General features: G+C 34.5%; 5 protein-coding genes, 1 long non-coding RNA gene and 1 other non-coding gene across 8 annotated transcripts in view; 5 read left to right on the top strand and 2 right to left on the bottom strand.

Moving 5' to 3' along the window:
• The window catches only part of LOC112098043 (protein FAR1-RELATED SEQUENCE 5-like), a 1,398-nt gene extending 195 nt beyond the window's left edge, over positions 1–1,203 (top strand). Inside the window, exon 1 of the mRNA XM_024183646.1 lies at positions 1–1,203. This exon is cut by the window's left edge and continues 195 nt beyond it. Coding sequence (XP_024039414.1) covers positions 1–1,203 — 1,203 coding nt within the window.
• Positions 1,204–10,875: 9,672 nt separating this feature from the next.
• Positions 10,876–10,981, bottom strand: LOC112098758. The gene has a single exon (XR_002905866.1). It is a non-coding gene; the product is annotated as a small nucleolar RNA R71 (small nucleolar RNA).
• A 1,156-nt stretch (positions 10,982–12,137) lies between these two features.
• Positions 12,138–12,757, top strand: LOC112098042. The gene is made up of 2 exons (XM_024183645.1): positions 12,138–12,476; positions 12,740–12,757. Exons 1-2 carry the CDS (start codon positions 12,138–12,140, stop codon positions 12,755–12,757), a joined length of 357 nt encoding a protein of 118 aa, XP_024039413.1.
• A 4,823-nt stretch (positions 12,758–17,580) lies between these two features.
• On the top strand, positions 17,581–22,503 carry LOC18040194. Its single transcript, XM_024183644.1, has 6 exons — positions 17,581–18,427; positions 18,584–18,778; positions 19,117–20,471; positions 21,145–21,228; positions 21,713–22,311; positions 22,434–22,503. Exons 1-6 carry the CDS (start codon positions 17,581–17,583, stop codon positions 22,501–22,503), a joined length of 3,150 nt encoding a protein of 1,049 aa, XP_024039412.1.
• A 14,495-nt stretch (positions 22,504–36,998) lies between these two features.
• LOC112097659 (disease resistance protein At4g27190-like) lies at positions 36,999–42,444 on the top strand. The gene is given in 5 exon segments (XM_024182937.1): positions 36,999–39,884; positions 39,989–40,450; positions 40,980–41,055; positions 41,444–42,204; positions 42,365–42,444. Coding segments are annotated over 5 exon segments (4,224 nt in total). The 3' UTR covers positions 42,404–42,444.
• A 2,629-nt stretch (positions 42,445–45,073) lies between these two features.
• On the bottom strand, positions 45,074–47,869 carry LOC112097660. 2 transcript variants are annotated; one of them, XR_002905155.1, is made up of 3 exons: positions 47,832–47,869; positions 47,706–47,784; positions 45,074–45,097 (listed from the first exon to the last, which is right to left on the bottom strand). It is a non-coding gene; the product is annotated as an uncharacterized LOC112097660 (long non-coding RNA). The 2 variants fall into 2 exon arrangements; XR_002905154.1 differs by having other exon boundaries at positions 45,083–45,104.
• A 4,956-nt stretch (positions 47,870–52,825) lies between these two features.
• Positions 52,826–57,895, top strand: LOC18042993 (disease resistance protein RPS5). The gene is given in 6 exon segments (XM_024183643.1): positions 52,826–53,894; positions 53,897–55,142; positions 55,144–55,672; positions 55,960–56,436; positions 56,890–57,723; positions 57,854–57,895. Coding segments are annotated over 6 exon segments (4,197 nt in total).
• The last annotated feature ends 14,194 nt before the right edge of the window (positions 57,896–72,089 follow it).

The raw sequence follows: 72,089 nt of genomic DNA, 5'->3' as shown, positions 1-72,089 counted from the left end.
GCTACAAGATCATCTAGTCATACGACCTACAGTTTGCCTAAAAAAAGTGAACTCATTGAAGTGGGTGTCGGATCCTGTTTTGAAAATGTCAATGATGCCCACATATGGTATAAAAAGTATGCTAAGTCGGTTGGATTCTCTGTGAGAAAAGATGAACTTCGTTGTGACGGCAAAAGTGGTGAAGTAGCAAGTCGGCGATGGGTTTGCTCAGGACAGGGATACAAGCTAAAAAAATGGATGGAGAAAACAGACAGAATCAGGGAACCGAGGGGCATTACTCGTAACGGGTGCAAGGCGGAACTTCGCGTGAACTATGATAAGTTTAAAGGGAAGTACGTGGTAACTAAATTCGTTTTTGAGCACACTCATCGCTTGGTTGAACCGCACGAGACACAATTTCTTCGTTTGCATAGACTTGTCAACGAAGCTGATTTGGCTCACGCAAAGGCATTGCGACAAGTTGGGGTGAAAGTGTGCCAGCTCATGAACTACAAGTCTGATCAAGCAGGAGGGTTCCATCATGTTGGGTATATGGGTAAGGACATGCGGAATAGAATAGACGCAGATCACCATGCACAAATTATTGACACCGACACAAAGGCTACCATTGCGTACTTATCTGCAAGGGTTGATTATGATGCTGGAGTGTACTTCGAGTATACTCTTGATGAGGAAAATCGACTGCGAAACTTGTTCTGGACCGACACTGTTGCTCGGTACGACTATGAACAATTTGGAGATGTTTTAGGTTTTGATGCAACGTACAAGAAAAATGCATACAACAAACCTTTGGTCGCATTTGTTGGTGTAAATCATCATAAAAGAACTACTGTTTTTGGATTTACGATACTGATTGACGAAACTGTTGAATCATATGTGTGGCTGCTACAGACTTTCTTATCGGCAATGAAACAAAAAAAACCCATAAGTGTCATAACAGATGGTGATAAAGCTATGTCGAAAGCGATTAAAACTGTTATGCCTGGATGTGTACATCGACTCTGCTGCTGGCATCTTGAGCGGAATGCACAAGCAAATGTGAAGAGAAATAAGTTCACGTCGAAGTTTCGGCAGTTAATGTTGAATCCAATGACCATGGAGGAGTTTGATCGAGATTGGTTCTCTATGATCTGGGACTGGAACAAAATTCTTGGGTGGAAAAAATGTATGCAAAGCGTAGAAAATGGGCAGTGGCTTATTTGAAAGGAACCTTTTTCGCCGGAATGCGAACCACATAAAGGTGTGAGAGCTTGAATTCTTACTTGCGTCGCTTTGTTGAGAAGAAGTTAAAACTGTATGATTTCATTAGACAAATTCATCGTGCAATGTATTGCATACGGCACAAAGAAGTCCAAGATGAGTATGAGACAAACCACACAGCCCCAGTTCTTACAACACATCTGCTAAGCATTGAAAAACATGCGTCCGAAATATATACAAGGAATGTATTGAAGTGGGTTCGGATGGAGATCCTCGGAGAAGCCACGCTAATTATGCTTGAGTGTGCCAAGACAGCTAATTCCAATATCTATACTTTAATGAAATTTCAGCATCCAGAACAAAAATGGACAGTGGTATTTTATAGTAAAGAAGTTGCAATTACTTGTTCATGTAAGATGATGGAATCAGCAGGTATTCCATGTAGGGATATATTTCACGTCATGAAGTTCGAGCAACTAGTTCGCATACCACCACTATTGATTCTTGGTCGCTGGACCAAATCAGCGAAGGTGAGTAAAGTGATGAAAATAACCGCTGCAGCGTCACACCTCGATAAAGGAGTGTTAGAAACAGCAAAGTTTGCCTCACTTTCAGCGGCATGTACTAATCTTTGTCTTTTTGCCGCAAAGAATGAACAAAGTTATATGATAGCGATAGATGAGATTCAACGGCTGACGCTTCGCGTTGAACAGATGGTTGCGGATGATGAATCAGCTAAACGAGCCAGGAATTGTGTACTTCAAGCAGGTATGAAGTTGAAAGACCCGGTTACGGTTAATAGTAAAGGTTGCTCTAAAACCGTTAAACACGATGGGGCTAAAAATCGCAAATGCAGTCAGTGTTTTCAGCCTGGCCATACTAAACGGACTTGCCCGCTATATCTGCCAAAGGACATACAGCCCAATGACCTTCATTGCAGCGTTAGCGGTATTGGTTGTGTTTCGACTGACGATCATCCAAGGCATTGTTCTTATAATGTGTTAACACCGCCTGTTTCAATGGAATCAAGCTCGCCAAGTTCCCCAACATTTACGTTCGAGACAACTTGTCCTTGGAGGCTTAACATCTCAGAAGGAATTGACGACCATTACGACAGCAGTAACATTATGCTTAGTTGAGGACGGTACACATACTTGGAGGATGGAGGATGATCGCTAATGATACAATTTTTGGATCTGAACTGAGGGGTAGAATGAACTTTTTGGAAATCATTGAGTTATATTATCATGTAAGAAGTGAACAATGGCAATGTAATAATATATTTTGCATACTTAGTGATAATAGCAACATTTACAACAATTATCTTCCTTTCAACATATATTAATTAAGACAACCGGTTGCCGAAGGAAAAAATCATAATTGCCCCATTAATCCCTCTACGTCTTTGGATCACCAAAACAATTTACATGACTCGTACGTCAACGCCAGTTACAAGGTAAATTTAGCAAAAGTTTAGGGTTGTGAATGAAGTCAGCAAAAAATTATCATAATCTATATTCACAACAATCTTAGACCTTCCGCCTGAAATGACGTTTTGTGGAACTATTCTTATGACCTTTTTTGGTGGACACATTACGAGGCTTCACTGTTGATGCAAGCTTCGATTCGATTCATTTATGTACGTTGCAGCGTTACTGTAGTGTGCATTAGCCAACGTCAATAATTGATCGCGTTGTTTGTTGAACGGAGAGTCTATAAGTTGTAACGCAAGTTACGCCCGAACATTCTGTGAGTCATGCTGCAGAAATAATCATGCACTTTCATCATGTCAGTGGCCCAACAACAGTAGTAAAATCAACCAAAAAACCACATAAGGCGAATAAGGGAGCGTACCACATACGATTTGTTGGTGATGATTCCAGGAGTATCCATAAATTTGATGACGTAAACTCCACAATCAAAACCGTTAGGTTGCCGTGGAACTCCTTCCCCATGGGTCACTACAAATGACAAGAAACTCCAAGATACTGAATATGTAGCATCCACAACGCCATGAAGTATAGCATCCAACGAGTGTAACTATTTTCAAGTGCAAAAATACATCACATGTATTAATAACACAATACCTAGAAAACTAAACTCATCGTTTTTATAAAAAAATTAGTTGGACTTACAATACTATTCACTTGGATTTCTCGATCTCGTGTCCGTTGTGCATCCGATAGTGGATCCCAGATCTCTGCTTGTTTGTCTTTAATTTTAACCAACAGCATAAACCAATGGTGGCCACCATCATGCATGGGAACAATGATCTATTCAAGAACAACTTAGGGTCACTTTTACCATACATAATATCGATCATAACGAAAAATCATTTCAACAAACACACACGCTACCTGATGGCACCGGTGCAGGTCATACATGTAACGTTTGCGGTATTGGGAGGCAGCCTTGAAACCATCTAAATGTGCATTTGGCATTGTAGCAAATTGCTACATATTCATCACATCAAATTCATATAGAACACAACTGAAATTACCATAGTTAATGATGAAAAAAAGGATATGAAAAAAAAAAAAACAGGAACGGATCAGTAACTGCATATCTTGTTGGTAGGAACCAACTGATTGGTTGCCCGTGGCTTTTGCACGACTCACGTCGTGTAAGGTAATCACTCATCATGCAAATAATCTAAACACAAGAACAATTATAATTGGTTTTATTAACTACAATTTTATCATTAAAGTCAAATTACGAATAAACCTCCTCGTCAAGTGATGCATCGGGCAAAAGTGATAACAAGCCTCGCCGAGTGATATCCTCATGACTTGATCGCACAATTATTTCACTGTATGTTAATCACATGATATATTAACAAAATCAAACAACTATGACAACATATTAAACGAAAAGAGCTTGATGAGTGGCCATGAAGGTATTGTTACTCTAGGCTAGTGCTTTTGTCAAATCCATACTAGAGCATTTTCAATTGATCGAGGGTCACCGGCTCATTCACTAAAAAAGGGCCCGCTCGATATTTTGGCTTTGGACCGCGTGAGACTTGATCATACGGGGACAACTGGTACCGCCCCGGCTTTCGATTTCTGTATGGCCGAGGAGGGCCTAAAGACAGCGGATTAAAATCTTACGGCTGTTGACATTTCTTCTCTTGTTTCGATTAGACTAAATCATATATAGTTTAGACAAAAGTTAACAAATTATTACTCTATGTATACCTCATCTTGAAGTTCCGGCACCAATTTAGGCTTCATCGCGTCTTGCAATACTTCTGCCAACTTTTCTTTTAGGATAGCCTCTTCATCAGTGGATGTGCTGAGGTACACAGCTTTTCGTTCTTTAACTTCGATGGGCGTACGCTTTTCCTGTACTAGATCTAAAAGCGTGACAACTCTGGGATAGGTGGGTGCATCTTCATATTCGGAGAGGAAAAGATTGGACCATCAGTTGCCTCGGCACCAGTACATGTAGGAGGTGATTGACTATCATCAGCGACATTCGCTCCTTCTTGACGAAAATATGCTCGTTCCAACTTTTCAACCTTTTCAGTAAGAGAATCCATTTTCAAGCCCATTCTTTATAGTAAATCATTATTTCTTCTCATATGTTCCTCCATTCTATCCATTACTGCTAATATAGCATGAAATGGATGCTGCCTTGCAGTGTCAACATCGTCAATTTGTTCTTCACTTTGAGCACCTGATGAGCTGCAACTGATTTCTCGCATCGAAACCTGCATTAACTACAAATATCCATAAATAATCTATTCAATTTAATAACATAACTACAAAACACTATACAATTATGGAAGGGAACAAACCGCATTGCTCTCAAAGTCACCATACTTTTGTCACCACTTGAGGAATCTTTTTATTTCACTATCAATCCATGCACTAAGAGGACATCCATTCTCCGCAACAGAAGAAAGTTGAAACTTAGTTGATGACATGTAGAACAGTTGCAAACAACAACAAATTAGTTAATACGGAAATAATGATCGATAATACCATAATCGTTTAACTAACGAGAATACAAATTACTAAATAAATCATACCATTAAAAATATAACGCATCCGCTCATCGAGGAAATTTTATTTTCGTTGAACTTTGAAACTTCTTCCCATAAAAAATTGAAAGACCAGTTGGCCCAATTTTTATCGCGAATGTTATTCACGTCTTTTAAAGCATAAAGGTATGATGGGTTGATGTATGTAGCTGTAGTTGGACACAAAATAGTTTCAATCACAAATAGACTAAATAGAATACAGAAATCTTCATCTGCACAACTATTTGTCTTTAATTTTTCATCTAAACTACCTATTGGGATGCCTTTCTTTCCTGAGCAATACTTGGCTCGTAAGTCAGTAATTTCACTATCTTCACCACCAAGCACAATCGGTGTTCCTCCGTCACCAACACCCATCACGCTTGTAAAAGTTTTCGGAGTAAGCTTGTATTCCATTCCATGGACTGTTATCGACCGCTTATCTACGTTACATTGCTTAACTAACAATCTACATAAATCTTGCCTAAGTCGCCCACATTTTAAACCTAACAAGCTTCCGAAACCAATTTCTCTCACGGCATCTTGCTGTTCAATAGATAACGAAGAAACAATGTTGGAGAACCGTAAAACACTACATCGAGATAGGTGATTACCCTTATCAGAATTGTTCTCCACTGTTGGAATCGGTTCACTTAACAATCCACTGGCCAATCTCGAGTTCATTTCAGCCTTTTCATTATAACTGTTGATGAATTCGACTTTATCTTTCGCGCTGAGTTTCAACCATTTGTCACGTATACGCCCCTTAACCTACACTAAAAAAATATATATATTCATTGGCCAATCATTAACCAAACTATTAGTTAGTAGGTTGCAACATAGAAAAGTTGTCTACAAACCGTTTCATCCACCTTCACACATTCCTCCTTTAACTTTTGGGATTCTATCTTGCTGTAGATAGAAAAATAATATGAAATATCAGTTCTTTATATGTCAATTAAAATTATTGCACTATTAAACTGAAATGACTACAGAATGTCAATAATAAAATTCAACAATGAATTAGTTTCTTACAAGTAGTATATGTACGAATGCTTGCCCGGCCTCGGAGGATCCAGCTTCAGACTGAATATTAATGTCATCTGCGACATTGGCCTTACGCTTACCCATTATACTGTGTACACTAAAAATTATGTCCCCTGTCAATACACACAGATAATGTCATCAAACTCTCTCCGCGAATTCTAAATCCATGTAAATTATTACATTACCCAACAATACGCACTAATAAACTTACATGATAAAACCTGTAATTTTTAAATATGAGAGGCGAATGATTCTTCTTACCACATCAAATAAAACACTCAATCAACAAATATAATGATACCAAACAAAACCCATGATACCCATGTCTCATTACCGTAGGTGGACTGCAGATATGGCCTGACAACGACTCAGAATGGGCTGACGGGAACTGAGTGGGTTGTGAATCTGTAACTGCAAATCCTTGCCGGCAATAGAGATCAACCTCCGCGTGTCTTCGCCGGATAGCGCCGTCGTTGGTGGCCCTGATGAGGCGTCTCGTGAGGGACTGCAGGCGAGAGAGTGAATGATGAGGGAGAGGGAGAGGGAGAGGGAGAGGGAGCCGTGAGGATGAGTGAAGAGGGAGAGGGAGAGAGAGAGGGAGCCGTGAGGGTGAGTGAAGAGGGAGAGGGAGAGAGAGAGGGAGCCGTGAGGGTGAGTGAAGAGGGAGAGGGAGAAGGAGTTGTTGGTGTATAAATACTAATGCTATTGGTGTCAATGTGCAAGTGTACACAACAAGTAATAAAGTGATGAGTATTCAAGATCGTCTCCACAGGGATTGATGTTATTAGATTTGCTACAACAATCTTAACAGTGCAGATTTTGTGCTAAAATAAAATAAACAATTAATGAAACTAATGTACTAATTAAAATAAAAACGCAATAAATAAATGCAATAAAGTAAACTATTACGTCAAGCTCAAGGATAAAACTAATGGGAGTATATAGTAGTTGAGTGAATAAACTCTCCTAATGGTCTTGACTATTTTCTAATGGTTGGCTCGGTTGCTATAGTATTTGCTACAGCACTGGGCAGAATCCTTATATATCCTCAACCGTCGCATGTTGGATATCTTATATCTATATGCAACCTAACAGTGATCAGTTGCTATGCCAACATAAGATATAGCATTACATGCTTAGGTTCTATTTACCCTACAAGGTGAATCCTTATGTCTAGTTCATCACTAATCTTAAATCAAGCATGGCCTTTTTGGGACTCAAGTAAAACTCAATCCGGGAAACTCAATTTAAGATCAAGTATTGTTATGATATGCTCCACTAAGATAGGCCCTTTTACGGCTCTCTCCTAACTTGTATCATTAAATGGGTGATCAACCAAAATAATGAATAAAAATATATACTATCAAAACAAACTGCTACAGCAAACATGTAGCAACACATAAATTCAGTCAATAAACCATCAAGATTGTTTATCACTCAACCACAAATAAATTTAGTTCGTGGTTTGCAAAAGAAAAATAAAGAACAAAGTTTCAGCCATGAAACACATCCCCATAAATAAATAGAAAACGAGAAAACAAGAGAAGAATAAGAAGGATTGAGCTCCCAATTGATTTCTGCAAATTCTCCTCTTGTGCAGCCCTTAATCTCTCTCTTGAATCTTGTATTTCTTATGTTTCTTTGTGTTTTTCTCCTTGGGTGACGGCTCTCCCTTTTCCTTATGATGTGTGCTTCTTTTATAGTTGAAAATTAGGGTAAACGGAAGCCTTTGTCGCGCATAAGTCAGATTAGGAAACTGCAGATCGCAATTCTGCAAGTATCCCGCACGGAATTTTTTCTGTCGTTGTTCCAAGATTTCTACAGCAATGGCTACAGCAACTGAACTGTTCCAGATTTGTTTCAATTCTTTTATAGCCATGTTCTTCCTCATTTTTGTAAGCTTATTGCATAACATTCCTTCCATGAATTATAAGCTTCTGGAAACCTACAATTATGCACACAATTTGAGCACAAATTACTTTAAATCAAGCAAAACTCATTAAGACTAAACTAAAATGAATATTTATGCAAAATGTAACAAAAATGCAATAGAATCACATCATTTACTCTCTAAGTAATATTAATTTAAGTCTAAAAGTGCTATGATAACTCTCATTTCATAGAGTTATTACACCCCCAAACTTAAACCATTACTTGTCCTCAAGTAATGACAACAACATTCACACTTCAATCACACAATCATGCAACAAATAACTTAGCTCTGTCATCAAATTTGCAAGGATTCTTCCACCCTCAGATCACACTCTTAATCATACAAAATAGCCATAGTAGTTCAGTTCTAGACTTAGGGTTCATTCTGTCCAAAGTGTGTATGTTCCACTTTGATCAAATTCCAGAGGTGCTACAGCATTGCACAAACTTTGTATACAATTCAGAGGTAGAACACAAATATATTCACATATGGGGGATCAGAACTCACAATTATATTCAAACTGTGCTACAACAATAATAATTTTTTTTTCAGTTAAACCCTTCAATGCAACATTGAGCTTTCATGTGAATGCCTATCACTTGTAATGACGACACCCAATTACTCATTCAAAGTACATGTCAGAGTTGCTACAGCAACGCATTCAGGATGTTATATCTAGGTCATACCTTTGGACGCCTTTGACTCAAGGCTGAACATGGGGCTCATGAACAGACCAGGTTACTCAGTATTCTAGGTAGCGGACCACTTTATCATCATTTCTCTTTTTTTTATAATTGCTGCAGCACTGCTCGTAGCTCGTGTTGCCTTTGGACTCAAGTTTGCATATGGGGTGCATACTCAACCCTGGTTACTCAGCAACTTAAACCATTGGAGCAGAATTTATTTCATAACAAGCACAGTCCAACAAAAAGTTTTCCCCAAACTTGAGATATTTTCTACTCTTTTTTTGGTTTTCATGGCTCTGCTACAACATTCTCATAAAACTCAACCAAAGTCTAAGTGTCGGGACTGAAGTTCAACCTCCATCTATAACTATCTCTACTTGGCTTTCTCATAAATACTGAATAACACTCAATTTATCTTCATTAGGTTTTCAAATCCATACACAAATATTAGATAACAGAGCTTCACACAACACAAGCATAAACACATGCACTCATAAACACAACCCCCCCAAACTTGAGTGGTGCTGTGTCCTCACAAGCACACAAAACAAAACCACATAAACCAGACATGCATACACTAAATAAAATGACATGCAAAATGAATTAGAAAATTAAAACTAAATGAAAGAAAAGTTTTACAGCAAGAAGTAAAATAAACTAGCGGTTAGGGGCACTGCCCTGTTGCTGGAAGCACTGCTGTAGCACAGGCTGTAAAGGGTCACTTCTTCTTTGATCCACTTCTCAAACGCTCCTTATCATAAAATATGATCAATCCATTTGCTGCTGCAAAAGCAAGAAATGTCTCTATTGTTTGAGAATCTTCTGTTATATGTCATGCTGTAAGTGATGCTGCAGCAATTCCCTCCTGCTCTTTTTGCCCACATTTTTTTTTGTACTTGCTACAATGTAACATAAAGACATAAAAAATTAGATGCACACTTAAAATAACAAAAAGACAAATTAAATAATTTAAAAGCTAAATTCAATGCCATAAAAACTTGAAACAACTTCCCTTATTGGGTTGCCTCCCAATTAGCGCTTGATTTTAGGTCCTTCAGCCTGACCTTTCTTGTTTCCTCAACCTAGATCTTTCAAGAACCGATCCCTCTTTAGGCTATTCACACCATCTCCCATATAGTGCTTTACTCTTGGCCCATTAACCTTGAATTCTTGTTGTTCTGGAGTGAGTTCCCTTTGCTGGATTTGCTCGTCAATTCTGAATGGTTGCTTCTTCCTTAACCATGCTATGTTAGCTGCTCCATGATCTTCATCATCAAGTCCTTCAATTGTTACAGCATTGATTTCTTCCTTACAGCAGCAACTGTGTAATCTCTCAGTTACAACAAAGTCCACAGCACTGATAAAATTAAAATCTTCAATCTCATCGGGACTCTTCATGGCATCCAGCACATTGAATGTAACTTGCTGGTTATTCACCCTCATGGTTAATTCTCCTTTTTGAACATCAATTAAAGTCTTTCCCGTAGCTAAGAAAGGTCTCCCTAGAATGATTGGCACTTCTTTGTCTGCCTCAAAGTCTAGCATAATAAAATCCACTGGAAAAATAAATTTATCCACCAGGGAACAACGACATTATTCACATGGTGAACGATAGAGATAGAGCCATTTGAGATTACGCAGTGTTGACTCCTCAAGCCATACATCCAGGAATAGTTAGACCCGACGTTCAAGCTGACAATTTTGAACTCAAACTCGTGATGTTTCAGATGCTTTAAACAGTGGGGCAATTTAATGGTTTGCCATCCGAAGATCCTCATTTACACCTTAAGTTATTTTTGGAAGTAAGTGATGCTTTCAAGATTGCTGGAGCATCGCAGGAAGCATTGAGACTCGGACTTTTCCCGTTTTCTTTGAGAGATCGAGCAAGAGCATGGTTGAATTCTCTACCACCAGATTCTATCACTACATGAAGTGACTTGGCTGACAAATTTTTGTTGAAATACTTCCCGCCAACCAAGAATGCAAAGTTGAGGAACGAGATCACATCTTTCCATCAACTTGAAGATGAGAGCTTGGTGATGCATGGGAAAGATTTAAGGAGTTACTTAGGAGATGTCCTCATCATGGTATTCCTTGATGCATACAGTTGGAAACTTTCTATAATGGTCTCAACCCAAGCACTAGATTGATGGTGGACGCTTCAGCAAATGGGGCTTTGTTATCTAAGTCTTACAATGAGGCTTATGAAATTTTAGAGAGGATTGCTAACAACAATTATCAGTGGCCATCAACCAAACAAGCTGCAGCAAGAGGAACTGCAGGAGTTCATAACGTAGATGCCTTGAGAACATTGTCAGCCCAAGTAACTTCATTAACAAGGATGGTAAAGGCTATGACTACTGCTCCAGCAACTGTTAACCAAATTTCTGATATGTCTTGCGTTTATTGTGGAGAAGGGCATTTATTTGACAATTGTCCTGGTAATCCAGCTTTGGTTAACTATATGGGCAGCTTTAATAGACAGAACCAGGACAATCCATATTCAAACACTTACAACCCTGGATGGAGACAGCACCCGAACTTTTCATGGAGTTATCAGAACCAGACTACTGCAGCACCCAGTGGACATAACAGACTTGCTCAACCACCTGGATTTTATCAGTAAAATCAAGAGCAAAGAAGTATCAACAATGATCAACTTAGCTCCCTTGAAGGTTTGATTAAGGATTATATTGTGAAAAATGAAGTGGTTGTCCAAAGTCATGCTGCATCTTTGAAAAACTTGGAAAATCAAATTGGACAGCTTGCTACAGCAGTAAGCAACAGACCTCACGGTAGTTTACCCATTAATACAGAGGACCCAAGAAGAGAAGGGAAAGAGCACTGCAAAGTAATTAACTTGAGATCTGGAAAAGATGTTCATAGTCCCGTTGGTGTACCAAAAAGAAAAATTGAGTCCAACAAAGGCCAAGAAGACACTCAAGTAGAGAATGAGTCACAGTCTTCCACTTTTCGGAATGCAAATCAACACAGCTCTGCTACAACATTTACAGAAAGTTATGATCCAGCATCTGGTGGTAAGGAAGCTACAACACCAATAGTAACAGACCTGAGTAGAGCAAAAGAGAAGCAGTCTGTACAACCTGCTGCAGCACAGCAGTTTAGACACCCACCACCATTCCCTCAAAGATTTCAGAAGCAACAATAAGACAAGCAGTTCAGCAAAATTTTGGGGGTGCTGAAACAGCTACATATCAATATCCCTTTTGTGGAAGCTCTAGAGCAAATGCCAAATTATGCAAAAATTTTTAAGGATATCTTGTCAAAGAAAAGAAGACTTGGAGAATTTGAGACAGTTGCTTTAACACAAGAGTGCAGCCGAATGCTTCAGAGTAAGATACCACAGAAGATGAAGGATCTAGGAAGCTTCACAATTCCATGCTCCATAGGCACTGAATACAGTGGCAAAGCACTTTGTGATTTAGGGGCTAGCATCAATCTCATGCCTTTATCAGTGTTTAAGCAATTGGGAGTTGGTGAATGTAGACCAACAACAGTGACTTTACAACTTGCTGACAGATCTCATGCATATCCAGAAGGGAAGATTGAAGATGTGTTGGTGAAGGTGGATAAATTTATTTTTCCAGTGGATTTTATTTTGCAAGCCTATTGCATAGCATTCCTTCCATGAATTATAAGCTTCTGGAAACCTACAATTATGTACACAATTTGAGCACAAATTACTTTAAATCAAGCAAAACTCATTAAGACTAAACTCAAATGAATATTTATGCAAAATGTAACAAAAATGCAATAGAATCACATCATTTACTCTCTAAGTAATATTAATTTAAGTCTAAAAGTGCTATGATAACTCTCATTTCATAGAGTTATCAGGAGTCGTGAGCCGTGAGTGAGGATGGAGGGAAGAACAAATTGATTTCCCGCGTGAGGTGAGAGCCTTTTGTTTGTTTTTTTTCCCAACAAATATATTTGCCTGGGTTTGATGTGTGTTGAGGGGGTTTGGTGTGTGTTGAGACCGATTCTATAGGTTTCAAGTTTTTTTTATTTTTTTAATTATTTATTGTTTAAATTCATTTATGGCCGTTGGATTCAATACAATGAATCCAACGGCCATAAAACCTGCATGTATCTGATACATGCAGGTATTGTAACATCAGCCTTTACAATCACATAACCTCAATTTACATTTTTTTTAAAAGAAAAATTATTTTTTTTCTTTTTCTGTTCGGTTTGATTGGAAAAAAAAAGGTGAGATTAAATATGTGTGTGTGTGGATAATGAGCGAATAAAGACGGGTATCTTTTGCAGAGATTTGATGTCTGACAAAGTGCTTTCACCTATAAGTGAAGATTCATATATAATTACTCATCGTACAATGATGATTGGAGCTGCATATATCATTTATTATTAACAACTACTTTAATGTACCTCCTAGGTCGTATTTACTATACTAATTAGGAGATACTACAATGTTAAATTATTTGATAAATATTTATTATAATTTAAAAAATATATTAATTTTATCCTCCACTTTATGATTAAAAACAATTATAATGTGTATAAATCATTCATTCTATAATCTTAAGCTTTATTAAAGTTCGAAAAACTATTACTCTATATGATATAATAGTGTGATGTTATTACACTATTATACCATATAAAATATATTTGCTTTCTTAAATTTTAATAAAGTCTAGGCCTTGGAGAGAAACACTTTATATATATACATACATATATATATATATATATATATATATATAATGATTCTCTAGAGACGGACATCCTCATTTTAACAAAGTGGTGATATCATTAACAAACTAAATAACACATATTTTAATACGCCAATAGATAAAAAAAATACAGTTTTTAATGTGCTAAAATATATTTCTTTTGTTTATTATTGATATTTTCACTTTAACAAAGTGAGGGTCTCCTCACTATAGAAGTACTTTATAAATATTTTTGTATTTTTGTGAAAATTATTATTTAAAAATTATATCTTACCAAAGACTAATAGTTTTTATTTTATTACTATGCTGTACTTTTCAAGAAAGAACACCTCAATACCATGACCTTAATTTTTGAACTCTCTTGTACAAGGTTGTTGGCTGGTCTATTTAGTTTAGTCTTTCAATTATTTGTGGTTTGAACTGAGATGATCCGAATAAAGCTATATATCAATAATTTCCTAGTGAAACTTTGGGAAAAAATAAAAATCCTCTCATACAGTAGCATTATTTTAATTCTCAGCTTGATTATGTTTTGAGTTAACTTATAGATTATTTGAAATAAAAAGGCTATAATTTATTTTTTCCAACTAAATATTTTTAAATAATTTTGTTAATTTAATGAGTAATTATACACTTACAAAGTTATGATATAAAATTATATCCTAGAATCTCAATAATATGACACCAATTAACTACTGCTTTGTGTTTCTTAGTAATTAACTTTTTATACTATTATCAATGAGATAATTAATTTCAACACCAATAAACAAGATTTATATTAATACATCCTCTAGTTTTATTATCAAATAATCATATGTCATAATCAAACCAAGCTACCAGAGCCTAACACTATAAGATTGATTGAAGGGGTTTCCAAGTTTGAAAATGTTAGTAGCATTGGCAAATGGCAACTTCCAAGAATCTTCCTGCTACAATCAATCATTTAGTGAAATGCCCAAATGACACAAAGGACCCCGCCAACCGTGAAGTCACATCATTTATTTATTTGTAAATGAAAAATAAGGTTCCGATCGGAAGAAATCAGCACCTTATAATGCATGATTACCCGTATGTCAAGTTTGGCGATTATAAGTCATCATCACAATAACTTTGGACTTTGATATTTAAGTCTCCGTTTGGGACCAAAGTATGCTAGTTGGACAACACATCACTCAATTATAGAGTGCGAAATATTGATATTGTCATTATTTTACGTAATGTATAAACTTTTCCTTTTATTTTTGTTTGTTTATTTATTTTTAATAACTAATAAATATAAATTTATTTTTTAATATTTAATAAATATTGTCAGAAAATAACAAACAATGACCCAAATCCTTTTATTTTACAGAAATAATTTCAATTCACAACAACAATGACATTACATTACCAAACAAACACTAAATATTTTGATGATTGGAGTTTATCTTTCATTCATAGCATGAAAAGTTTGAAATAGGATCTCAAAACAAAAGAGTACGACATGTCGTGTTGGGTTTACAGAAGAAGTGTACGCCATGTCATCCGAAAACTAAAAGGCACGTATGACAACCAAACGATGTCATCTCTGATTTGCCTACACTTTAAGGATGAATTCTGGGTTTTGAGTGACAATTAAAAGCCAGAGTGAGAATTAGAGAGAGAGTTATATATTCTTATTTATTCCTAGTCACTTGCTATATTGTGTAGGTCTTTTGTGACTCCAATAATAAAAATGTTCAATATTTTTTTTGATAGAGCAATATTTGTTAAAGCATAAAGAAAGGCAGAAATATTGTAAATCCATCTCAAATTTTCTGTTTATTGTGGTCGCTGCTAGCGCTAGCTGTTTTCGTATTTAACTTTGTTCCCTTTTGCCATCAACTCTTTGCATTTTCATTGGATCAAGCGACCTTTTTCTTGTTTCAATTTTTGATCTCAAAAGCACTTTGATTCTCTTCTGTTACATGGATTTTCTCCTTGTTTTGCACAAACATCGTTTCTCTTTCCCATTTAGCCTTGATTTGCTTCTACTTGACTACCAATTGCCCAGTCGTTGACCCTGTTGTATTTTTATTTCGTTCACTTCCAATAGACCAAAAAAAAAAAAGAGATGTTGAATAAAAGCCTAAAATCTAATTTGATTTTTAATCTGATTTAGCTAAGATGTCCAATTTAATACTAAGAGCAATGTTAAGGATCCTAATAATTGAGTCCCAACTGATATGGTAGTCATTTATTAGATGATGGAAATATAAATTTTATTAGTTGTGAAATTCATTATTCAATAAAAAAATAACACATAACAATTGGGTCTCAATTAGAATTTTACTATTGGAATTCCTAACATTATTCTCATATTAAAAAATTCATCAAAATAATATATGTTGATGCTAAAATCTGGTCGCCTTTGGACCGACTAGATTGGTTCACCAACGCTTGTATCGACAAAGGAACGGAGGCTGCGATCCATCAGCTTCAGCAATTTCCCGAGCTTCTGGGACCCAAATCACCCGTCTTCTTCCTTCCAGGCCTGCGTTCACAGAAACAAATCAGAGACGCCAGTGGTTTTTCGGGCATAAACCCTTCAATACTTAATTTAGTACAAGGTGTTTACGAGAAAAGTGAATGATTTGTGTTGTACATATTAGTTGCAATATTCTCAATACCAAATGTATCAAGGATTTTGATATATGAATTTCTGATTATAATTTGACAGAGTTTCCCCTTTACTCTCAATTTTTGTCTCCCCTTTTTCATCGATTTCTTGGCCTTTTATAGGCAATCATCCCATGTTTTCTGAGTATTATTCATGCCCCTCATTTTCGGGTGATGACGGACCTTCATGGGTTTCCAACCACCGAATCGTGGGTAAACGTGGGGCGTCATGTTCTCCCCAACAGTTTGGGGCATGACAAAATTGTCGTGAGTTTGTGAGATCGTGTCCTCTTTCTTTGAATAATGAGTACTTGGTCGGTATGTACATCTGGTCGGTATTCGTTTCTAGTCGGCATATGCCTTGTACAGGATGTATTACCAGGAATCTGCTCGTGCCATTCATATGGGGAAATTCGCCCCAGGGTGAGGAAAGAGGGGATAGCGGAGCTGGTACTTTTCATTACTCAACAATATCTATTATCTAAAAAAATAAAATAAAAATCTAAAACCATAGATTTACTTTTCAATCTTCTTGATTTGGCTGATTTCTTTTAAAGCTTTGGTTTCTTTAGAAGTGCAAGGAGAAATAGTAATAAGATTAAAAAAGCAATGAAGTAAAACTTTAAAATTTTTATTTCTTTATATTTTTATCGGTCATTTTACCGGTACTGGCGTTTGATTTTCTGACTAAGCTACTGTTTAGTTCTAAGTTTTGGCAATTACCCGGACTGCTCTCTTTTGTGTAACATCGACACAATGAGGCTTTGCATCTAAAAGTCGGCAGCCACGCAACTTCTTGGAATCTTCGTGCAAGTGTTGGATATCGACCGTTCGATAATGACGGCAGCATTGGTCTGGAGTGTAATTGACGCAGTGGAATAAGGATCACATGTCTCAAACTTTCGGTGAAGATATTGTCAGATATTTTATTGATTAAGGATCATTCTTTGCACTCATTCTCAATCAAGAAACGCATATGCTTTTGTTCATTGTAGTCACTGCTGTTTTGTTATTAATCTTTGCTCCCTTTTGCTGTCAACTCTCTTGAATTTCACTGGATCAACTTTTCTCTTGGCATCTGCTTTGTTGTAATCTCCAGTCTTTGTTAATTAGTCTCTCCGCTCGCAATCCAGTTGTTGAACTAGAAACCTTTTCCTTGTTTCCATCTTCTCAGCATATCCATAACAGCTATTACGATTTCTTTCATTTCTCCGCTTCCACAACCAGATAAACTGTCCATCTTTGCGTTTCTTTTTCTTTTTCTCCTCACTCTCTCTGTGTTTCGCTCATTGTTTATTTTCTTGTCAGAAACTTCGAAAAAAAGAAAAGGGATCCAGGATGGTGGAAAGCATTGTTACTAGTGTTTTAGAATTTGTGAAATGCTTGGCTCCTCCAACAGAACGCCGACTTGGTTATTTGCGTAACTATAAAGCCAACGTTGAGAAACTCAAGGCAGAAATAGACAAGCTCAAGGATGAAAGGAGAAGCATTCAGCACAGGGTTTCTGAGGCTGAAAGAAAAGGGGAAAATATTGAAGAGAAGGTTGAGAAGTGGCTGGTTAGTGCGAACATCATCATTGAGCAGGCAGCCAAATTCATTGATGATGAGAAGACAACAAATAAACGATGTCTCATGGGCTTGTGTCCTAATTTGAAGACCCGCTATCAGCTTAGCAAGAAAGCAGAAACAAAGGTGAAGGCCATTGTTAAACTCCGAGAAGAAGCTGGGAGATTTGTTGATGGAATTTCCTACCGTACCATTCCGGAGGATATATGGCTCAAGTCTCACAAAGGCTACGAAGCCTTCGATTCAAGACTTTCTACTTTGAAGGCCATACAAAATGCATTGATCGATGTTGATGTCAGCATCATTGGGGTCTACGGCATGGGCGGCATTGGAAAGACGACACTGGTGAAGGAGTTTGCAAGGCGAGCCATTGAAGACAAGCTTTACGATATGGTGGTTTTTTCGGAGGTTACCCAATGTCCAGACATAAGAAAGATCCAAGAGGAAATTGCGGAAACGTTAGGCCTAGAGTTGTCCGAGGAAGCTGAGTCTAGAAGAGCTAGTAGACTATATGAAAGATTGAAGAATGAGAAGAAGATCCTTGTGATTCTCGATAACATCTGGAAACCTCTTGATTTGGGGACTATTGGCATTCCTTTTGGAGTTGAGCACAGAGGATGTAAATTATTATTCACAACAAGAGATCTTGATGTGCTGTTAAGGATGGGATCTGAAAAAAACTTCTCGATTGGCATTTTAAATGAACAAGAAGCCTGGAGATTGTTCAAGATAATGGCTGGTGATTATGTTGAAAATCGTTAGTTAAAATCTACAGCAACCAGTGTAGCCAAGGCATGCGGAGGTTTGCCTATTGCCCTAACCACAGTAGCAAAGGCACTGAGAAAAAAAGAGCTGCCTGTGTGGAAGAATGCCTTGCAAGAACTCCAAACGCCTTCAGAGGCAAGCTTCGACGAAGGAGTACGAGCAGAGGCATACTCAACAATTGAGCTGAGTTACAAGTACTTAAGAGGTGAGCAACTCAAGAAAACTTTTTTACTGTGTAGTCTTATTACGCCAGCACCAATTATGGATTTGTTCAAATACAGCATGGGCTTGGGTGTATTTAAAAGTGTCCATAAGCTAGAAGATGCACATAACAAATTAGATGCATGGGTCAGTCAACTAAGAGACTCTTGTTTGTTGCTTGAGGATGGTGGCAGTAAATACATTTCTATGCACGATGTTGTTCACGATGTTGCCATTTCAATTGCATTTCGTGACATGAATGCATTTGTGGTGAGAAATGAGGATGATTGGAAATGGCCAAATGCAGATGAATTAAAAAATATTTTGCAATTTCTTTTAAAGATAGTATTGTTAATGACATTCCTGAAGGGTCCGAATCTCTACAACTTGAACTTCTAGTCATGTCTCCCAAGAACTCTTTTGCTGTGCCTAATATTCCTGAGAACTTATTCAAAAGGACGAAAAAGCTTCGGGTTTTGGATTTGACTAGAATGCGGTTATTGTCATTGCCATCTTCAATTGGTCTTCTAGTAAATCTTCAGACACTTTGTCTTAATCAAAGCATTTTCGGAGGCATAGACATAGCCATTATTGGAAAGTTGGAAAATCTAGAAATCCTTAGCTTTTTGCAATCTGATATTGTAGAGTTGCCTAAAGCACTGGGTCAACTGACTAAGCTAAGGCTGTTAGATTTAACAGACTGTTTCCGTCTGAAAGTTATTGCCCCAAATGTCATATCAAGCTTAATCCGATTAGAAGAATTGTATATGGGTAATTGCTTCATTGAATGGGAGGTTGAAAGAGCCAACAGCAAAAGAAGTAATGCTAGCCTTGACGAATTGATGCATTTACCTCGGCTAACCTCTCTAGAAATTGACGTTAAAAGTGACAATATTTTACCAGAAGGTTTTTTGGCCAGAAAGCTCGAAAGGTTCAAAATATCTATTGGAAATGGGTTATTCATGCATCCCATGAGTGTTGGACAACATTGGTTTAAAAGTCGGCCGCGCTTTTCGATCAACAGTGATCGCAAGATTTCAAGAGAATTGGAGCTCAAGCTTGATTTTATGGACATTTGCTCCATGAAATTGCAGGGCATCAATAACGTTGAATACTTACGGTTGGACAAGCTGCAAGGCATCGAGAATGTTCTTTTCAATTTGGACACGGAGGGCTTTTCACAATTGAAGGTCCTCTGCATTCAAAATAATCCTGACTTCTTTTGTATCGTCGATTCAAGGGAGATGGTCGCTTGTGATGCCTTTCCTCTTTTGGAGTCACTGGCCCTTCACAATTTGATCAACATGGAGAGGATATGTATTGATCGGCTCAAAGTAGAGTCTTTCAACAAACTCAAAACCATAGAAGCTTATAGTTGTAATAAGTTGAGTAATATCTTTTGGCTCTCTACTACAAAATGCCTTCCAAGACTTGAGAGGATTGCAGTTATTAATTGCAGCAAGATGAAAGAGATTTTTGCAGTTGGGGAAGAAGTTGATAATGCAATTGAGAAGATAGAGTTTGCTCAATTAAGATCTTTGAGTCTGGGGAATCTTCCAGAGGTTACAAGTTTTTGCCGTGAGGTGGAGACTCCTTCAGCATCACCGAACAGACAAGTGTCGCAAGAGGAATCGACGACTATGTATTGCTCCAGCGAAATCACTTTGGATATTTCAACTTTGCTTTTCAATGAGAAGGTGCGTAGGCTAACATTTTATTCATATATATATATAACAGAGTTTATTCTATCATGCGTTCTCTTATGTCAAACGTGGAAAATAATTAAATCATTTAGAGAATTGAAAGAAAATGAAAACAATGGGGAAAAAAATAATCTCACGCACTCACTAATTGAGCTCTTAACAGGTAGTATGAATTAGAATGCATACTCAGCTGTCAGTTGGAAATTGATTCTGACTTGCATTAATTTGTAATCAAAGAGAAATTTTCAACAAGAAATTCTTATCTTTTTAGGTTGCGTTGCCTAACTTGGAGGCTTTGGAGATATCTGAAATTAATGTCGACAAGATTTGGCACTACAATCAAATTCCAGCGGCCGTGTTTCCTCACTTTCAAAGTTTAACACGATTGATTGTGTGGGGTTGTCACAAATTAAAATAAATATTTTCAGCGTCCATGATCGGAAGCCTTAAGCAGCTCCAACGCCTAGAAATACGCTCTTGTGAGGATTTACAGGAGGTCATTTCTGAAAACAGAGCAGATCAAGTGATCCCTTATTTTGTCTTTCCACAGCTCACCACTTTGATACTCCATGATCTACCAAAACTTAGATGTTTGTACCCTGGAATGCATACTTCGGAATGGCCCGCCCTAGAAATTCTTTTAGTGTATCGTTGTGACAAATTAAAGATATTCGCTGCAGATTTATCGCAGAATAATGGGAATGATCAACTTGGTATTCCTGCACAACAGCCCTTATTGCCGCTGGAAAAGGTATGAAGCCATTTTCTAGATTTTTTATCTATAGCTTATTTTTAACTTTGAAAAATATGACAAAGTATCGATAAATTAATGCTTAATAAATTAAAAACTTTTATTATACAATAATCTTTGCTAGTCTAGATTAAGGGATCAATGTGGTAGATTAATAATTATATAAACTTTTTTAGGTATAGCATTTGTAAAAGAATCTTGAGTCTTTCCATATAGAAGAACTTACAAAATAAATTAGTAATTTATTATTGTGCAATAAAATAATTTCGAGTCAGTATAAATCAACCTTTTTTCCCTAATTTCTTTTTTACCTCTAAAATTAACATATAAAAAATCATTTAATAAATTTTATCAATAATTCAATTTTTTTTAAAATATAATATAAAACAAATACTATAAACTCACTGCGTCTGATTGGATTACTCAAAATCATTTGAGAGAACATCAATTGACCTTATTAGTTATTATGATTGATGATGATCAGATCTTACCCAACTTGACGGAACTATCACTATGCGGAAAATACGTGAAGATGATTTTGCAGGCCGATTTCCCACAACACCTTTTTGGCAGTCTCAAACAACTAGAGATTGTTGGAGATGACTCAGCTTGTTTTCCAATCTGGAATGTACTGGAGAGATTTCACAATCTCGAAATGCTCGTACTGTGTTATTTTTCATTCCACGAAGAGGTATTTTCGATGGAAGGATGCTTAGAGAAACATGTGGGGAAGTTGGCAATGATAAAAGAATTAGAGCTGTACCGGCACTATCATCTGAAGCAGCTGTGCAAACAAGACTCCAAACTTGGCCCCATTTTTCAGTATCTTGAAATTCTAAGAGTATATCATTGTCAAAGTCTGTTAATTCTATTGCAATCATCATCGGTATCTTTTGGGAACCTAACAAAACTTGTAGCTTTCGATTGCAAGAAATTGATACACTTAGTAACATCCTCCACAGCAAAAACTCTAGTGCGACTCGTATCACTTTGTGTATACGGATGCAGAGCAATGACAGAGGTGGTAATAAATGACAAAGACGGGGTTGAAAAAGAAGAGATTGTTTCCCGCAAATTGAAGAGGTTGGAACTGCGTGATTTAGACAGCCTCACAAGTTTCTGCTCTGCCAATTACACCTTCAAATTCCCATCTTTGCAAGATCTATCTGTGATTGGTTGTCCCAAATTCAAGATTTTCACTACAGGAGAATCAAGCACGCCTCCGAGAGTAAACGTCTGGTATGGAGAGACATCGAATCAACGGCGTTGGGCTAGTAATGATCTTAACACGACCATACAACAATTACATGCTGAGAAGGTACGGATATACGTGTTACTCTCTATCTCCCATGGAAAAATTTTACAAAATTTGCTTTTTCTTTTTAAATAAAATATCGATAAGATATTTGTTATAAAGTTAGTTTAAATTGATGAATAAGAATTTTATTTTCAGCTGTTGGCGGGGTCGTCGTTATACTCTGTGGATTACGACTAATTTCATTGGCTTCTTATGACTTGGAGTTACGAATTTGAAGAAGCAAGTCCCAGCTGGTAATTAATTCTTATTTTATTTATTTGATCTCGTGGGTTGTTTCACAATTTCATCTCAATTGTTTAGAATGGGTCACTTGGTTTACTGTCAATATGGAATGCACTTTTCATGATTCGTTCAGGCTTTTATGGGCAGATTTTGCGTCATTGAGCGTCTTTTGGTCTAATTTAATTTAATTTGAGTATTTTGTTTTGAGAGTTCCCTTGTTCTCTAAAATTTTATAATTCCTTGCAAGCATTTTATGATGAAATTTCAATAAGAGGGGCAACACTTGCATGTTGAAAGTGTTCAGATTTTATAATTCCTTGAAATCATGCAAACTTTTTTCTTTCTTTCCTTGCCAATTATTTATTGTCATCGTTACTGTTCCGTTAAATTTGTTTGTGCTCTGTTTGTTCATTGGAAACTTGGAAGGCAATGAAAGTACTTAAGAAAATGTTCTTGCCTATTAACACATAATTAAGAACAGCTGAATATCATTCATCGGATAAAAAAAAAAAAATCTAATTAGCCCGTCATGCCTACAACAAATGCTTAAACCATCAAAGGTTAGCTATGAACAAATATATTATGGAAATATTGTTTGAAAGCATTCGATAGAATTTTAAAAAATATCAAGTTTTCACAAACCAAAAAGGGAACTAATTTGGTCTAGTTTTGTTACAAGTATAGAAGTACAATATTTTGTCTGTTATTCTTGTTAAAATTCTCAACTCTGTGTTTGTAGAATGTCTGGATACTGATAGAGATTCAAGTCACTCTTCTTCTGTACAACATTCGAAATGAAGCCTTTTTTCCCCCCTCCATTCAAATTTTATGTTGTGAAGGGTTTCCGTTTCCATCTTCATGTGATTTACTTCACCGTGTCGCTACATCTATGATAGTGTGTGTTATATCTGAAATTCTAGTTATGCAACCCAAGAGGGGGGGTGAATTGGGATATTAAAAAATTATTCAATTCTAAAACAAAACACAATGAAAATCCAAAACTAATTTAAAGCAATAACAAATAAATCAATCACAATATAAAAGAGTAAGGGAAGAGAAAACAAACACAATGATTTTTACGTGGTTCGGCAATCTCCGCCTACGTCCACGCCTCCAAGCTCACCGGGCTTGAGGATTTCACTAAGCTAGCCTCCCAATGCTTCAAACGCTTACAATTGACTTTCAAGGTGTCAATGGACCTTTACAACAAGAGATTATCTCCAATCTCTTAACCCAAGTGTATCCCAACACTTACAACCTCTCAAGGATAAATATTACAAATGAATTTTCTCTCACACAATGTGTTTGATTACAAATGAATGCTCAATGTGTGAATCAAAGAAACAAAAACAAGTTCAAAGCTCAATAATAATTTTATGCTCAATGGCAAGCTCAATGATAACTCTTGGATCACTCCTTGTTTGAATTGGATTGAGCTTATTTATAGTTAGAGCTGAAAACTAGCCGTTATTGACTTTCTGCACACTGTCGGATCGCCGTTAGCTAGATGTCGGATCGCCGTTTGACTGGTCAATATGACCGTTGGGCTGATTTTTCAAATTGTCGGCTCGCCGTTAACTATATGTCGGATCGCCGTTTAGGTCCAGAGGCTACTGGTTGATATCGGCGAGCCGTTTATCACACATGTCGGTTCGCCGTTTAGGTCCAGAGACTAATCTTCAATTCTGTTAGATGTCGGCGAGCCGTTATCAAGATGTCGGATCGCCGTTTTCTACAGTAACTGCTACAGTGACATATTTTCTAAAATTATCGTTTGACCCCAAAACTTTATAAAACTGTATTACGGCCCAAAATGTTATGAAACTTTGCAAATAAGTCCAATTTCAGAATTTCTAAATAATACTTACTATTTCCAAAACTTTATGAAATTATAATATAGCCCAAAATGCTATGAATACTTTTCAAATAAATCCTTCTCCAAAATTTCAAGCAATACTTGTTGATTTCAAAGTTTTCAAAACTCTTTCAAATAAACCATAAACTTGAAAAACAACCAATTGCATAAAATCATTTTTCCATTAAATATGAAACATTTATAATGTGAAAATAATGATTTATTTAAAAAGAATAAAAACAATCAATTTCTTAAAATCATTTTTCCATTAAATATAAAACCTTTAAAATGTGAAAATAATGATTTATTTAAAAAGAAAATAATTTGAGCTTAAAAGATTAATTATTCTTAATCATGTTTGTTATCATCAAAATCAACATTATGGAAACATATATGTTAACAATATCCTGTCTGTTTCCTTTATTTGACCATCGAAAGTTCAAAGACAGTTTATTCTAAATATGTGTAAATTCATTTTCTGTATAAGCTCTTTGTATGCATTTTGACATTTTATTCTCAATATGTATGACTCAATGAGAGGTCTTTTGTTATATATATGTCCCGAATTTCTTGTGTATTTTTAGATTTGATGATGTATTATTGTCTCATTGCAAGGTCTTATAATCATTGATTCCCATTTCTCGTATGCATACGTATATATGCGCAAGAAATTTGGTAAATGATCTAGTCATTTTCTCAGTAAAACATCTAGTACTTTATATGTTGGAAGGGTACTAAGCAGCAGGCCAAGATTCGTCAACTCAAAGATCGTCATGTCATTTTTAAAAAATATTAAGGAATACTAAGGAACCCCAAGAGAAAATTTAGAAATACTATAGGGACTACTTCTGCATTGCTCATTTTCGCAATTACCTGCATTATTATTTTTGTTTTCAATTAATCAAACTTCAGTTCCTTAGCATTCATCAAATTATGTACTTCATCTGGAAATCCTTAATTTACTCATCAAAATGTGAACGCTAAGGAAACTACGAAAACAAATATAAAACTACTAGCTAAGTTTATCATCACATATGATCAGCACTAGATTATCAAATAATCATAAAAGCATATAAATTCAAGCTACTGTATTATTTGTATCTTTCTAATTTGTGTTTATAAAGAATTTAGTTATGCAACAAAAAAAGGGATACGAAAGTAGCAAAACTTCATCAAATACTCTGTTTTGTAGTACTTCAACATATCTACTGGCTAAGAAGTACCATCACATATGAAAATGTCGGCACGAATATTCAAGCAAGTGCAAGTGTGTGGAGGAGCCACTTGTTTTATCATGAAACTTAATTTGACTAAAAAAATTCCTAAAAGTATCAAAAGTTGGTGGATTATTGTGGTTTTACTGCTTTATCGTTTTTGGTTGAATAAAATAATATAAAGCTGTCGATTCTGCATTAAAGCATATGAATTGTGAAGATATGAATACCAAATCTTTCCAACTCCTCAACTCTTGAGTAATTACTAGGTTCCCACCCATGCAAACATATTTTCTTTCGAGGAAAAGCGATGCCTGATTCAGGGCATCTGTTGCCTCGGTTTATTTGATTTTGTTTGGTTCAATTGTAGTTCTGTTATTTAGTTTTTCCTCTGATGGTTCTGCTTCTCTGTATATTTCACTGGGTTTGCTTTGCTTCACATCTTTCTTTCAAAACTAAGAAGGCAAGTGTTATGGCAAACGTGTTTACTTCGCTTACTTGAACAAGAATTAAGCAACCCACAAAACCAGAGTTTACAGAAACAACATTAAGAAAAGAACAAAGAAGAACCAAGCAATCAAAGATTCACAACACACCAAGAAACTAACGTGGTTCAGCTCCACAAAGGAACCTACATCCACGGCTGTAAAACCAGCAAGGGCAGAGGCTTTATTGAACAACAAGAAGAAGATGGTTTACAAATGAGTCACCAATTACAGATTAAAACCTATCGAGTGTTTCCTCTCTGTAAATTCTCTATGATTCTATGTATGTTTAGCTAGCTTAGAGACAGCTTATAAATGTATGCTTCTCACATGTGTTTCCACTTGCAATGAGTCAGTCTGTTATTTAACTAACTAACCAACTCTTGATTTGGATCCCACTTATGCCAGCTCACTTGCCACCTCAGCATGTCCATAACAGATTATAACTAATTTCGGCTTCACAAATCTCCACCTTAGTTCTAATCTGTTTATGCTTCTCCCTTCACTGCAACACAGCACCAGTAAGCTTGTTTCACAAGCTAACACTTCCAATCAGATTCAGTAAGTCCCTGAACCTGACTGATGGCAAAGGCTTGGTTAACATGTCAGCTGGATTTACTTCAGATGGCACCTTAACCACATTCACTACTCCTTTGCTGATTTCATCCCTAATTAAATGCATTCTAACATCAATATGTTTAGTTCTCTCATGATACTTAGGATTTTTACTTAGCTGAATAGCACTTAAGCTATCACAGCCAACTACAACAACTTCTTGTTTAAACCCCAATTCAGAGACCAGCCCTCTCAGCCATATTGCCTCTTTGACAGCTTCTGTAAGTGCAATATATTCAGCTTCTGTTGTTGAGAGGGCAACCACTGACTGCAGGGAAGATTTCCAACTTATAGCACCTCCACATATAGTAAACACAAAACCTGTGATGGACCTCCTTCTATCTTTGTCTGCTGCATAGTCTGAGTCCACAAATCCAGCCACTACAGGTGATGCTCCACTTATTTTACCAAACATGATGGCAGTGACAGCAGACCCTTTAAGATATCTTAGTACCCATTTCACTGCATTCCAGTGACCCTTCCCTGAATTCCCTATAAACCTACTGATGACTCCAACTCCATGAGCCAAGTCAGGTCTGGTGCACACCATGGCATACATGATGCTGCCAACTGCACTGGAGCAAGGTATCTCCCTCATGTAGTTAAAATCATCATCAGTTGTAGGTTCCAGTGACTTAGATAACTGGAAGTGAGCTGACAGAGGTGTTGAAACAGGCTTTGAATCTTTCATATTGAACCTGGTTAACACCATCTTCACATAATCCTCCTAAGACAGATACAAAACTTTGGACTCTCTATCTCTCTTTATCTGCATTCCCAGAATCTTTGTAGCTGCACCCAAATCCTTCATTTCAAATTCAGTGCTGAGCTCCACCTTAAGCTTCTTTACTTTTCATTTTGTTTACATGCAATAAGCATGTCATCCACATACATAAGTAAGTAGATGCCACCACCATTTGACAGGAATTTATAATACACACAATTATCAAATCTGCTTCTGCAGTATCCATGGCTTAGCATAAACTCATCAAACTTTAAATACCATTGCCTTGGAGATTGCTTGAGGTCATACAAGCTCTTCTTTAATAAGCACACTTTGTCCTCTGATCCTTTCTCAATGAACCCTTCTGGCTGTGCCATGAAAATCTCTTCATCAAGACTGCCATGTAAGAAGGCAGTTTTAACATCCGTCTGCTCCAGCTCCAGGTCATGATATGCAGAGAAGGCCAACAGCAACCTAATTGAGCTGTATTTGACTACAGGTGAGAACACTTCATTGAAGTCAACTCCCTCTCTTTGTGTGAATCCCTTTGCCACAAGTCTGGCTTTATGTCTTGGTGGTTCATTCTCTGAAGCTCCAGCCTTCAACTTGAAAATCCACTTGCTGCCAACTAGTTTCTTATTAGATGGTCTGTCCACTAAGATCCAGGTATTATTCTTCTTTAAAGAGACTATTTCATCCTGCATTGTAGCATACCATTTCAGCTTATCCTCACATCTCATAGCTTCTTTATAGCTCAAAGGCTCTCCACCATTTACTTCATCAGCTACTGTCAGTGCATAGGAAATGAGGTCAGCTATGCCATACTTCTTTGGCATTTTGATGGCTCTCCTCTCTCTGTCCCTAGCAAGCTGATATGTTTCCAGTTCTGATGGTTGTTTTCTTTCCTTGGTCTGGTCTTATGGTTGTTCAGAAGGCTTACAACTATCAGAATGCTTTACCATCTGTCCAGCACTTTCTTCTTCCTCTATTTCAGCAGCTTCAATCTCAGTTTCTACCTTTGACTGAAGCATTTGCTCTTCATCAAAGGTGACATCCCTACTGATTAATATCCTAGATGGTTTGCCATTGAGGGTCCATATCTTGTATCCCTTAATGCCCTCAGGATAGCCCAAGAAATACCCTTTAACAGCCCTTGGTTCAAGCTTACCTTGCTTTAAGTGTGCATAAGCTGGACATCCAAAGATCCTCAAATTGCTCAAGTCTTGTGGCTTTCCAGACCAAAGCTCCTGAGGTGTCTTGAAACCTAGAGCTGAGGATGGGCTTCTGTTTATCAAGTAGGCAGTTGTGGTGACTGCTTCTGCCCAAAAACCTTTGGATAGGTTTGCATTCAGCAGCATGCATCTTACCCTCTCTATTATGGTTCTGTTCATTCTTTCTGCCAACCCATTTTGCTGTGGAGTGTAGGTGACAGTTCTATGCCTTGTAATGCCCTTATATTTGGAGAAATCTTCAAACTCTTTGCTGCAATACTCCAGCCCATTGTCTGTTCTGAGCCTCTTTATTTTCTTATCAGTTTGGTTTTCAATGAGAGTAATCCACTCTTTGAACTTCCCTAGTGCTTCACTTTTGTGTTTCAACACATAGATCCAAACCTTCCTAGAGTAGTCATCTATTAAGGACTCAAAGTACCTAGCTCCACCTAAAGATGGAACTTGTGATGGCCCCCAAAGGTTTGAGTGGATGTAATCTAGAGTCTGTTTGGTTTCTTTTCTCCCTAAACTGAATTTTAGTCTTGTGGCCTTCCCAAACACACATTTCTCACAGAATTTTAAGGAAGTAACTTTGTCATCACCAAGCAAACCTTGATTGCTTAGCTCCTTGAGACCTCTCTCACTGATATGAGCTAGTCTCATGTGCCAGAGCTTGGTTTTATCTCTGGTCACACTTGCTGAGATCCCTTGCACAAGTGAGGATCCAACTAGTATGTACAGCCCATTTTTCCTAACCCCTTTCATTACAATTTTACCCTGATCCAAGACCTGTATCTCTCCATTTTTAGCCTTAATAGTACACCCTGATTGGTCAACCATTCCTAGAGATATCAAGTTTCTTTTCAGTTCAAGGACAAATCTTACTTGGTGCAAGTCTCTAGTGACACCATCATGCAATTTTAAGCTAATGGTTCCTATTCCAGCCACCTTGCAAGCTAGGTTATTTCCCAACAATACCTTTCCACCATTTACACTTTCAAAGGTCTTAAAGAAACTTTTATTTGGACACATGTGGAATGAGCAACCAGAGTCCAGAATCCACTCACCAGTTGGGTGCCTTTCTGCAGCCACCAAGACATCTGCTTCATCGTAGTCACATTCATCTTCAGAGGCAACAGCAGTCTTCCCATTTGATTTCTTTTGCAGTTCTTCTAGTTTCTTTTTCTCAAAGCAATCTTTAATGTAGTGTCCCTCTTTCTGACAGAAGTAACACTTTCTCTTCTTCTTCTTCTTCTTTTCAGCTTTATCTTTCTGGCTGTTGTTCTTTTTCTGCTTATTGTGTTTCTTTTCTGGCTTTCCTTTGGCAACCAAACCTTCTGCATTGTTTTGATCTTTCATGTCTGATCTTTTCTTCAAATCCTTGGATTTCAGAGCATCTTTGACATCTTTCAAAGAGAGGGTTTGTCTGCCATAGATGAGGGTATCTACAAAATGTTCATAAGATTCTGGAAGAGAACTTAAGAGGATGAGTGCCTTGTCTTCATCTTCAAGAATTATGTTGACATTCTCGAGATCAAGAATGAGTTTATTAAACTCATCCACGTGATCTTTCATGGCTACTCCATCTTTCATTGAGAATGTGTACAATCTCCTCTTCATGTACATCCTCTTTGCCAATGATTTCTTCAGAAACATTTCTTCTAGTTTTGCCCATAAACCAGCTGCAGTTCTTTCTTTGGATACTTCTCTCAAGACTTCATCAGAGAGATGCAAGATAATGGTGCTATGGGCCTTATTGTTTATGATCCTCTGATCTGCACCAAGGCTTGAAGAGCCTTCTGCCTTTTCTTTCTTGGCCATCGGATCTTCTCCATCATCGAGGGCACTGTCAAGCCCTTATTGAATAAGTATTGCTCTCATCTTCAAACTCCAGAGATAAAAATCATTATCTCCATTGAACTTTTCAAGATCAACTCTGGTGCTTGCCATCTTTGAGTCTGATCCCAACCAATACCAGGCTCTGATACCAGTTTGTTATGGCAAACGTGTTTACTTCGCTTACTTGAACAAGAATTAAGCAACCCACAAAACCAGAGTTTACAGAAACAACATTAAGAAAAGAACAAAGAAGAACCAAGCAATCAAAGATTCACAACACACCAAGAAACTAACGTGGTTAAGCTCCACAAAGGAACCTACATCCACGGCTGTAAAACCAGCAAGGGCAGAGGCTTTATTGAACAACAAGAAGAAGATGGTTTACAACTGAGTCACCAATTACAGATTAAAACCTATCGAGTGTTTCCTCTCTGTAAATTCTCTATGATTCTATGTATGTTTAGCTAGCTTAGAGACAGCTTATAAATGTATGCTTCTCACGTGTGTTTCCACTTGCAATGAGTCAGTCTGTTATTTAACTAACTAACCAACTCTTGATTTGGATCCCACTTATGCCAGCTCACCTGCCACCTCAGCATGTCCATAACAGATTATAACTAATTTCGGCTTCACAGTAAGGAAAGAGAGTACTTAATTAAAAAATGCAAGAAGCATATATCAAATCATAAACATGCTCATGCTCTTGCCTGTGAACACATAAAGAACAACTGAATATCCTTCGTCGGATAACAAAAAACAAAATCTAATCATCCATTATCCGTACAAGAAATGATACCATTACTTTTAGCAAATTGAAGGTGTTGTATCTTTTTTATTTGAAATGTCTCTAAAGATTTTTACTTTTCCGGTTATTACACCTCCAAATTTGCACAGCTATAATGTCAATTCGTATTTATTTGTCTCGAGATGAAGATTTTCACTGGAGGAGAATTAATAATTACGCTATTTCGGCCCAGAGGACCATGAAGCCCCTTGGGTTGTTGACATTAACACTAGTGCGTTTACCAACCTAAACCTTCTGTTTGGTCAACAATGTCTAAATTGAACCTATAGTAAATGGAGGAAAAGGAAAAAAAAAGATTTATCAGAAACCTCCCCTGAGATTTGGCGTATTCTCAGTTTGATAGCCTGTATTTGTGTATTCTCAAATACCTCCCCCGATGCTAGTATACCTTTTCTTAATACCCCTAATTTAGAAAAAAAAAGATAATTTGTATACTGAAAATTAAAAAAAATTGTTGGTTAGTACCAGCATGTTTGTTTTGGTGCCAAGGGATGTGAATACAATGAAAATATCAAATCACCCCTGCTACTTTCCAAAATGACTTTGATGAATGAAACAAACAAAAGATTTAAGTCAAATATCAGAGAATCAGAAGGAAGTTGTTTTGCACTGGCCTAATTGCTATGCATTTTGCATCAAATTTCGTTCAATCTTGGTGAAGATCTTGGTGTTCCTCTTTTATTCAATATAAGAAGAGTGAAAAAAAGTAGGTTGTTTTTTACACAAGTGATAGAAATACTTTTCGACTTTAGACAGCGTAACACTATACACACATCAAAGAAATAACATAATGAACCATTTCACATACATAAAGCCAACAAAATTAGTATTTAGTACAGGAGATGCAACAAAATTTTAAATTTTATTCCTCAAGGGCTACAAGTGATACAAATGAGTACACAAATCAACCATCTCTAGCTTAACAAAACGATGAACGCAAATACATAAACATGCAAAAAGTCTATGAATAGTATACATGGTAACTATGACCAAGTAAAATAACAATTCTGATTGATAATACCACCAGCAATAGGACCTTCATACCTTCTCTTTATTAATCACTAGTTGGTATTCTATAGCTCAGCCAAGTGTAAAATGAATGGCAATCGAGCTCTCGAGCTCCTGGATACCCTCCATAAGTTGTCTCCAACTTCATCAAGGACTGCAATTATATTAAGTAATAGAAAAATAATCGGGATACAATAAGTGACATATAGAGCATGCACTTGCTTTATACATATCCTAGAGTTTGAAGATAGGTACATGGAGCTTGATTTGCAGAATGATCTGTCAAGAAAGCCTCAATGCAAAATCTTCATCCTTATTCCAAACAAAACCGGGCATATCGATCCTCCACCCAGCGACAATCCTATATATATAAAGCTTCTCAACAGGGAGCTCCGGCCTTGAATCTGGGGGTCCCTTCTTGTCAATAACTTGAACATTCAGCGTGATTATCCAAAGACACTGCAATTTTCATTTATAATTCAAACAAATAAGATGGGACTTATCTAAAGACACTGCAATTTTGGACATTGGCTAACAAGCTTGATTAGGTCAGGACTTTGTATAGTAGCATAGCTCAGATTCAAGGTTGTTAGGCCATAGCAGACGAAATTGACAGATCACACTATTTGAGACCATAATCAGGTTGCATCTACGACTAATTTTCCAAAATTATACCAATCTCTAATCCAGTACATTGCTAATCAATATTCCTAAATAATACGGGCAACAATGACTATATAAACAATTATCTCCAGCCAACCAGGTATGTCAGAAGCCAAATCTATAGTAGAGAAGGTTTGGCAGATCTCTTAAAAAATAGTCTCATCTTTAATTTCACAAAAGCTAGCATGAATTCCTGTTCAATAATCAGAATCAGTAGCTTAAACAAATAAAAAAAATTTTAGAGCCATTTTCAATCAGTCATACGGCAGCATGACAAATCACAAGCCATTTTCAATCAGTCACACGCGAACATGCATTTGAAACAATCATTCACCTACAACTAACATTAATCAATGGAAAAAAAATGTAAGCAACAGAAATACTCTCAAAAAATTTTCGAGACCCATTATTCTTTTTTTAAACCAAATCACCTAACAAAACTGACATGCACGGAAATAATCTGATTCATACCTCATTCACGGCTCGAAAACACTGGGACTGTTTGTGGGTCGACGGCGAAAGTCACTGGTTGGTATTCTTCCAAATCGATCAATCGTCTCTGGTATTGCCGTCTCCGGATTCAGTGTCATGGTCTCCCGTTCGTAAGCAAGTTTTTTAATCAAAGCATTAGAGAGAAGATGAAAGGGATGTTGCGTTTCATGGCTTCAATTCGAATGGAGGAAAGAGATGACCATTTTTCCTTTTTCATTTTTGCGGGCGTTAATGCGTGCTGCGCAAAGCTTGCTTTTGTGTGCTGGGTAAAGCTTGCTTCTGTTCTTTACCTAATGGACATTTAAAAAGTTGAGACCAATTTCAGAACACAACGTGAAAATTTCATGTTTACTTGAATTTTTTTATCATTAATGTGTACTTTTACGATTTTATCCTCACCAACTTAATTTATACGAAGTGGTAAACTAATGTCTGAAAAGATATTTGCGCGAATACAATCTATTAAACTAAAAATATGCTAAATCTCAGTGGAGGTTTGTGATAATTAACCAATGGAAAAAACAAGTAAATGAGAAACCCAACTTATGAAAACGCTGGATTGGGCAGGCTTTATTGCAAAAAATGTACCCAAAGTAATATTTCTGTATGTGTACCCATAAAATATATAAGGAACGACCTATATAATATTTTTGTTGAAATGATATACTCTATGATTACAGAATGCCTGAGTTCTATAGAAGATTCAAGTCATTCCTCAGGTGCAGCATTTGAAATAAGGCCATTGCCCTTGTGAAATATGCATTACTTCTATTGAAAATCTACATAATGAGAGCTCTCCCGTTACATTTTTCGTTGTTCTGCTTGTACTTTACGTCAATGTGTCGCCACATGAGCAAGTATATTGCAACATATGTACCATCAATTTTGCTATGTTATATTCCCTAATATTATATAATACATATGATTTTGAAATTATAATAACAACAATGGGGTCAAGCACATTTTGTGTCTTGAAGATTTGAGAGAGTTCCATCCTACAAAATTAATCTATTATTATTATTATTGATGATGACGACGTTGTTGTTATTAATATTATTTGAGAGATTGTAGAATAAAGTTGTTCATTTTGAAGCTTAATAGTGGAAAATAAGAAAAACAAGAAAAGGTGTTTTTTTGGTTATTTTACGTTTCTAAAAATATTTTTGCTCCCTTTCTTTTGTTTTCTTTTCTAGGATTTGAGATAAAAAATTATCCAAAATAATATGATATTCATCAATTGGTTAGAGAGATAATATAATTAATTCACTTAGATCTTGAAAGAATTACCAAGTACTCAATTAATGACATCATCTAAGATTAATTTTGAGATAAAAAATTTGGAATGTATATCTTTACTCTAATTTAATTGAAAATAAGCCTATCACTGGATGATCAATTATAGTTTGCTTAATTCTAAAATGTCACATGTAAGTTTGTTCTAGATTTGTAATTGATTCATCTTAATTCTTCAACTCGACAAAGGGTCATTCATCTTGTTCTTGCACACTTAAAAGTCACGAAGATCAAAACCAGATATGTCGTTGCATTTGCTTGAAAAATAATTTTAGGCAATAGGTTCTCGTGTTTAAGCGATATTTTTAAAGGGTTATGATAGTAGTGGAGCACTAATGCACTTCACAAATATCCGATAGATTGTTGAAAAATAAAAACAAATGTTCATATATTTTTTTAATATTTTTTATAAAGGTTAAAAAATTATATAGTCAATGGATAATTTATTTTACTTTTTTATCTTAATCATGTTTGAAAGATACCCTTTTTGGATATTTAGGTGAAAATGATAATTTTGTCCTTATGACATCAACAAAATTCTAACAGAGTTAAGATGACAATAAACAATTGAAACGCTTTGTAAATTTCAGGTGGATTTCTGCAAAGAAAAAAGTGTTTATCTATTTTTGAAAAAGTTCGAAAGATCACATGGTCGATGGATAATTGCCTATTTATTATTAACAATAAATTTTTTTTCAATATTAATTGTTACAATTATTATTATTATTATTATTATTATTATTATTATTATTATATGACAAATGTTATAATAAATAACTATAATTATAATAAAAAATCAAAGGCATATTAGTAACTTGTAATAACTCATCGTAATTTTAAGATAAAGCAAATGCATCAATAATAATATAATTTATTTTTATTCTAATTTTCTAATTTAAAAAAAAATAAATTAATCTGACTATCATTTCATATTTTAATTCCAACTCATTCCATTCCAATCCATTCATATTTTAATCTATTTCGATGATTAATTGATAACGGGGCCGTCAGTATATCAACTACCCCGAGTAACGCCTGAAAGACACTGAGGCAAGGGCCTCAAACTCACGTTTAGCGTTGGTGTCCAGTTTCTTTAGCATTTTAAATTCATAAACGAAATTGCAGTGGTTCTTCATCCATTGGCCATTCCACTTGTTAATTATAATAGACCTGACAACAATTTATACGAATTCGGGCAATCGTTCACGCGCAACTATTTTAATCGAAAATATAATAAACAATGATTATCTCTTGACAGTTGTTCTGCACTCCTTATTTTAATAGAAAAAGAAGGTTATCACTTGATGATTACTTAATTGGAAAAAAAATTTGTTCGCTCTGCTTGCGTATTTGACTGACTCGACAAAGAGTTGTTGACCTCGTTTTGATACACTTACATTGCAGAGATTGAAACCAGATCTGTCATACATTAGTTGGCCATAAAAATAATCAAATCACTTTGGCTTTTCACTTATTTCCACGGAGAGAAATGCTAAAGAAACTGGGAGAGTCGGTGTACCTCGTACTGATACACTTAAATTACAAACATGGAAACCAGATCTGTCGTTTCGTTAATTGGCCTCATAAATTAATCAATCACTTTCTCATTAATCTACCATTACTCTTTTCATTCACTTATTTTTATCTAACCATTTAGGATAGGATTTGAATTCAGTACTTAATTATTCTTTTTAATAATTTTTAAAAATTATAATTAATAGTTATTGAATAAAAATATAAAATTAATTATATTATTTGTCACACGCGTGTGACAAAAGGTTAAGAAAAATTTATTTACGTTTGCTCAATCCACTCTCTTATTAGCTCCCCCACTCTCTTAATCATTTCTTATCCTTAATCTAAAACAGAAACCCTTTTCTTGCTTCCTTCTTCTCATTCGAAAAACACTTTGCTTCTGTTTGTTTGTTATTTATTTTTAGCTTCATAACTGCTTGTCGTAACGCTGTCTCTCTGTTTTGACTGTCCTTTGGCCTTCTTCACTTCTACATTGTTGTCAGGATTCAAGATGCTGGAAATCATTGTTACTCTCGTTTTGGAACTTGTAAAATGCTTGGCTCCTCCAACAGAACGCCAAGTTGTTTATTTGCGATGGCGGAACCACAATGCCAACCTTGAGAATCTCAAGGCGGAAATGGAGAAGTTGAAGGTTGAACGTACGAGCATTCAGCGCAGAGTTTCAGAGGCGAAAGAAAAAGGGGAAGAGATTGAAGAGAAGGTTGAGAAGTGGCTGGTTAGTGTTAACGGCATCATTGACCGGGCAGCCAAATTCGTTGAAGATGAAGAGTCAACAAATAAGCGCTGTCTCAAGGGCTTGTGTCGTAATTTGAAGACCCGCTATCAGCTTAGCAAGAAAGCAGAGACAGAGGTGAAGGCCCTTGTTGAACTTGGAGAAGAAGTTAAGAAGTTTGATATCGTTTCCCACCGTACCACTCCGGAGGAGATATGGCTTAAGTCTAACAAAGGTTACGAGGCCTTCGAATCAAGAGTTTCTACTTTGAAGTCTATACAAAATGCGTTGACTGATGTGAATGTCAGCATTATTGGGGTGTACGGCATGGGCGGCATTGGAAAGACGACACTGGTGAAGGAGTTTGCTAGGCAAGCCAGGGAAGACAAGCTGTTTGATCGGGTGGTTTTTTCAGAGGTTTCACAAACTCCAGACATAAAAAAGATTCAAGGGGAAATTGCAGAGAAGTTAGGTCTGGAGTTGTCCGATGAAGCTGAATATAGAAGAGCTAGCAGGCTGTATGAACGACTGAAGAATGAGAATAAGATTCTTGTGATTCTAGATAATATCTGGAAACATCTTGATTTGGAGACGGTTGGAATTCCCTTCGGAAATGATCATAAAGGATGTAGACTACTGCTGACAGCAAGAGACAATAATGTGCTATTAAGTATGGGCTCCAAAGATAACTTCTTGATTGGCAATCTAAATGAAGAAGAAGCTTGGAGATTGTTTAAGATAATGAATGGTGATGATGTTGAAAATTGTAAGTTCAAGTCTACAGCAATTAATGTAGCCCAGGCATGTGGAGGTTTGCCCATTGCCCTGACTACAGTTGCGAGGGCACTGAGAAACAAGTGTCTGCATGAGTGGAAGAATGCCTTGCGAGAACTCCAAACGCCTTCAGTGATAAACTTCGAAGGTGTGCCTGCAGAGACTTATTCAAGTATTGAACTGAGTTTCAAGTATTTAAAAGGTGAGCAACTCAAGAAAATTTTTCTGCTCTGTAGTCTAATAGGTAACAGTTTTTGGTTTACAGACTTGTTTAAATACTCCATGGGTTTGGGCATATTTCAAGGAGTCAACAGGATGGTAGATGCACGAAACAAATTATATGCATTGGTCCATGAACTTAGAGACTCTTGTTTATTGCTTGAGGGTGATAGCAGTGAACAATTTTCCATGCATGATGTTGTCTGCGATGTTGCCGTATCAATTGCATGTCGAGACCAACATGCTTTCTTGGTGAGAAATGAGGCTGTGTGGGAGTGGCCAGATGAGGATGCACTTAAAAAATGCTCTGCAATCTCTTTACTAAATAGTCGCATTCATGAAGTTTCTGAGGAATTTGAATGTCCGCAACTTGAATTTTTACATATGCATCCCAAAGACTATTTTGTCGAGGTCAATATTCCTGACAACATTTTCAAAGGGATGAAAAAGCTTCGAGTTATAGATTTGACACGAATGCGATTATTTTCATTGCCATCTTCAATCGGTCTTCTAGCAAATCTTCAAACACTCTGTCTAGATCAAAGCATGTTGGGAGACACAGCCATAATTGGAAAGTAGAAGAATCTAGAAATCCTTAGCTTTTTAAATTCTGATATTGTACGGTGGCCTGGCGAACTAGGTCAACTGACTAAGTTAAGGCTGTTAGATTTAACAGATTGTTTGCAACTAAAATTTATTGTGCCCAACGTCTTATCAAGCTTCACTCGATTGGAAGAACTGTATATGGGTAATTCCCCTATTGAATGGGAAGTTGAAAAGGCCAATAGTGAAAGAAGTAATGCCACCCTCGACGAATTGATGCATTTGAGGCGATTGACCACTTTAGAAATAGATGTTAAAAATGATACCATTTTACCGGATGGCTTTTTTTCCAAAAAGCTGGAAAGGTTTGATATATCAATAGGAGATGCATCATTCGACTCTACCCTGGTTATTGAGAATGATTGGTTTGAAAGTCGGCAGCACTTTATGATCAGTAATCATGAGAGTTTAAGAACATTGAAGCTCAAGCTTGATTCTATGGCCATTTGCTCCGAGAAGTTGCAGGGCATCAATAACGTTGAATACTTATGTTTGGATAAGTTGCAAGGAATCAAGAATGTTGTTTTAGAATTGGACACTGAGGGCTTTTCACAATTGAAGCATCTCCATGTTCAAAATAATCCGGACTTCCTGTGTATCGTCGATTCAATGGAGAGAGAACCATGTGTCGCCTTTCCTCTTTTGGAGTCCCTTACTCTTCACAATTTGATCAATATGGAGAGGATATGTATTGATCGACTCAAAATAGAGTCCTTCAAAGAACTCAAAACCATAAAAGTGGAAAATTGTGATGAGTTGAGTAATATCTTCTGGCTCTCTAGTAGTACAAAATGCCTTCCAAGACTGGAGAGGATTGCAGTTATCAATTGCAGCAGCATGGAAGAGATTTTTGCAACTGGAGGAGAAGCTGATGTTGATGTTGATGAGAAGATAGAGTTTGGTCAATTAAGATCTTTGAGTCTGGGAAAGCTTCCAAAGGTTACAAGGTTTTGCGGTGAAGTGAAGACTCCTTCCACATCACCAAACAGACAAGAGTCGCAAGAGGAATTGACAGCCAGTTCCAACGAGATCAGTTCGGAAACGTCAACTCTGCTTTTCAACGAGAAGGTACGTAGGCTAATTAAGCTCTTAATTAAGTGCTTATATGGACATTGTGTCAAAACAAGTGCTTTCCATACGGATATTGGATCTAAAGAGAAAATTATCTTTAGGTAGTGTTGCCAAATTTGGAGGCTTTGGAGCTGAATGCTATTAATGTCGACGAGATTTGGCATTACAATCAACTTACGGCCATGATTCCTTGCTTTCAAAGTTTGACACGATTGATAGTGTGGGGCTGTGACAAATTAAAATACATATTTTCAGCTTCTATGATCCAAAGCCTTAAGCACCTCCAACACCTGGAGATACGGATATGTATGGGTTTACAAGAGATCATCTCCAAAGACAGAGCAGATCAAGTGACCCCATATTTTGTCTTTCCACAAGTGACCACTCTGAATCTCGAAGGTCTACCAGAACTCAGATGTTTATACCCTGGAATGCATACTTCAGAATGGCCAGCACTAAAAAAATTGGAGGCCTGTAATTGTGATAAAATAACGTTGTCCCAGAATAATGAGAATGATCAATTTGGTATTCCGGCACAACAACCCCTACTCTCGTTCAAGAAGGTATGAAACCAAATTTTAGATTTTTTTTATCAATTATCTTTGTTGTTCCTCACTCACAGATCCGGAGGTTTAATAAATACCTATATGGTGTTTTTTTCTAGTGGGAATGCCCTTATTTTTTACTTTTTTCATGCGGAGAAACTTTCAAATCCCACGGTTTAAGAGCGTGTGTGTGTGTGTGTCTCTCTCTCTCTATATATATATATATAATCATTCTCAAGTGTGGGGGTCCGCATTTTTTTTAATGTAGACATACTTTTAAACCGTGCGGTTTAAGAGAGTTAGTTTTTAAATGAATTATGAAGCCATGCGGTTTTAGAGAGTTAAAAACTAACTCTTTTAAACCATAGGGTCTAAAAACTGGTCCACATGAAAAAAAATGAGGATGTCCGCACTAGAGAAGGAATATATATATATATATATATATATTAGTTGGATCATTGAAAACTTTGATTACACAATGAATTTTGCCAGTCTTGAATTATGGATCAATGTGCTAAGTTAATAATTTGAGCTCGATGATGATCAGATCTTACCCAACTTGGAGGAACTGGCATTAAGTGGAAAAGACATCACGATGATTTTGCAAGGCGATTTTCCACAACATGTTAGAACTCAAGTTAGAATGAAAGAAGATTCTTATCTCAGCAACAAGAATTAATAAATTTGATAATTCTTCTGTTATTTCAAAGTTCTCCAATTCGGGTTTGGAGTAAACCACAATGACAAATCTTATTTTTTTCTCCCCCAACTACTTGTTTTACAACTTATTAAATAATGAAGCAAGGCAACGGCTAACTCCTATTTTAACTCAACTACTGAAGCTACTAACAAGATATAGAGATTTTCCAGCACAAGACTCGGTCCTTTATGCATCCAACACTTGACCAAGCCTTTTAGCCCCCACGTCATTAGTATTGCTCACATCCAGAAATGCCAGATACTTTGGATTAGGCTTCCTAGCCCTGGTGGTTTTGCGAGGTTCAACACAACACCTCTTTGGCAGTCTTAAACTACTACTGGTTCGGGATGATGACTTAGCTTGCTTTCAACTTGGTTTACTTGAGAGGTTTAACAATCTGGAACTTCTCTTCCTGTCGGATTGTTCGTATGAAGTGGTATTTTCAAATGAAGGATATTTGGAGAAACATGGGAGGAAGTTGGCACTGATAAAAAGGTTAAACCTGACCAGACTTAATCGTCTGCAGCAACTGTGGAAACATGACTCCAAACAGCTGGACTTCATTTTCCAACATCTTGAAATTATAAGAGCATATCACTGTCAAAATCTGTTAAGTCTATTGCCATCATCATCGGTATCTTTTCGGAATCTCACACGCCTGCAAGCTTTTGCTTGCAAGAAATTGATGAACTTACTAACATGCTCCACAGCAAAAAGTCTGGAGCGACTCTTATCATTGAAGGTATTTGGATGCACAGCAATGACAGAAGTCGTAGTATGTGACGAAGATGAAACAGCAAATATAAAAGAAGAGATTGTTTTCAGCAAATTGATTACATTGTCCCTGCTTGATTTAGATAGTCTCACAAGCTTCTCCTCTGCCAATTACACCTTCAAATTCCCATCTTTGCAAGATTTGTCGGTGATTGGTTGTCCCAAGATGAAGATTTTCACCAAAGGAGAATCAACCACGCCTCCGAGAGTAAACGTCTGGTACGGAAGGAGTGAAGACAAACTGCGTTGGTCTAATAATGACCTTAACACAATCATACAACAATTACATCAAGAAAAGGTACGGGTAACTGTTAGAATATTTGTTATTGATGAGTGAGTTTTTTATCACGTTTTTATATGAGAATCTTATGAAATTCCTCGGAAATTCATTAATCATTAGTTTTTATTTCATAATATGAATTTTAATTTAAATTGATGAATGCTAATTTTATTTTCAGCTGTTGGAGGGGTCGTCTCCTTACTCGCCGCAGTACTGATCTCATACGCCTTTAGTACTTGGCGAGCTGTCAATTTGAAGAATAAGGTCCCACGTATTTTATTTTTAGAATAAAATTCCTTGAAAATATCATTCAAAGTGACAACATTTTCATGTAAAAAGCCTTCAGACACCCCCCCCCCCCCGGGGGCTTTAATCTTTAGTTTTTAAACGATAATACTTTTGTGGGCCATTTCACATTGAGAAATTAGTTTTTTCTAAAGTGATGACAGTAAAAACATATAAAGTAATGACCCAATGCATTACCACCAAATTAATCTTGGTTAGTCAGGTTACATGAAAATTGTACAAAATAAATATTTTTTCTAGTTCATGCTCAATGTCGTGCTCTATAATTGCAGAATTCCCAAGTTATGAAGAAGATTGAGGTCACTCCTCTGTGTTTGCAGCATCAGGAATAAGAGCTACTTTTCTGTGAAACTTGTGCTCCGTCCTTTGAAGTTAAGTTTACATGCTGAGGGTATTCACTCTACTGTATCACTAATGCAGCTTTGAAAGTGTTACATTAACCCTCCGTTGTGTTTCTTTCATTTGACTATCTTAATTTCAAAAACGATGTATCAATTTACAATTGGTGTGTACTGCTTCTTGTAATATATGCAATAAATTTCCAGTTTATTTTGACATTTTGAATATAAATTCTTTTGAATTTTCAGTCAAAGGTTTGGTAGTTGTTCTGATTTATCTTCAGTTTCATTTTGTCATTTTGTCATTTTGTCATTTTGTCAGCGATCTTGTAATTTTCTGTTGTTACACCAAATAATCAATTTTCTGTTATTACACAAAATGTGTCAACCACACCAAATAATCAATTTGTTGAGAAATTTTGGAAGCTTTACTTGATAAAAATTTGAAAGTCTTGAAGAGGATTCAGGTCGCTCTTCTGTGCAGCCTCTGGAATAAGAGCTGTGTCACTGTTGAAAAGTTTACATGCTGAGGGGTTTCCATCTTCATTGTTCAACTGGTGCTTTACTTCATCTTCACAGTCTCACTTTAAGGCAGCTAGGGTTGTGACGGAGAAGGATCATTCCCTGACTTTGGCTGCTTCAAGTTGTTGTGTACAGGATTTGCTTATGAGGGCCCACGTGATTTCAGACGAGCCTGAGCTTTTGTCTCTCCCTCATCCATCTCAACACAATCTTCATGTGGCTTTTGCCCGTCAATCCACTCGCTCCAGCTTGCTGAAAATGTAAAACAACTACTAGTATTATGGTCAGCGATCACTGTCAGATTGATTGGATTAATTATAATTACAGATCAAACGGTTGAAATTCAATTTAATAGATACACACACCTTGACGCGTTCCCAAGTTTCGGCAAAGGTGAGAGGACCGTGTTCCTTGACTATGGCAAACATAACCCTCGTAATTCATCTTTGGTTTTGGCTTCGTCGACAAAAATCTCACAAACAATCTGCCTTCAAGCAACAACATAACTCCCACTAAATGTATTTTTTACACTCTCAAACGCACCGTTTTTATTTTTGTTATAAATTTGACGCTGCCATTTTTATTTTTTTATTTTTTGACAGGCATGGCTTTTCTTTTTAAGCCTTTCCTTTTATCTTTTATAGCCATCTTCCATATTACTAGGAGTCGTTTTCACTTTTTTTAAGAAAGTTTGATCACATTAAACTTTTGATCTGAGTTCATAACAAAAATCAAAGCATATTACTAGGAGTCGTTTTCACTTTTTTTAAGAAAGTTTGATCACATTAAACTTTTGATCTGAGTTCATAACAAAAATCAAAGCAGTGCATGACAACAAGATCATGATGAATACGGTAGTTCTCATAAAAAATGCTGTTCTTCTTCCAAGTAATCTTATCATTTCTCTCATTTTATTCGTTCTCCTCTTTTCAAGTCTTCAATCTTATACTCAGTAAGTATATTAAACTGCTTTTTCACTTCAGTTCCAGACAACCGAGAAGGTGCTTGTCCCTACTCTCTAGTTTTATCAAAAGACACTATATTTTCGAAACCTATGATTTGTCGGTAAAAATCGACGGTGACCCACGTGACAAAATTTTCTACCATGTATCAACCAATTAGATCTAGTGTTTTGTTGGCAAACAAGACGTGCTTATTTACCTTTAATGCTCCACCCAAACAAGTTGGCAATGCTAGAAAGTCACTGATAGTCCATAACAATGTTGAGTGTAACTTGAACATTTGATTACGTGATGCATTGTATCATTCCAACCATATCATCATCAGCCACTTTCCTTATAACGAAATATAGATTACAACACTTCTTAAAAGGACATTAAATTCTTGTACCACCAACAACATTCTCAAATGCAAAATCTATAAATTTTTCATCCCCGTCAGTATATGACTTGGATATCTATTTGGCAAACCAACCCAACACTTGTCCATGACTATCTCCTTTTAATGCGCTACAAATATTAGTTAAATAAATCATTTTAGTTCTTCATTTCTACTACTAAACAAGATATTTTCGTGTGTGCACAGTTTTGCAATATAATAAAAAGATCATTTTACAATTTTATGTTTAATTTCATTAGAATTTACATATATGAAAGCAAGCAAAGCCACAAGAATCAGAGAAAAAGATGTGAAAATCAAAGTATATATAAAAAACAGTTTATAAACCAACATCCTCGCCAAGTGCTGGGAACTTCACTTCGCCATCAATTACAGATATATAAAGCCTGTAACCTAGAAACAAAAAATTAGGTCAGCAAGTCCTGAAACATATTTATAAACCAACATTGGAGATAGCACTCCATTTACAAACAAAATTACAAGCTCAAAACCAATGTCAGCTCAGCAAAATCATCACCAATTACATTCATCCAACTCAGCTCCTACACTACCCTCAATATATCCAACATTCCCTTCATATTTACCAAAGGTAAGTAATCCTACATATCCCACTCAAGAATGTGTAAGTTTTTTCAATCTCAAGTACCTAAAGTTTTCTTCTACGTTTATAAAAATTTCAGCACCATCTCCCTATAATTCTCCAAGCACACGACATAGCTATATAAGTGTTTATGCGTTATGCCAAAACAACACGACACCCATTCACCTAGTACGTACCCAGAGAACATGAGGAGCAGCTACCGAAAAACCCATTTTTACGTGGGAAGAAAACTTCGGCTACTAGCTACCAGAGAGAAGTATGCATTCCCAAACTGTCCAAGCCCGGACAATTCAAGAATTATTAATAGACATATGATCCTCACTATCATCCAAATATGACACTAATAAAACATGTGTCTATTAATAATTTCTTAAACAAGTCTAAACTTTTAATGCACGTATCAAAAGTTTAAAATTGAATCTGAAATTTGAATAACACATAAATATCATAAATCTTTTCAAGTTATTCCTGATACAATGTAGGCATGTAGCATTATTTCACATATCATTTCTTAAGCAAAACCATAAAAAATACAAATGATAAATACATTTTCGCACTGATGCATATTATGTTTACTGAGCAATAAGTTTTAAGTCATTCATGTTGAAATACTTCTTCCTATTCTTTCAACATATAACTAGTATGTACACACAATTCATAAATAAATAAATAACCTGGTGGTGAATCTTGCAAAATCTTCCTTTTTGTGTGTGTGTGTGTGGGGGGGGGGGGGGGGGGGGGGGCCTATGAATCTTCCAAATCCTCGGGAAGCCATGTTAAGACAAGGCCAGCTTACTATTAGGGTATGAAAGATAAAACCTTTTAGTTCCTTTTCAGAATAAAAAGAACATTGACAGTATTAAAAAAAATCTAGAGGATTTCAGGCCTCCAGATCCTTACAAATCAAGGATATTAAAAAAATTTACTCAGAGGAGATAGGTTATGCTCATTTGTATCTTGTTAGAAGAAATTGATCCAAAGCCTCAGTTTTAATTAGCTTCATATAGCCAATGATTAGGTGTTTAAAAACCAATGAATATTTTTATAAGAAATCAACAATATTGTTGAAAGAAAAACCAAATAAAAATAATAAAGCCAATGAATAGATCAAGGCTCTTTATGGTCTAATAACTAATCAAACTAAGTTGTGGGCAAAGGCGAATATGTTTGTTTGGTCGATAATAAGCTCAACAAATCACTAATAATCACCTAATCACTATTCCTTATGCTATGCAATATAATGGCCTGGGTAATGGCGCCAAGGCAGACAATAACTAGCTAGCCAGTTATGATAGTTGATTAACTTAACCTACTGGAAATCTGAAGACCAAAATGAAGAAGCTTTGCCTAGAACTAGAATAGGAACATTCATACCCAAAACTAATATACAGGATTAAGAAACTTGATTATATGTATATTTCTGTTGGCCACACTGAAAGAGAATTTTCAAGAGATGCTAAGGTACACCAAATCCCACTATTTCATACTCACAAACACAAAAAACCAAGGAAAAAATTAATGACTATATAATATAAAATCGGTCATAGGACATTGAGATTAGGACGACTTGATTTGTATACCGTAAAATAACTATATCTGCATAGTAAACTATATTTCTGTTAGAACTCTGAAGTTTTCTATTAAATTTTTTTCTCTGTTAGGTAAACCACTTAACCGAAATGCTTTAGCCAATATTGAAAATCATAGACATAAAAGTATTAATGGGCTCATTCAAGTGAAATGAGCATTATTTCACACATCCTTTAGGTTTTTAAGTCATTTAGGAGTCATTCATGTTAAAAAAAAAATTCATATACTTTCAATATAATTAGTACATACACAATTAATTAATTAAATAAATCTGTTTCAGCTAGTATAGGAACGTAATTAATCAAAGCTAGTAGTTATAGCTAGGACTTGAACGAGGCACCTTTCAAAGTTCAAGAATGAAAGCACTTTGTAGAAATGGTAATGATGCTTTACATCTACATGCTCTTACACAATATGAACTTTCATTTACTCCAAGCTCTTATTCTACAAGTCAATTCAGTTTGTAGATGCACGCCATTGTAAAAACTTTTGTATTATAATTTCTGAAAATAGAACGTAACATTATTAATATAGAATCAGCAATGTATATAACTTATCAGACAATATAACAAGCACTTGGTGAGCATACAAGATAAACTAAAACAAGTTATCCAGAAAATGAAACTAAAACCCAAGCTCCGCTATTCATTGTAGAAGCTTTAAACATAAAATTAAATTAAATCTAATTGCAAAACATTAGAATGGATGTTGAAATTAAAGCTAAATTCAATAGTAATTCAAATGAATCCATTTGAACTTTGTAAATTCCGCAGAACAAAATTAATTTGAGTGAGCAAACTCACCAATGGAACAAGAACACAGGGGCTTCAACTTGTAGGAATAAAAAAATATTGCTGGCGGGACAAAAATTGACAATAACGGCTACAATACAAAATAAAAAAAATCAAAATCTATAATTACAAGCTTACCTCAAAAGATGAAGGGAGAATACGATGAAGAAGAAGATGGCCGGCGTTTTACGCCGTTCGCTGGCAACCAGTTACGTTTACGATGGTGGCCAGCAACACGGAGTCCAGCGAATAGTTTTCTAACTGGAAATAAATTTAAAATTCTAAAATATTAGTATACCGAACGGCTCTTCGCCGTCACGCGGTTCGTAACATATGTGACAGCAGTGTGGCCGTCACATAAAGGGTAACAAAAGCAACTCGGAGTTACAAAGTTAGAAGTTAGTGATATGCGTAATGGCTGCTTTTGCATTCATATTAGGGGTCACATATACCCTATTTTCTTGTAGTACATAGTAAATTCTATTTGAAAATTGCTCAGTATTTTAGATTTGTACGAAATCATTTTTGTGTGCTCGTTGGATAATAATATATAATAAATTAAATTTTTAGTGTAATTTTCACAATATTGTATTAGAAATATATCTCGTTGAAAGGTTTTGAAATCGTTTTGATTGATCATAATTGATATTTCGACAGTTGCAAAAGATGCCAGAGAAAATTTGATTATCTTAAGAAATGAGTGCATGAGATATGAAATCAACCATACTATAAAATCAAATTTTATCGTGTCATCCTTCCTGGTTCAAATTTATGGAAACAATAATCAAATGCACCCATGAACTAGTATATTCCGACATATGTACCATCAAATTTTTGCTATATCATACTTATATATGTATATTGAAATTTTAGTAACAACAATTGGGCCAAGCGTATGTTGGTACTTGAAGATTTATAAGCTCCATTCTTGAAAAAATAAGGCTCGACTATTCTCAATCTAATTCTTTTTGTTTTAAGTTCTTAATTAAGCTTTCTTGCTTGTTTTCAAGAGCCAGTTTTGTAATGATCCACAAACATGATTTGCATATACAGTACTGCACTTGGCATTTATGTATCACTTATTAATTAGATTTAAATTTTATAAATTAATTAAGCTGATTAATATTTTATATGTGCACTAAATGATAGATACTACATAAATTGGGACACTATAACTACGTATCCCAACTATGTAATATTTGTTTGTCACAAACCCAATCATGACCTGATATTCTGAATATTATTTAGGATACCATTTCAAGCCCCATGAGGGCTCTTTCCATTAAAAAAAAGTATGAAATAGATGTAGATTTTTCTTTAGATATTATTAGTGAGAGTACCCTTGGTGGCAGTGATCCGGGATGATTTGGGATTTGACAATTCCACTCTCATCTTAATTATCAAATGGAATGTAAGTAGAGATAAACTCGTCCTGTTTATATATTTGTGATCAAAATTAGGACCAATATCTAACCACTCACAATCATGTCCCATCCTAACTATCCTGAATGTCTCGATTGCCTCCCTTAATTATCTTTTTAATTCTCATTAACATATTAGCAAAATTTGCATATATTAAATTAGGGTCCGACTATCTATACTTTAAAAATCATTATGAACACTCAATTATTTATGCACTCAGCTGATAAATTTAAAAAATTAAGTTTTACTTTCTACGCTTTTTTTTAGGAGTACTTTCTACACTTTTTAAAATAACAAAAACATCTTTACATGAACCTAATAAGTTTATTTAAAAAAATTAAATCAACTATTTTTATTTATTTAAAATACTAATACAAATATTTAGCAAACCGTGAAAGAAAGTTTTTAAGCAATTTAACACGATTTTATTTATTACTTATTGTTTATTAAAGAATGTGTTCACTATTGTTTTTAATTTTGTTAGTCAAAAAGAAGAAGAAGAAGTTTGGGTTTAAGATACATTTAATTTTTAGTGTAACAGTTGTAATATATAGCTTTATTTACCCAAGTGGGCAATACATTTAATTTTTAGTGTAACAGTTTTATTCATACAACGCTTTTAAAACTAAAAGTACTTTTAAAAATAAATTTTACTAAATGTTCAGCTGATTCTCTTGACGATTGATCAATTTCTACAGCATAGCTAATTGTAATTATTTTAAAAGCTACATGATTACTAAATTGACCCTAAATCAAACCAATAAAAATGTTTAAAAGTAATAATTATAAACCAGAGTAAACGTACAAAAATTCATGCATAAATTGATAATCAACAAAAACATCCACAAGTTTACCTCCAAGTTTTCTATTCAATTGACATAACCCTTAAATTTCAAAAGGCATAATCAATTTTGTGTCTAATCCTATAAAATTAGAAAATTAAAGAATATTATATACTGATAATTAAATAATATGCAATTAATAATGTTAAAAAAATAATGTTAAATATATTGTCAACTAAAATAATTGGGAGAATTGGAGTTCCAAGATAAACTCTTATCTAGTCCCAAATCAACAATTGGGATTAACGAGCTGCTATTGAAATTAATGTTAACAACAAAATAGATGCAAAAGGAGAAACAGGCATCATGTGCAGTACCCACTGTGAACTGCTCACAAGTTGTTGGCAGCTGGTCAAAAATTCAATGTTGATTTTGATCTCACTAAATTAAGTCATCAAAAATTGCTGGGAAGGGAGTAATATCTATTTATAACTGGAAATTACTCACCGTACAATGATGATTGGAGCTGCATATATCATTTATTATTAACAACTAACTTATGAAATGCTTTGAATGTATCTCCTAGGTCGTATTATTTACTATACTAGTTAGGAGAAATTGCAATGTTAAATTATTTGATAAATACTTATTATAATTTGAAAATATGTTAATTTTGTCCTCCATTTATGATAAAAAAATTTATAATATATAAAAATCATTCATTCTATAATCTTGAACTTTATTAAAGTTTGAAAAACTATTACTCTATATGATATAATAGTGTGATGTTATTACACTATTATACCATATAAAATATACTTGCTTTCTTAAATTTTAATAAAGTCTAGGTCTTGGGCAGAAGCACTTTATATATGTATATATAATGATTCTCTAGTAACGACATTCTCATTTTAACAAAGTAATGATATCACTAACAAACTAAATAACACATATTCAAATACACCAATAGATAAAAAAAATACAATTTTTAATGTGTTAAAATATATGTCTTTTGTATATTATTGATATTTTCACTTTAACAAAGTGAGGGTCTCCTCACTATAGAAGTACTTTATAAATATTCTTTGTATTTTTGTGAAAATTATTATTTAAATGTCATATCTTACCAAAGACTATTAGTTTTTATTTTATTACTACGCTATACTTTTCAAGATAGAACACCTTAATACCATGACCTTAATTTTTGAACTCTCTTGTACAAAGTTGTTGGCTGGTCTATTTAGCTTAGTCTTTCAATTATTTGTCGTTTGAACTGAGATGATCCGAATAAAGCTATGTATCAATAATTTCCTAGTGAAACTTCGGGAAAAAATAAAAATCCTCTCATACAGTAGCATTATTTTAATTCTCAGCTTGATTATGTTTTGAGTTAACTTATAGATTATTTGAAATGAAAATAATATAATTTATTTTTTCCAACTGAAATTTTTAAATAATTTTATTAGTTTGATGAGTAAGTATACACTTACAAAGTTATGATATAAAATTATATCCCAGAATCCTAATAATATGACACCAATTAACTACTGCTATGTGTTTCTTAGTAATTAACTTTTTATACTAATATTAATGAGATAATTAACTTCAACACCAATAAACAAATTTTATATTAATACATCCTCTAGCTTCATTATCAAATAATCATATGTCATAATCAAACCAAGCTACCGGAGCCTACCACTAAAAGATTGATTGAAGGGTTTTCCAAGTTTGAAAATGTTAGTAGCATTGGCAAATGGCAACTTCCAGGAATCTCCCTGCTACAATCAATCATTTAGTGAAATGCCCAAATGACACAAAGGACCCCGCCAACCGTGAAGTCACATCATTTATTTATTTGTAAATGAAAAATAAGGTTCCGATCGGAAGAAATCAGCACCTTATAATGCATGATTACCCGTATGTCAAGTTTGGCAATTATAAGTCATCATCACAATAACTTTGGACTTTAATATTTAAGTCTCTGTTTGGGACCAATGTATGGCAGTTGGATAACACATCACTCAATTATAGAGTGTGAAATATTGATATTGTTCTTATTATTTTACGTAATGTATAAACTTTTCCTTTTATTTTTGTTTGTTTATTTATTTTTTATACTTAATAAATATAAATTTATTTTTTTAATATTTAACAAAGAGTCACGACCAGACAATATTGCCAGAAAATAACGAACAATGACCCAAATCCTTTTATTTTACAGAAATAATTTCAATTCACAACAACATTTTTAGGTCAATTGATAATTATAATATGACACAACTTGTACTTTCATTCCTATGCTAAAATATCTCTAGCCTGCTCATAGTCAAGAAATATATCTATTCAACACATATTTGTTAGAAAAATTATCTACTAATTAATTATTTGAGACGAGATTACGAGTCCTAACATAAATTAGGATAAAAAATAATATATTGAAATTCAGAATTTTTTTTTTCCTTCTGCAGTTTAAAAAGGAGTCGCCCACGAGTATTGAAATAATTTTATCAGATTCGCTTAAAAGCAATTTTTCCCTCTTGATCCCCGTATTCGTCAGCTCCTACTAATTGCCTTCAATTCTCGGTCAAGAAAACCTCTCCTGATTTTCGTCTTTTGATCTCATACACACTTTGCTTCTGTTTATCGTGGTCACTGCTCGTGCTAGCCGTTTTCTTATTTATCTTTGTCCCCTTTTTCCATCAGCTCTTTGCATTTTCATTGGATCAAGCAACCCTTTTCTTGATTCAATTTTCTGATCTCATAAACACTTTGATTCTCTTCTGTTACACTGATTTCCCTTGTTTTGTACAAATATCATTTCTTTTTTCAACTTTGCCTTGTTTTGCTTCTACTTGATTATCAATTGCGCGGCCGTTGACCCTGTTCTATTTCTATTTCGTTCACTTCCCCAAAAAAGAAAAAAAAATGGACATTTTGAAAAGCATTGTTCCAGGAGTTGTAAACTGTTTGTCTCCTCACGCACAACGCGAATTTAGTTATTGGTACAACTCCGCTGCCAACTTTCAGAATTTCAAGGCAGAACTCGATAGGCTCAAGGATGAAAGAGAAAGCATTCAGCACAGAGTTTCGGAGGCTGAAAGAAAAAGTGAAAAGATTGAAAAGAAGGTTGAGAAATGGCTGGTTAATGCGAACAAGAGCATTGAGCAGGCAGCCAAATTCATTCTAGACGAAGAGAAAGCAAATGAACGATGTCTCATGGGGCTGTTTCCTAATTGGATTACTCGCTATCAGCATGGAAAGAAAGCAGAAACAGAGAAGGAGGCCCTTTTTAAACTCCGAGAAGAAGCTGGGAGATTTGATGATAGAATTTCCTACCGTACCATTCCGGAGGAGATTTGGCTCAAGTCTCACAAAGGCTACGAGGCCTTCGAATCAAGACGTTCTACTTTGGAGGCTATAAAAAACGCATTGATCGATGTTGATGTCAGCATCATTGGGGTGTACGGCATGGGCGGCATTGGAAAGACGACACTGGTGAAGAAGGTCGCCAGGCAAGCTATGGAAGACAAGCACTTTGATATGGTGGTCTTTTCAGAGGTTTCGCAAACTCCAGACATAAAACAGATTCAACAGGAAATTGCCGAGAAGTTGGGCTTGGAGTTGCGCGAGGAAGCTGAGTCTAGAAGAGCTAGTAGACTATATGAAAGATTGGAGAATGAGAAGATCCTTGTGATTCTGGATAACATCTGGAAACCTCTTGATTTGGGGACTACTGCAATTCCTTTTGGAGAAAATCATAAAGGCTGCAAACTACTGCTGACAGCAAGAGATCGTAGTCTCCTCTTAAAAATGGGATCTAAAGACAACTTTTTGATAAACAATTTAAATGAAGAAGAAGCCTGGAGATTGTTTAAGATGATGGCCGGAGATGATGTTGAAAATCGTGAGTTGAAATCCACAGCAATAGACGTCGCCAGGGCATGTGGAGGTTTGCCCATTGCCTTGACTACAGTGGCAAAGGCACTGAGAAGCAAGAGTATGAATGGAAGAATTCCTTGCGAGAACTCCGAACGCCTTCAATGGTAAACTTCGAAGGAGTATCTGCAGAGACTTATTCAAGTATTGAGCTGAGTTTCAACCATTTAAAAGGTGAGCAACTCAAGAAAATTTTTCTGCTCTGTAGTCTAATGGATAACCGTATTCTTACTTCGGACTTGTTTAAGTACTCCATGGGTTTGGGTATATTTAAAGGAGTCAATAAGATGGAAGATGCACGAGACAAATTATATGCATTGGTCCATGAACTTAGACACTCTTGTTTGTTGCTTGAGGGTGAGAGCAATGAACAATTTTCAATGCATGATGTTGTTCGTGATGTCGCAATATCAATTGCATGCCGCCACCAACATGTGTTTTTGGTGAGAAATAAGGATGTGTGGGACTGGCCAGATGAGGATGCACTTCGAAAATGCAATGCGATCTCTTTAAGAAATAATAGTAATCGTGAATTTCCTGAAGGATTAGAATGCCCAAACCTTGAATTTTTATTTATCTCTCTCAAAGATTCTTCTCTTGAAATCAATATTCCTGAGAACTTTTTTGTAGGGATGAAAAAGCTTAGAGTTCTAGATTTTACTCGAATGCAGTTTTCTTCTTTTCCATCTTCAATTGATCTTCTACAAAATCTTCACACACTATGTCTGGATCAAAGTGCGTTGGGGGACATAGCAATCATTGGGAAGTTGAAGAATCTAGAAGTCCTTAGCTTTTTGAAGTCTGAGATTATGCAGTTGCCAGAAGAACTAGGTCAATTGAATAAGTTGAGATTGTTAGATTTAACCAATTGTTTCCATCTAAAAGTTATTGCGCCTAATCTCATATCAAGCTTAACTCGATTAGAAGAGCTGTATATGGGTAATTGCTTCATTGAATGGGAGGTTGAAAGAGCCAACAGCAAAAGAAGTAATGCTAGCCTTGACGAATTGATGCATTTACCTCGGCTAACCACTCTAGAAATTGACGTTAAAAGTGACAATATTTTACCAGAAGGTTTTTTGGCCAGAAAGCTCGAAAGGTTCAAAATATCTATTGGAAATGGGTTATTCATGCATCCCATGAGTGTTGGACAACATTGGTTTAAAAGTCGGCCCCGCTTTTCGATCAACAGTGATCGCAAGAGTTTAAGATCATTGAAGCTCAAGCTTGATTTTATGGACATTTGCTCCATGAAATTGCAGGGCATCAATAACGTTGAATACTTATGGTTGGACAAGCTGCAAGGAGGGCTTTTCACAATTGAAGCTTCTCTGGGTTCAAAATAATCCTGACTTCTTTTGTATCGTCGATTCAAGGGAGATGGTCGCTTGTGATGCCTTTCCTCTTTTGGAGTCACTTACCATTCACAATTTGATCAACATGGAGAGGATATGTGTTGATCGGCTCAAAGTAGAGTCTTTCAACGAACTCAAAACCGTAGAAGCATATAATTGTGATAAGTTGAGTAATATCTTTTGGCTCTCTACTACAAAATGCCTTCCAAGACTTGAGAGAATTGCAGTTGTTAATTGCAGCAAGATAACAGAGATTTTTGCAATTGGGGAAGAAGTTGATAATGCAATTGAGAAGATAGAGTTTGCTCAATTAAGATCTTTGAGTCTGGGGAATCTTCCTGAGGTTACAAGTTTTTGCCGCCGTGAGGTGGAGACTCCTTCAGCATCACCGAACAGACAAGTGTCGCAAGAGGAATCGACGACTATGTATTGCTCCAGCGAAATCACTTTGGATATTTCAACTCTGCTTTTCAACGAGAAGGTGCGTAGGCTAACATTTTCTTTATTCTATCATGCGTTCTCTTTTGATATCATACGTGGAAAATAATTAAATCATTTAAAGAATTGAAAGAAAACGGAAAAAAGGATAAAAAGAATCTCACGCGCTCACTAATTGAGCTCTTAACAAGTAGTATGAATTAGAATGCATACTCAGCTGTCAGTTGGAAATTGATTCTGACTTGCATGAATTTGCAATCAAAGAAGAAAATTTCAACAAGTGCTTCCCATATGGATATTGGATCTAACCAGAAATTCTTATTCTTTTAGGTTGCGTTGCCTAACTTGGAGGCTTTGGAGATATCTGAAATTAATGTCGACAAGATTTGGCACTACAATCATTTTCCTGTCACGTTTCCTCGCTTTCAAAATTTAACACGATTGATTGTGTGGCGTTGTCACAAATTAAAATACATATTTTCAGCGTCTATGATCGGAAGCCTTAAGCAGCTCCAACACCTAGAAGTTCGCTTCTGTGAGGATTTACAGGAGATCATTTCTGAGAATAGAGCAGATGAAGTGATCCCTTATTTTGTCTTTCCACAGCTCACCACTTTGAGACTCCAAGGTCTACCAAAACTTAGATGTTTGTACCCTGGAATGCATACTTCGGAATGGCCCGCGCTAGAAGTTCTTTCAGTGCATTGTTGTGACAAATTAAAGATATTCACTGCAGATTTATTGCAGAATAATGAGAATGATCAACTTGGCATTCCTGCACAACAGCCCCCATTGCCGTTGGAAAAGGTATGAAGCCATTTTCTAGATTTTTTGTCTATAGCTTATTTTTAACTTTGAAAAATATGGCAAAGCATCGATAAATTAATACTCAATAAATTGAAAACTTTTATTATACAATAATCTTTGCTAGTCTAGATTAAGAGATCAATGGGGTAGATTAATAATTATATGAACTTTTTTTGGTATAACATTTATAAAAGAATCCTTAGTCTTTCCATATAGAAGAACTTACAAAATAAATTAGTAATTTATTATTGTGCAATAAAATAATTTCGAGCCAGTATAAATCAACCTTTTTCCCTAATTTCTTTTTTACCTCTAAAATTAACATATAAAATAAATTTTATCAATAATTCAATTTTTTTAAAAATATAATATAAAACAAATACTATAAAGTCACTGCCTGTGACCGTAGATCATCAATTGACCTCATTAGTTATTACGATTGATGATGATCAGATCGTACCCAACTTGAAGGAGCTATCACTAAGTGGAAAAGATGTGAAGATGATTTTGCAGGCCGATTTCCCACAACACCTTTTTGGCAGTCTTAAACAACTAGAGATTGTTGGAGATGACGCAGCTTGTTTTCCAATCTGGAACGTACTGGAGAGATTTCACAATCTCGAAATACTCACACTGCTTAATTTTTCATTCCACGAAGAGGTATTTTCGATGGAAGGATGCTTAGAGAAACATGTGGGGAAGTTGGCAATGATAAAAGAATTAAAGCTGCACCGGCACTATCATCTGAAGCAGCTGTGCAAACAAGACTCCAAACTTGGCCCCATTTTTCAGTATCTTGAAATTCTAAAAGTATATCATTGTCAAAGTCTGTTAATTCTATTGCCATCATCATCGGTATCTTTTCGGAACCTAACAGAACTTGTAGCTTTCGGTTGCAAGGAATTGATACACTTGGTAACATCCTCCACAGCAAAAACTCTAGTGCAACTCGTCAAAGTGAGTATATATGGATGCAGAGCAATGACAGAGGTGGTAATAAATGACAAAGACGGGGTTGAAAAAGAAGAGATTGTTTTCCGCAAATTGAAGACGTTGGAACTGCGTGATTTAGACAGCCTCACAAGTTTCTGCTCTGCCAATTACACCTTCAAATTCCCATCTTTGCAAGAGTTGTGGGTGATTGGTTGTCCCAAGATGAAGATTTTCACTACAGGAGAATCAATCACGCCTCTAAGAGTAAACGTCTGCTATGGAGAGACAGCGGATCAACGGCGCTGGGCTAATAATGATCTAAACACAACCATACAACAATTACATGCTGAGAAGGTACGTATGTACATATTACTCTCTATCTCCCATGATAAATTTTTACAAAATTTGTTTTCTTAAATACAATATAGATAAGATATTTGTTATAAAGTAAGTTTAAATTGATGAATAAGAATTTTACTTTCAGCTGTTGGCGGTGTCGTCGTCATACTCTACGCTGTACTACTAATTTCATAGGCTTCTTATGACTTGGAGTTGCGAATTTTTAGAAGAAAGTCTCAACTGGTAATTAATTTTTATTTAATTTATTTAATCCCATGGTTTGTTTCGCAATTTCATCTGAATTATTTAGAATGGGTTCCTCAGTTTACTGTTAAATTTGCAATGCAATTTTAATGATCCTTTCAGACTTTTATGGACAGATTTTGCGTAATTGAATGTCTTTTTAGTCTAGTTTAATTTGAGTCTTTTTCTTTTTTTTTTCTTTTTTTTTTTTGCGAGCTCCCCTCGTCTTCTAAAATTTTATAACTCCTTGCATACTTTTTTATGATAAAATTTCATTAAAAGCCTTCGTATTTTTTAAATCCTTGAAAACGTGCATACTTTTTCCTTTCTTTATTTGCTAATTATTTTAGTTTGTGCTCTGTTTGTTCATTGGGTTTGCTTTTCTTCACACCTATCTTTCCTTGGAAAGTTAGAAGGCAAGGAAAGTACTTAGAAAATGTTCTTCCCTATGAATGCATAATTAAAGACACAGCTGAATATCCTTCATCGGATTAAAAAAAATAAAATAAAAATAAAACAAAACGTAATCAGCTCATTATTCTTGGAACAAATCGTTAAACCATCAAACGTTAGCTATGAACAACTATATTGTGGAAATATTGATTGAAAATATTGGATAGCGTATTCATAAAAAATAAAGTTTTCACAAACCAAAAAAGGGACTAATTTGGTCTAGCATATTCATAATATTTTCTCTGCTGTTACTGTTAAAATTTTTCTACTTTATGATTGCAGAATGCCTGGATACTGATGAAGATTTAAGTCACTCTTCTTCTGTGCACAATTTGAAATAAGGACGTTTTTCTTTTTTCCTCTATTCAAAGTTTACATTCTGAGGGGTTCCCGTTTCCATCTTCGTGATCTTCTTGTGATTCACTGCATCGTGTCGCTACATCTGTGATAGTGTGAGTTACAACCTGTCTGTTTCCTTTGTTTGATCATCGCAAGTTCAAAGACATTTTATTCTAACTAAGCTCTGTGTATGTATTATAACATTTTTATTCTCAATATATATGACTCAATGAGAGGTCTTTTATTATATATATGTCGTGAATTTCTATTGTATTTTGACATTTGATGGTGTATCATTGTCTCATTGCAAGGTCTTGTAATCACTCTGATTCTCATTTGAGGAGGTTGGCCTCGTCTATGTGTATGTATTTATATCCACAAGAAATTTGATAAATGGTCTTGTCATTTTCTCATCAAAACATCTGGTTCTTCATATGTTGAAGGGCTACCAGGCATCAGGGCCAGATTTTTAAACTCAAAGTTCTTCGTGTCATTTTTTAACAATAATAAGGAAAGCCCAAGAGAAAATCTAGAAGTACTAATAAGGACCGCTTCTGCATATATTGTTCATTTTCTTAATTACCTTTATTATTATTTTCGTTTTCAATCGATCAAACTTCAGTTTCTTAGCATTAATCTAATTATGTACTTCATCTTGAAATCCTTAATTTACTCATCAAAATGTGAACGCTTAGAAAACTAAGGCAATAAATATAAAGGTACGACCTAAGTTTATCATCACATATGATCACCACTTGATAATCAAATAATCATAAAAGCATATAAATTCAAATTAGTGTATCATTTACACTACAAGAAATAGTTGTATTACCGACCAGACATTTCCACAATATACTTTTTACACTATAAATGCTTTTGATGGGCTTCATCTTTGGTTTCGGCTTCGTCGACAAATATCTCACAAACATTCTGCCTTCAAGCAACAACACAACTCCCACTCTAAATGTATTTTATACACTCTCAAACGCACCGTTTTGATTTGTGTTATAAATTTGACGCTGCAATTGTTTTTTTGTTTTTGACAGGCATGGCTTTTCTTTTTAAGCCTTTCCTTTTATCTTTTATAGCCATCTTCCACATCATTTCTCTTCCAAGTAATCTTAAGAAATGCAGTTCTTCTTCCAAGTAATCTTATCATTTCTCTCATTTTATTCGTTCTTCTCTTTTCAAGTCTTCAATCTTATACTCAGTAAATATATTAAACTGCTTTTTCACTTCAGTTCCAGACAACTGAGAAGGTGCTTGTCCCTACTCTCTAGTTTTATTCAAAGACACTATATTTTCGAAACCTATGATTTGTTGGGAAAAATCGACGGTGACCCACGTGACAAAATTTTCTACTATGTATCAACCAATTAGATCCAGTGCTTTGTTGGCAAACAAGACATGCTTATTTACCTTTAATACTCCACCCAGACAAGTTGCCACTGATAGTTCATAACAATGCTGCGTGTAACTTGAACATTTGATTACGTGATGCACTGTATCATTCCAACCATATCATCATCAGCCACTTCCCTTATAACGAAATATAGATTACAAAACTTATCAAGAAGGACAATAAATTCTTGTACCACCAACAACATTCTCAAATACAAAATCTATAATTTTTTCAACGCCATCAGTATATGACTTGGATATCTATTTGGCAAACCAACCCAACACTTGTCCATGACTATCTCCTTTTAATGCGCGACAAAAATTAGTTCTTCATTTCCACTACTAAACAAGATATTTTCGTGTGTGCACAGTTTTGCAATATAATAAAAAGATCATTTTACAATTTTATGGTTAATTTCATTAGAATTTACATATATGAAAGCAAGCAAAGCCACAAGAATCAGAGAAAAAGATGTGACAATCAAAGTATATAAACAACGATAATTAATGTAAAAAACAGTTTCCAATACCTTCTGTAAAGAAATATCCTTGCCAAGTGCTGAGAACTTCACTTGGCTATCAATTACAGATATATAAAGCCTGTAACCTAGAAACAAAAAATTAGATCAGCAAGTCCTGAAACATTTTTATAAACCAACATTGGAGATAGCACTCCATTTACAAACAAAATTACAAGCTCAAGACCAAGGTCAGCTCAGCAAAATCATCACCAATTACATTCATCCAACTCAGCTCCTACACTATCCCCAATATATCCAACATTCCCTTCATATTTACAAAAGGTAAGTAATCCTACATATCCCACTCAAGAATGCATAAGTTTCTTCAATCTCAAGTACCTAAAGTTTTCTTCCACGTTTATAAAAATTTCGGCACCATCTCCCTATAATTCTCCAAGCACACGACATAGCTATATAAGTGTTTATGCGTTATGCCAAAACAACACATGACACCCATTCACCTAGTACGTACCCAGAGAACACGAGGAGCAGCTACCGAAAAACCCATTTTTACGTGGGAAAAAACTTCAGCTACTAACTACCAGAGTGAACTATGCATTCCCAAACTGTCCAAGCCTGGACAATTCAAGAATTATTAATAGACATATGATCCTCACTATCATCCAAAGATGACACTAATAAAACATGTGTCTATTAATAATTTCTTAAACAAGTCTAAGCTTTCAATGCACGTATCAAAAGTTTAAAATTGAATCTGAAATTTGAATAACACATAAATATCATAAGTCTCTTCAATTTATTCCTGATGCAATGTAGCATTATTTCACATATCATTTCTTTAGCAAAACCATAAAAAATACAAACGATAAATACATTTTCGCACTGATGCAGATTATGTTTACTGAGCAATAAGTTTTAAGTCATTCATGTTGAAATACTTCTTCCTATTCTTTCAACATATAACTAGCACGTACACACAATTAATAAATTAAAAAAAACCTGGTGGTGAATCTTGCAAAATCTTCCTATTTGTGTTTTTTATATTTTTTTTGGGGTGGGGGACACTATGAATCTTGCAAGTCCTCGGGAGGCCATGTTAAGACAAGGCCAGCTTACTATTCGGGTATGAAAGATAAAACCTTTTATTTCCTTCTCAGAATAAAAAGAACATTGACAGTGTTAAAAAAAATCAAGAGGATTCACGCCTCCAGATCCTTACAATTCAAGGGATATTAAAAAAATTTACTTAGAGGAGAAAGGTTTTGCTCATTTGTATCTTGTTAGAAGAAATTGATCCAAAGCCTCAGTTTTAATTAGCTTAATATAGCCAATGATTAGGTGTTTAAAAACCACTGAATATTTTTATAAGATATCAACAATGTTGTTGAAAGAAAAACCAAATAAAAATAATAAAGCCAATGAATAGATCAAGGCTCTTTATGGTCTAATAACTAATCAAACTAAGTTGTGGCCAAAGGCGAATACATTTGTTTGGTCAATAATAAGCTCAACAAATCACTAATAATCACCTAATCACTATTCCTTATGCTATGCAATATAATGGCCTGGGTAATGGCGCCAGGGCAGACAATAACTAGCTAGCCAGTTATGATAGTTGATTAACTTAACCTACTGGAAATCTGAAGACCAAAACAAAGAAGCTTTGCCTAGAACTAGAATAGGAACATTCATACCCAAAACTAATATACAGGATTAAGAAACTTGATTATATGTATATTTCTGTTGGCCACACTTAAAGAGAATTTTCAAAAGATGCTAAGGTACACCAAATCCCACTATTTCAAACTCATAAACACAAAAAACCATGGCAAAAATTAATGACTATATAAAATAAAATAACTATATCTGCATAGTGAACTATATTTCTGTTAGAACTCTGAAGTTTTCTATTAAATTTTTTTCTCTGTTAGGTAAACCACTGAACTGAAATGCTTAAGCCAATATTGAGAATCATAGACATAAAAGTATTAATAGGCTCATTCAGGTGAAATGAGCATAATTTCACATATCCTTTAGGTTTTTAAGTCATTCATGTTAAAAAAAAAAAATTCATATACTTTCAATATAATCAGTACATACACAATTAATTAATTAAATAAATCTGTTTCAGCTAGTATAGGAACTTAATTAATCAAAGCTAGTAGTTATAGCTAGGACTTGAACGAGGCACCTTTCAATGTTCAAGAAGAGCATCTGAACAGAATGAAAGTCCTTTATAGAAATGGTAATGATGCTTTACATCTACATGCTCTTACACAATATGAACTTTCATTTATTCAAGAACATAACACTACTCCAAGCTCTTATTCTACGAGTCAATCCAGTTTGTAGATGCACGCCATTGTAAAAAATTTTGTATTATAATTTCTGAAAATAGAACATAACATTATTAATATAGAATCAGCAATGTATATAAATTATCAGACAATATAACAAGCACTTGGTGAGCATACAAGATAAACTAAAACAAGTTACAGAAAATGAAACTAAAACCCAAGCTCCGCTAGTCATTGTAGAAGCTTTAAACATAAAATTAAAGTAAATCTAATAGCAAAACATTAGAATGGATATTGAAATTAAAGCTAAATTCAATCGTAATTCAAATGAATCCATTTTCAACTTGTAGGAATAAAAAAATATTGCTGGCGGGACAAAAATTGACAATAACGGCTACAATACGAATTAAAAAGAATCAAAATCTATAATTACAAGCTAAGTAAGAGAAGAAACTCATAATCACAGGCTTAACTCAAAAGATGAAAGGAGAATATGATGAAGAAGAAGATGGCTGGTGTTTTACGCCGTTCGCCGGCAACCGGTTAGGCTTACGATGGTGGCTAGTAATACGGAGTCCAGCGAATAGTTTTCTAACTGGAAATAAATTTAAAATTCTATTTGAAAATTGCTAAGTATTTTAGATTTGTACGAATTCATTTCTGTGTGCTGGTGGGATAATAATATATCATAAATTAAATTTTTGGTGTAATTTTCACAATATTGTATTATAAATATGTCGCGTTGAAAGGTTTTGAGATCGTTTTGATTGATCATTATTGATATTTCCACATTTGCAAAAGATGAAATCTAATTATCTTAAGAAATGAGTGCATGAGATATGAAATCAACCATACAATAAAAAACAAATTTTATCGCGTCATCCTTCTTGGTTCAAATTTATGGAAACAATAATCAATCTTAAAGAAAATCCTCCGACGCTCAAGTCAGCGATTTAGGTCTACTTGGAAAAATTTGTACCACAATTCACGCGGCTTAATTATGAATACTTTAAACAAAAAGCTTTTAAGTAAATTTATGGGAAAAGAATAAAAAATAACCAATCTTAAAGAAAAATAAATCATGAGAGAAAGAGAAGTTTCCCAGTGGTAGAGAGAAAAAGATCCCATGGGTTCAGTCACCCAAAGAGAGAGAGATAAAAAGAATCTCCCTATTTCCCTCCCTTCCCAGGGTTTTTATAGCAAATTATAGCGGTTTTTATCCTCTCACCTAAAACTCTTAAGAAAATCACTAATTTTCAGCCCACTAAGAATATGATCCCTAATATTTCGAAGAAAATAAGTGAGATTTGTTTTGACTGAGTCGTGCTTCCTGGTAACCTCCTGATCAAGATGATCTACTCGAGGTCACCAAATAATCTCCTGGTCGAGGTGATATACTCAAGGTGACCAAATAATCTCTTAGTCAAGATGATGTGCTCGAGATCACCAAATAATATCCTGGTCGAGATGATGTGCTCGAGGTGACCAAATAAACTCCTAGTAGCCTATCAACTATTTTTTCACTTTTTACTTTGAGAAGAGCACGATATTGTATGAGCAAACACCTTATCTTGGTCACCCTATTTCATGTCCCAAACACTTTATATGTGTACTAAATGATAGATACTACATAAATTGGGACACTAGTAACTACGTATCCCAACTATGTAATATTTGTTTGTTACAAACCCAGTCATGGCCTGATATTCTGAATATTATTTAGGATACTATTTCAAGCCCCATAAGGGCTCTTTCCGTTTAAAAAAAAAGTATGAAATAGATGTAGATTTTTCTTTAGATATTATTAGTGAGAGTACCTTTGGTGGCAATGGTCCGGGATAATTTGGGATTTGACAATTCCACTCTCATCTTAATTATCAAATGGAATGTAAGTATGGATAAACATCCTGCTTATATATTTGTGATCAAAATTAGGGCCAATCTCAAACCGCTCACAATCATGTCCTATCCTAACAATCCTGAATGTCTCGAATGCCTCCCTTAATTATCATTTTAATTCTCATTAACATATTTTCAAATTTTCCATATATTAAAAATATTAGGGTCTGACTATCTATACTTAAAATTTACTATGAACACTCAATTATTTTATCCACTCATCTAATAAATTTAAAAAATTAAGTTTTACTTTGTACACTTTTTAAATAACAAAAACGTATTTACATGAACCTAATAAATTTCTTTAAAAAATTAAATCAATTATTTTTATATAATAAAAATACTAATAAAACTATTCAGCAGACCGTGAAAGAAAATTTTTAAGAAATTTAGCATATACAACATTGAAATCAATTTATGTTTCAACTAAATTCTTTAACACAATTTTAGTAATTACTTATTGTTTATTAAAGAATGCGTTCACTATTGTTTTTAATTTTGTGCAATCAAAAAAGAAGAAGAAGAAGTTTGGGGTTTAAGATACATTCAATTTTTAGTGTAACAATTGTATCAAACCAATAAAAACTAAATGATCCAAAAGTTATAAGTTCCTACACCACCCAAATAAAGGCCCGTTAGGCTTGTTTTTGGGAAGCTCAAAAGTGATTTTAAAAACTAAAACCTAATTTTTAGTGTTTTATAATTTTTTAGCAATTACTTTTGGAAAAATCATCTCATCATACAGAGGATTTTGAGAAGTATGGAAGGAATAGTTTTTCAAAATTTGATTTTGAAAATCACTTTTATACTTAATCCAATTCTATATATATATATATATATATATATATATATATATATATCCTCATTCTATAATAAAAATCCAGAATTATCTTTATTAATTAAGAAATAAAATCATTAACTTTAAGAGATTATTATTATTACCAATTATATTGAGATAACAAAATAAAGAATAAAATTTAATAATATAAAATATTTATTTTAGTTATCAATAATTATATGTACATAATAAAAATATTTTATATACATGTTTGTAAATGTGTAAATAAATTTTATTTAGCATTATGTCCAATTTAGTTATTTATATTCTTGCACCTGTTTAAAAATAAGATTTACGAAACACATACAACTGCTTTTAAAACTAAAGTACTTTTAAAAATAAATTTTACTAAATGTTCAGCTGATTCTCTTCACGATTTATCAATTTCTATAGCATAGCTAACTGTAACTATTTTAAAAATTACAAGATTACCAAAATGACCCTAAATCAAACCAATAAAAATGTCTAAAAGTAACAATAATAAACCAAAGTAAACGTACAAAAATTCATGCATAAATTGATAATCAACAAAAACATCCAAAAGTTCAACTCCAAGTTTTCTGTTCAATTGACATAACCCTTAAATTTCAGAAGGCATAATCAATTTTGTGTCTAATCCTATAAAATTGGAAAATTAAAGAATATTATATACTGATAATTAAATAATATGCAATTAATAATGTTAAACATATTATCAACTAAAATAATTGGGAGAATTGGAGTTCCAATATAAATTCTTATCTAGTCCCAAATAAAAAATTGGGATTAATTTCAATTTTAAACTCCGACTGCTTTTAAAATTGGTCCTAATAATATGGACAAATCCCATTCTGATCAGTATGGAATCCCAATCACATACCTTTGGGTATCGATGGTATTTAGTTGGAGGGATGAGACGGGAAGGAAATGAATTCAAATTCCTTTCACTTTTCTGTTGTTTGGTTTTCACTAATGTATGGGAATTCAATTTCTATTGAAATTTAATTTTCATCAAATTGTGCATTTTGGATTCCTCACGGAAGGTTGTAAAATTCAAATTCCCCTCCTATTAGAAATCGAGTCTTCCAAAATTGCTCCTCTCAAATATTTATCAATTATTTTAATTCTTATCAAATAATTCTTATTTATGATTTTATTTTTTCAATTTAAATTGTCACTAAGGATTCTTGACTTACTACCGTAGAAAAGCAAAAATACAAGTAGGATTCTTGACTTACTACCGTAGAAAAGCAAAAATACAATTTATAGATTATGATAATTCTATGTATTGTATGAGAATTGCAATCCAAAAATTTTCCCTACAAAACGATTTTTAATCGACAGCAAATCCATGCTTTCAAATTTGGTCAGCTGAACTAATTTTTGTTTTTTTGGATTAATTTTGAAATGTTGCATACATAATGAGCTGCTATTGAAATTAATGTTAACAACAAAAGTAGATGCAAAAGGAGAAACAAGTATCATGTGCAGTACCAACTGTGAACTACTGTTTTGGAACGACTTTGATGCAGTGGATGGTTGTGTAGGATGCGTAGGGTATCTCTCTAAGGTAATAACTTGAGCTATAAGTAGGGGTGGGCATAAACCCACAACCCATGGGTTTACCCAAACCCAAACCAAATAAAATGGTTTGGGTTGGATAAATCATGAAATGAGTTAAATTTGGATTTTTATGAAAGAAATTATTTTACAATGGCTTGGGTATGGTTTACCCATGGGTCATGAACAAATTCAAAATAACATATTAATGAAAAATAAATTAAACAAAATAAAAGGATAAATCAATATTTTAATAATAATTTTTTATTAAAATTATTATTATATAATAATTATACTACTAATAATTATTATTATATAGTAATTATACTACTACTAATTATTATTATATAATAATAATAGAAGTGCTGCATAGGGCAAATACATATGCAATTGGTTGTACAATACACTATTATATAACAATTTTTTACGGTCTCAACTTGAGTTAAAAGACTAAATTAACATTTTAATAAATTACTCAAACAATATTTTTATGAAATCCTCTAATATAATTTTATAATCCTATTTGTATTGTAACTTACTAAAATTAAAAATGTAATTGATTATAAGATTTTATCAAATAAAATATGATTCTATTGTTATTTTTTAATTAAATTTAAACCTAATTAGATTTCATGTCTAATTTTTCTTACTGCATTTAAAATTTTGGCATTTTTTCTAATTACAATAAATTTTAGATTTATTTCTCGGAAGATTTAAATTTATAAAATTAAATAATTTAATTTTGATGGATTGCTTTGATACTTGAGTTGAGATATCTTATCTTACTTTAATTTGTATTGACATTGGTAGAATTTATGTTGTAATATGGTTAATATTTAAGAACAAAGTTATTGTAAAATCCATTATTCATAATTTTTATCCACTACATTTTTTCGTATTTTAATATTAATTTAATAATTAATATTAATTAATAAGTATTATAATTTGATATAGTTAAATTTATTAAAATAAAAAATATTTTAATTATAAAATTCAAACCAAACCCAAATGGGTTGGTTTGGGTTGGGTTAAAAATATTTGGGTTAATTTGGGTTGAACCCAAAATTTTATGGTTTGGTTTGGATTGACTTAAAACCTAACCCAAACCAACACATGCCCACCCTTAGCTATAAGTACCTATATAGGGTGTATAATATACCATTTCGAAGTTAGCAATGAGGGAAATCTAATCTAATACTGTAGCACCGCATTAGCCTCGTGGTTCGATTGAGAATTCTATTTATTTCATATTAGTTTACAAGTTTAAGTTCTATTTTCCTATTGTTTTCAAGATTTTTATCTTTTTTTCATTTAGATATAGAATTGAAGTAGTATTTATCTTATTTCAGTTAGGAGAATGTTATTATGCAGTAATATTTTAGGTTTACTATATTGGTAAATTCGTGATATTTAGGCTTAGTTTAAAAGGAGTCCAAAACCCTAATTTTGTTATTTAGACTTTCATTAATAAAATATAAAATTTTCTAAGAGAGAAAATGCTTGTTTGGTATCTGTATTTTAATTTCAGTGCTTGTTTTGTCTTTATATTTTGAAAAATACCTCAATATACCTTGATATTAAATATGTTGCATTTTTTCCTTAAATTTTATTTACTTTTACAATAATTTCTTGGCAATAATATTCTTAAATTAATTAATTTATTTATAAAAAAGTTAATTGCCAAATTAATCAATAAATATCAATATGAAATAACTAGTATTTTTTGTACTTTTACAACAATCTTGCTAATAATTATTTATAAATAAATTAATATCAGCCAACTTAAAGTAATGTTTAATATTCTTAAAGCAGTCTTACTAATAAATGCATAAAAAATTTAATTTACGAAATTAGTCCTAAAACTAAAATAATAACATAAAAGTTTTTATTAATATTTATTTTGTTTAAGGCTGGCTGGATGAATTACCATTTTTCATTAATATTCCCAGAAATATTATTCCAAGAGTATTATTGTAAAAAGAAAAAAAAAATAAGGTTACCTGCACTTTAATTTAAGCAGCTGATTAAGTTAATTAGCACCAAGTAATTCACATACTAGTGATAAATTTCATTAGTAAATCATCATACCTGGGAGGAAACCAGCATCTTGACGCTTTTGTGACCAAGAAAATCTGCCAGAACCCGATTAATCAAGTTGTTACCAAACAAATGATCAATTTAATCATGCCTTAGTTTTTAATTTTTTAATTTTTTTTTTTTTTTGGGGAGAGGGGGTGGGGGAGACAATAAAAATTATGACATCATTTACATATAATTTTACAAAATCAATAGGACGCCTACATAGCACCTCCTACAGCTGAACCAGCAGTTTTGGTAAGCGACTCTACAGTCATAGCAGTCCATTGGCAGCTCCTCTTTGATTCTGTTCCTGTTGTTGCCATAAACCAACAAATTAAATTTAAACTTTGACACATACAAAATTTGAAAAAGCTGAAATCATGGAAATGTACTAGACAAACAAAAGAAAAAAATATTTACCACTGCTCTGTTTTGCAGAAGGAACAATCCAGTTATTATAGACACCTGCTGTTATAATTCAGGAAGAGTAAAAAAGAATTACAACATTTCTAATAAAAAAGACATAAAATAATTTTATACATACTTGCTTATGGATATGGATCAACGATTAGGATATCCACTTACAGATAAAACATTCTTCATTACAGAAGCACAGTTTATCAATAAGGCACGGCTGAACCCAGATAACATTGCTATGTAACTTGTCAAAAGAGGTATCGATAAAACCTGTACATACATAGACAATTACGTAACCAAATCCATGAAGAAAAGTATTTTATAAACAAATATGTTTGAAACAAACTATCAAATGGTCTAAATGCCACATGGTGTGTTCAAAATTTTACCCCTTCAATGAGCAGTTTTGTGGGGTTGATGCATGAGAAAACAAGTTAAGAAGAACGAGTAACATTTTCAGTTTTGCACTTGAGATGGCAAGAACTTGGCCGACATTTTCAGTTGAATAACTCAGACCCCCGTACTTCCTCGGGCTGACATCCTAAAGTGAAAATATCTAAAAAAATAGTTGCAACATTTATCCATTTGATTATGATTCAAAAAAGTACACAAATGGAGAAATTATTGGGATTGTTAAGATAGTTAAAATGGTTAGTTATTGTTTCAGTTTGTTAAGCAAGATAGTTAGAGTTACTGACGTGTTAGCTGAGCTGGCATGAGTTAGTTATTTTGTTAGCAGTTTGTTAGTGCACACTGCTCAACTCTCAGGTGCTTAGCTCGAGCATATAGAATCTGAAATGTTCAGGAACCTTGTTGTTAGAGTGCAATTTATGCACTAGTTTTGCATTGTTTACTTCCCTTAATATCGATGTTTTGCACTTAATAATAGTGATTTACTTGTGTTTTACTTTTGTAGGTGCAATTCTATTGATTGGTGATAAAATTGAGTTACAAGATGATGTTTAAGGATGATTGTTCTCTTGGAGAAATTATGAGCGTCAGAAGAACTTTGTTGATAAGGCGTGGGCACGTGCTGTCAACTGCGGACCTGCAGTTTTTAGTTTAACGTGTTTTGTATTTTTGGTTATTTTTGTAATTACGAATTTAATATTTCAGATATTAGTATTTTATTTTAAATAGAATTCTAAAAGAGAAGAGAGAGAGAGTATTTAAGGGAGGAATCTATTGTGAAAAATGGGGATTGGAGAAAAAGAGAGAAACCCTAGATCTAAACTTTTCTCTTCTCTCTATGAAGAACTAAACTTATTTTTCTGGTTGAAGGATAATGAAGTTTTGATTCATCACTACTGTGAGATCTATTTTATACTTTAATTGTTTTATTACTTTTTGGGTATTTGTTTATTCTCTGAATTATTTTCATGATTATGTTTGTTAATTAGGTAATTGGCCACTATTTAATTATCAACTTAATCTATTGTTAATTAAAGGATTCATCGTATGAAGCTTTTAATGTTTGTGACGAATAACATAGCAGTGAGTTGTGTTATGAGAATAAACAATCTAATTTAAATGAATCATCGTATGTGTTGATTAGGATTTGGGTCTCTCTGGTCTTTCAGGTTGTCAATTGATTAAATCCTATGATCGTATCTAGGGTTGTCTATTGATTAGGGAAATAACCAACGGTCATACCTTGGTTATCGACTAGTTAAGGAGAGATTGGCTATTAGAGGGTCTCAGTAGCTATAACCGGTCTATTCATAAGTAATAATAATCTATATTTGAATCAATGATCAGTAGTCGAATCAAGCTGAGTTAATTCCTTCAACCAGAGCTTTCTCCAATTTGAATTACAACTTTAATTTGTATTCTTGTTATTTTAATTTGATTTTTATTATTGTCAACAATTCCCCCATTTTACGTTTTACGTTTCAAAAGGATTTAAATAATTACCGATCTCTGTGGACACGACCCTGCTCAATCACTATACACAATTTATTTATAGTAGGAATTTATTTTTGTTGGCTTCGACAACCATCACTTGTATAAATACATTTGCAATCAGCTAATGAATGGATGATTCATATTTACTTATCAAATCCAGCTCTTAGATGATCTCTGTTCTTTCTTTCATTTTCTCTCATTTTCTTACTTACCAAACAGATTAGAAACTTTTACTTGGTATCAGAGCCTGAGCTATCAATTCTCATGGCTTCGTCAAGCTTGAAAGGTTTGGTAGTTGTTCTGTTTTATCTTCAGTTTCATTTTGTGATCACAGAAACGTTAGGACTTGCGTTCATGAAAGCACATTAAATCACGGAAATTTTGTCAGACATGCATGCAAATGAAATTTTATCAGCAGTCTTGTAATTTTCTATTTTTGTTGTTGTCATCATTTTTTCACTACTAGTACTGTTTGAAATTCTAGTATTT

Source organism: Citrus clementina, unplaced genomic scaffold (assembly GCF_000493195.1).
Source record: "Citrus clementina cultivar Clemenules unplaced genomic scaffold, Citrus_clementina_v1.0 scaffold_5, whole genome shotgun sequence".
In the NCBI taxonomy this organism is placed as follows: Eukaryota; Viridiplantae; Streptophyta; class Magnoliopsida; order Sapindales; family Rutaceae; genus Citrus; species Citrus x clementina.
The sequence above is the reverse complement of the archived record's forward strand: the minus strand, read 5'-3'. Positions and strand labels throughout refer to the sequence as shown.

Bases quoted from the DNA above. Each gene is read 5' to 3' on its own strand.
- LOC18040194 (XM_024183644.1), top strand. From the start codon at position 17,581: ATGGTGGAAAGCATTGTTACTAGTGTTTTAGAATTTGTGAAATGCTTG. The intron at 20,472-21,144 runs GTGCGTAGGCTA...GACAAATTAAAG, and splicing joins CTTTGCTTTTCAATGAGAAG to ATATTCGCTGCAGATTTATC. The intron at 22,312-22,433 runs GTTGGAACTGCG...TTTTCACTACAG, and splicing joins GTTTCCCGCAAATTGAAGAG to GAGAATCAAGCACGCCTCCG.
- LOC112098042 (XM_024183645.1), top strand. From the start codon at position 12,138: ATGCCAAATTATGCAAAAATTTTTAAGGATATCTTGTCAAAGAAAAGA.